The sequence below is a fragment of the Hippopotamus amphibius genome, chromosome 5 (genome assembly GCF_030028045.1).
Source record: "Hippopotamus amphibius kiboko isolate mHipAmp2 chromosome 5, mHipAmp2.hap2, whole genome shotgun sequence".
NCBI classification, from domain to species: domain Eukaryota; kingdom Metazoa; phylum Chordata; class Mammalia; order Artiodactyla; family Hippopotamidae; genus Hippopotamus; species Hippopotamus amphibius.
In genome coordinates this window covers 112,811,341-112,864,582 of record NC_080190.1, presented here as the reverse complement: position 1 = coordinate 112,864,582, position 53,242 = coordinate 112,811,341, and the positions used below count along the sequence as shown (strand labels likewise).

Sequence of the window (53,242 nt, the reverse complement as noted above, 5' to 3'; positions counted from 1 at the left end):
CATTGAGGCGGCTTCTCTTGCTGTGGAGCACAGGCTCTAGGAGTGCACAGGCTTCAGTAGCTGTGGCACATGGGCTCAGTAGTTGTGGCACACTGGCTTAGTTGCTCTGTGGTATATGGGATCTTCCCAGACCAGGGCTTGAACCCGTGTCCCCTGCATTGGTAGGTGAATGATTAAACACTGTGCCACCAGGGAAGTCCCTGGGCCTTGATTCTTTAGCAGAGAGAAAGAAGAAGGGGACCTTCTGTTGCTCCAGGAACCACAACAAGGAAAATGAACTTCAGCTGGTGTCTGCTCCCTTGGGTAGGCCTTCTAGGGAGAAGAGAGAACAGCATAGGGTCAGTGCCTGCTTTCAAGTCCTGGGTCCCTAATTTACTAACTAGCGAACTCAGTTACCAGTCTTGATGAGTTAACACCCCTCTGTGCTACAGGTTCACCCTCTATTATGCTATAGAATCATGATAGTAGCTACCTAGTAAACTTGCTGTGAAGATTAAATAATTCATATAATGCTCTTAGGAGAGTTCTTGACATCATTAAACATGTAATAAATGTTATGTGTGGTTGGTATGGTCATGATCATTACATCATTGGTTTCTGGCTGAAGGGACTTGGTCTGACCTCCTATGGAGAAAGGGGCAAAGATAGAAGCAGAAGTATCTGGGTTTTATGAACAGACATACCAAATCTTAAAGTACTATTTCCTAATTAATAGCTGAAATTTTCAAATTCTGTAAAGAATTTCACTGGTAAGAATGTTTCCTATTATTTTGAGTATCAATTTTCCTCTAGCCACCCCTTAAAAAAATGTAACATATGTTTAGTCAACAAATATTGATTGAATGTCTACCCTGTGGCAGGCACCTTTCTAGGCATTGGGGCTACAGTAGTAGACAAGACATACAGCATGCCTTCCCTCATGAATCTTATTTTTTAAAGAAATAAACCGACAATTAAAGAGGAAACTAAAATATAAATACTACCAGTTAGTGAATCATTCTATGAAGAGTATTGCAGATAGGAGATATTTAGACAGAGTGGCAGAAGAATCCTTCTTTGAACAAAGGTGATATTTAAATGAAATGGGTTGGCAAGAGATCTATTCAATTATTCGAGAGAATAATCAAGTTAGAGGGAATACCAAGGGCAAAAGCCCGGAGACAAGAAAAAGCTTGGCCTATTTGAGGAAGAGCTAGAAGGCCAAAATGGCTATAGTAGAGTGAGCAACAGGCAGAATTTTTAAGAGCTATGCTTAGAAACATAAGTGGGGACAAGATTATGTAATGCCCTTTAGCTCCTGGTAAGGAGTTTGGGTTTTAGTCTAAGTGTGATGATAAATCATTACAAGTTTGTGGAGATTGTTACAATGAAAATAGAAATGATTTTTCTTTTTCCTCTTGAGAGCAAGGAAAACAAAGAGAATGTCCAACAGACTAGAGGAGAAAGATAACCTGGCCTGAAAGGGTTAATCATTCCTTGTTTTACTTGAACTGTCACTAATCTGTAGTTGCTAGATTTTTACTTCACAAAGGTAACTCCCTGATACTTAACTCTGTGTGAGTTACATCCTGCCTCTCACTTGCTAACCTTGTTTACAACTTGGAAGCTGCATTCCTTATGACCACTGTAACAAAATCATTCCTATAGTTTGTTTTGCATTTCAGAAAGGAGGTCCCCAACCCACAAACGTAGCCAAACAATCAACAAACTGCCAGACCTCAGTCACTGGGTGGCCTGATGCCAGCTAAGACTGTTTTGAAATAATGCAAGGGAAAAAGAAGAAGAATGTAAAGGAAAAAGGATGCAAGACCTCCACCAACTTGGTCCTTATCATATACACCAGGCTGCGAGCCCCATGTATAAAATCTTCCCTGACTCCCAAGGCCAGAGGGCACAGTTCTTGAGGCCCTAGCCTGCTGTGTCTTCCCTTTGCCTGGCAAAGAAAAATAAAGCCAACTCTCTCTTCCTCCAAAATCTCTGTCTCCGTATTTCTATTAGGCCTCAGTACATAGAGTAGCCATTATTACGGCAACAAAATGAAAAAGAAAAAATGATTGTGGTAAGAGCAAAGAGATTTGTTAGGAGGTAATGTTGCCAACAAAAATAGAAATGAGGTTTTTTCCTCTCCTGATAACCGGGAAAAACAAGGAAACAATGAACAGGCTGGGGAAACAACAAAAACAGGCCTGAAAGAGTTAAACAATCTTGGTTATTCTTTAGCTGTTACTCTAACAAACACTTGTAGCTAGACCTGTCCTTCACAAAGCCAATTACTCTCTGACTCCATCTGAATTACCCGTTATACCTGGCATTTCTTCCCCCGCTACACTCCCTTGCAGCACTCTTCATTTCAGAAAGAAGGTCATGTGCCGATAACTTCAGGGACACTAGACCCGGTTGCTGAGCTACCCAGTGCCAGCTTCGGCCATGAATTTGCAGAAGAAAAGAAATGCAAGACCTCAATTACTTTAATCCTTATCATATACCCCAGACTGCAAGCCCCACGTATAAAATCTTCTCTGATTCCCTAGGGAGGGTGCACAGTTCTTGAGGTGCTAGCCTACTATTGTCTTCCCTTTCCCTGGCAAAGAGAATAAAAAACCTCTCCATTTTTTATCTTCCAATTCTCTGTCTCGGTATTTTTATTCAGCACTGGTGCACAGGGAGCCAGTTTTGGCAACAGTAACTGTGGTCCAAATGAGATATGAGGGTCACTTGGTGAGACTAGAGGTGAAGGTGATGGTTAGTAGTCAAAATCTGGATCTGTTCTGAAGGTAGAGTTAACCAAAGCTATTGAAGGACTAGATGTGATGCAGAGAGGTAGAGAAAGAAATCAAGGATGGCACCTTGGCCCAATTAATTGGTTAAATGGACAGAAGTGCCATTTACTGAGGGAAGATGAGGAGTGGGTCTAGTTTGACAGGGTGGGGGTTATATTTGGACTTGTCAAATTTAGATGCATAATGACCCAAGTGGTGATGTAGGGTAGCTCAGCAGAAATGTTGGGGGGTGGGGAGATTTATATTTGGGTCTCAACGATGGGAGGAGATAAGATCAACTAGAGAATTATAGTGAGAATCTAGAAAAAGTTCAAAGGCTGAGGACAAGGGCAGTACAACATTTAGAGTTTAGCAAGAGGTGAAATGACCAATAGGAAATACTGAGAAGTGGCTAGTGAGGAGTGAGGAAAATCAGAAAAGGATGGTATCCTGTAAGTTGAATAAAGAAAATGCATCCAGGAGGAGGATGTGATCAACTGGGTCGAGGGATGCTGAGGTTTCTATAATCCTAAGAGATCATGGAATCATCTTAATAGCTGGTATCTGCGTATATTTGTATAGTAGTTTATAGCATCAAAGTGTGCTTTTCGGTACAATAATTACGAGGGTGAGTCAAAAATTATCCGCACTCTGTTTTTGACTCACCCTCACATATAGGACATGGTGTGAAAAAATAGTGGATTGATCAATTATAGTTTATGTTGTATGCTATGTTTTACTTAGAAATTCATAATCCACATTGTAGCTCTGAGAGGTCCATGGGGGTGGGGGGTGGGGAAACTGATACTTTTGTTTTTTCTTCTTGGTGGTCCGGATGGGGAGATACTTTTTTAAAACCATAAGTCTCCCAAATTGTGTTTTAGAAATCGGTGGAGAAAGAATTCAAATCTCGATCTGACTCCAGAGCCTGAGTTCCTGACTGCACGGTACTGTGTTGTCCTGTAGCGTAGCTACTAAACATACTTGTCCACTTGAAACACGGCAGCTCCAAAGTGAGACATGTAAAGGTAAAATACACAGGATTTCAAAGACATTTAAACAATGTAAAATATCTCAATAATTTTTTGTTGTTTACAGGTTAAGATGATATTTTGGATATATTGTGTAAAATAGACTATGATATTAAAATGAATTTCACCTTTTTCTTTATTATCCTTTTTAAAATTTATTTATTTATTGGCTGCATTGGGTCTTCATTGCTGCACATGGGCTTTCTTTAGTTGTGGCAAGCGCGGGGGGCGGGGTACTCTTCATTGTGGTGCACAGGCTCCTCATTGTGGTGGCTTCTCTTGTGGAGCATGGGTTCTAGGCATGTGGGCTTCAGTATTTGTGGCCCACAGGCTCAATAGTTGTGGCGCACGGACTTAGTTGCTCCTTGGCATGTAGGATCTTCCAGAAGCAGGGCTCAAACCCGTGTCCCCTGAATTGGCAGGCGAATTCTTAACCACTTTGCCACCAGGGAAATCCCCTATTACCTTTTTAAAAGCAGCTCCTAGAAAATTGAAAATTACTATATGGCTCATTCATTTTAGCAAGTAGAGACTTTAATAAGCAGAAATAGTCCATAGAATTTATTTCTCAGTGCTGTCATGGTCAAGAGATTTCCTCTCTTTTCTTTTATTCAGGGGTAGAAAACATCACCAGGATACATTGTGTTATCCAGAGTTGGTTCACTTCCAACATTCTTCCAACATTCTTCCCCTGGGTCCCCAGGTGTTTGCAGACATATTCTTCTACTCCCACACAATGTTCTTATCGCTTTCACTTTTGGCAGATGCATTTTATTAAAAATATTGGCTAATCGGTGACTTGTAAAAGGCATACACCAGAAGGTTTTTTTTGTTTTTTTTTTAATAAAGCAACAAAATTAAGGATCATGGAGAGTGATTCCTGGACTCCAGGGTTTAACTAATTGCTGGAGTTTCACTTCAGCACCACGCTGATGCCCACAGTCTGACAGTTAGTCACTTGCTAATCCTGTAATGCAGGAGAAATACCATCTAAATATCTCAAGGGGCTATAAAGATCTTCTTCTAAATATTTTTAAAGCTCTAAAGGATTAGAATTGTCTAACATAATGTTTCCCTTCCTGAAACCTTCATTTTAGTTCTAAACATTCCTTCAGTCCATATTAATTTATTGAGTCTGCCGAGGGAAGAAACATTCATAAGTAAGAAGGTTTACCAGTAATGATGTATTGTGACCATTGCCTCAGAGTGGACTGGAAATCTGACATTCATCTAGGGTCATTTTATGAAATTCAGTAGCTATCAACCCTGCTTCTGTGTTGGAATCACCTGGGGAAATTTTGAAAAACACAAAAAATGTTCCAACCTTGCCCCTAGAAATTCTGATTTAGTGACTATGAAGTCTACCTCAGCCAACTGAGAAAATCTGATGCAAAGCTGAGCCTGAGGACTATGTGAGGACAGCAAAACTAATGTTTTGGGGTCTCCCAAACTTACTTAAAAAAAAAATTAGTTTGCACCCAGGTCTCTTTTTTCTCCTATCTACCTGCAAGGATACTAAGCACCTCTGCTCAAACTTTACAGAAATGTCCCCAACTGGACTATGCTGTTTAAGGAGAAGGATAACATCTTTACGTTTACCCTGCACCATACTAGCCAATTGCATCTCACATAATTGGTACTCAGTAGAAAAGATTGTTTCAAAAGTACATATGTAATTTGGATAAGCATAAGACACTTATAAATGCAGAAATAATTTATATTATTCATAATGAGACCATTGGCTTATATTAGTGGCAAATATTTAACATGGTAAACTTAAGAATTTAAGAAATTTAATGGGTTTCAAAGTGTTCTTTACAAAACAGTGCAAGGCAAAAACAGTCTTGGGAATTGCAATAGCATGGGGAATGTCATCTAGGCTTTATAGGAATCTGTATCAGTTAACTTGGGCTGATATAGAATATACCACAGACTCAGTGACTTAAATTTATTTCCTCACAGTTCTGGAGGCTGGGAAGTCAAGATCAAGATGTTGGCTGATTTGGTTCTGGGGAAGGCTCTCTTCATGGCTTTTAGACGTCCACCTTCTTACTGTGTCCTTACAAGAGACACAGTGAGAAGGTGGCCGTCTCTGGTGTCTCTTCATTTTATTTTATTTTATTTATTTGCTGCATTAGGTCTTTGATGCTGCACAGACGCTTTCTCTAGTTGTGGCAAGCAGGGGCTACTCTTCATTGTGGTTCACGGGCTCCTCATTGAGGTGGCTTCTCTTGTTGCAGAACACGGGCTCTAGGCATGTGGGCTTCAGTAGTTGCAGCACACAGGATCAATAGTTGTGGCTCATGGGCTCTAGAGCACAGGGTCAATAGTTATGGCGCACAGGCTTAGCTGCTCTGCGGCACATGGGATCATCCTGGACCAGGGCTTGAACCTGTGTCCCCTGCATTGGCAGGCAGATTCTGCGCCACCTAGGAAGTCCCTGGTGTCGCTTCTTATAAGGATACTAATCTTATTGAATCAGGGCCTCACTCTTATGAACTCATTTAACCTTAATTACCTCTTCTATAAGGAGTCCTATCTCCGAGTACAGTCACCTTGAAGGTTAGAGCTTCAACACATGAAATTTTTAAGGGGGACCACACAATTCAGTCCATACTTAGCAGAATCTTTCCACAGTATCTCTGTCCAGTGGTCATCTGGCCAATACATCAACACTTCTAGTGGTAAGAAATCAGTACCTGGCAAAACTTCATTGTAGGAAAGCTCTACTGTTTAGAAATCACACGTGATATGAACTCAAATTTGTATTCCCAAAACGTCAGGCTTTGGTTTCATGTTGTACTCTTACGATCATCACAAAACAAATTGAATCTCTCCTTTCATAACAGCCCTTTAACTAAAGATAACTGTAGCAATTATAGATCTCAGTCCACAAACTTAAGTTTGCAAGAAATACAATTTCCTCACTTTACTCAAGGGATGACTTTAAAATCAGCAAACTCAAAATTCTCTCTCCACACCCACCACTTCTTCCACCTTAAACTACTAGAATCCATTTCCTTTAAAGCAGTCATTAAGGTAATGATGCATGATAAATTTTTCTGCTCCCCAAAATTTCCCCATCTCAGAATGTTTATTATTTACATGTAAGTTTTACTGAAATGCCATGTGTTTGATTTATCTATCATACCATTAAGATAAAGTATACATGGCTAAAGTGCTGTTGGGACTTTGTGGATTATAAATTTTATTGTACTATTTTACACTTATCACAGTTGAGTTTTCTGATCATAGCAATGTTAAAGTATGATTTCAGAAGAATAAAGCTATCATCCATCCTGATGGGCACGTTTAAAAAATTAATTTGAAAGACTTCCTCCTCCAGGTCTGTTTTCTGGCCCACAATCCAGTAAGATTATATAATTGACTTTCTGTCGGAATAAGATTTTAAAACAACTGTTTTACCTACCCTATTAGGCCAGTGCTTCTTCTTTTTTTTTTTTTCCTCTTTTAAAATTTACTTTATTGAAGTATAGTTGATTTACAAAGTTGTGAGGCCAGTGCTTCTTAATTTTTCTTCAGAGAAACACCAGTAAGGGAAGAGGACAGAGAATGCAGTATGCAGCTAGAAGTAGCCCCAAACTAAAATTTTGTCAATGATTATGACTAAATCCTAATCAAAAATATACATTTTTCATTCCAATTCATTATACATCATTGCCTTAAATATTAAAAAATGTTTCATCTCCCTGAATCTTTCAGTAAATTGACTCCACAGGAAAATACTCTATGTTTACTTTGTGGCTTTGAATAAAGGGGTTGATGCACTTAAGCATAACTGTTAACTCCCTGCTGGGAGGATGGGGAAGAGGCTTGGAGGAATGGTAGAAGTCCCATCTAACAGTCTTGCATGACAAAAAAAACAACAACAAAAAAAACCAGTTTGGAAACCCGGGGTTTGTTTACTAAGTTCTTAAGGTACTTTATCCTTTATTCCCTTAGACCTATTCCTCTGTATTGTTTGCAAATAGGACTTACTTTCCATGGGACAATTAGAATCTGAAGGAACAATCCCCTCTCTCCGAGTAGCATAAACCTCCTGCTTTTCCAGCTAATGTTACTGAAGACTTACCTTGTACCTGGGTTCCTAACCCTATTTACATTTACCAACCCCTTTAATCTTTCTATGATTAAAGATTAATCTTTAATTAATTAAAAATCTTTCTTTAATCAAGACTATGATAATGGTATTACTAGTATACCCAGTAAACAGAAAACTGAGGCATAATTAATCCAAGGTCACACAGCTAGTGGGCAAATGGTAGGGGACATTCCAACCTAGGTATTCTTAAAGGCTACACTATAGTGCTTTAACGACCTAACATTCCAACTCCAGCATTAATGCAATAATAAATGTGTAACATTAAAATATAAAGGCTTTTAAAAAAAGCATAAAGGCTTTGATAATGTTGGATGTGTTATAAACAGAAAGGTTTTTAAAGGAAACATTAATTTATAACGCATGTCGCTTTAAAAAAAAAATGCACAACATGAGAGTTGCAAGTTAAGTTTTATTTGGGGCAAAATGAGGACTGTAGTCTGGGAGTCAGCAGCCCAGATAGCTCTGAGAAACTGTTCCAAAGAGGCAGGGGGATGGTCAGTATATGTGACTTTGGTGAAGGGGGAGTGCATGTAATCAAGCACACATTTTTGAGCAGAAGTTACCTGCTGGTCACGAGGAGCAGTCATCACCATGAAGGATTTTAGTGTTTTCCTAGATATGAGGAGATACAAGAATTGGGCTTATAAAATTGGCTCCTAAAAATATCTAACTACCTAAAAACTGTTCTGCCAGTTTTTCCCAGAGCAGAGTGCCTCATTTCAGCTCTCCACCCTGAACACCTTTCAGGGGGTGTTGAAAGTCAGCAGCTGCTCTAGCACATGATTTAATCCTTGCAGAGGTAGATGGCAAGTGCCAATTGTAGTTAACACGCACACACTGAAAGGTGCATATATCATGTTCAATGAATTTTCATAAAGTGACCACACTGATGTAACTATTACCCACAAAGAGAAACAGAACATAACCAGACCCTCTCCCCCCAACCCCCCTTGTGCTTCAAGGTAAGTGTGAAAATTCAAAATAAGTATTCACTTTTTGTTGTATAAGCTGAATTCTATAGTCTATTTCAGGCCCGGGCTGAAATTCATTTCCATAATAATATACTCTTTCTGGAACGATAATTCTCAAAATTTGGTCCCCAGACAAGCAGCCTCAGTTATTACTCACCTGCGAATTTACCACTTGCAAATTCAAGGATTCCAATCCTGACCTACAGAACAAAAACTGTGGAGATGGAGCCCAGCACTATGGGTTTTTTAACAAGCTACGGGGCTGATTCTGATGCCCGTTAAGGTTGGAGAAGCACGGATCTAAGTCTGTTGGAAGAGTTTTGGTTCCACCGCATAGTAACTGTTAAGTGAATTCCAGGATCTTAAAGTGTTACGCTCCAAAGATAGTGACACGTTTTAATCACCTATCTCATTTCTGAAGCACACTGCGAGTAAAATGTTTTTGCTTTCTAACTAACCATGTTGTGGTTCTAGTCAGTGTTGCATTTTAGTAAAAGGATAAAGCAGCCGCCGCACCTCCTATCCTCTCTTTCTCTCTCTCTCTCTCTCTCTCTCCCTCTCTCCCTCTCCCTCTCCCTCTCTCCCTCTCCCTCTCTCCCTCTCCCTCTCTCCCTCTCCCTCTCTCCCTCTCTCCCTCTCCCTCTCTCTCTCGGTCGAGCCTGAGCTTGTCTAGTTTACCAACAAAGCGGCGCCCCACCTTGGCGGGGAATTCAACATTCAGAGGCGGGAGCAAGTCTTGGCCAATCAGAAGCCAGGCTCGACCAGCTCGTCCATCCCAGTGGTGTATGATTGGTGGTTTCACGCGGGCGGAAGAGGCCTTCCGTGGCTCCGCCCCGCGCGGCGCGAGCCAATCGTCGCTCAGCGCCGGAAAAGACGGAAGCCGCGCGAGCGGTTTAACATGGCGGAGGACGCCGCCTCAGCGGCTGCGAGCCCGCGAGGGCGTGCGGACGGGGAGGATGCTGGCTCCCCAGAGGAGCGGATGGTGGAAACCGCAAGAGATGATCAGGAGCAGTTTGAGTGCCAGGAACTGCTCGAGTGCCAGGTGCAGCTGGGGGCCCCTGAGGAGGAAGAGGACGCGGACCTGGTGGCCGAGGCCGAGGCGGTAGCGGCCGGCTGGATGCTCGATTTCCTCTGCCTCTCGCTTTGCCGGGCCTTCCGTGACGGCCGCTGCGACGACTTCCACCGCACCCGCGACAGCGCTGAGGGTGAGTGCGGGGCGCGCCCGGGCCGGGGGCGGGAACCGCGGCGGGTGGGCGGCCGAGGCCTGGCGTGAGGCGCTGTGCCCCAGAGGATCGGGGATCCGGTGCTGCGGCGCCCGAGCGGAGGGCCCCGGGCTCGGAGTGGAAAGTTGGTTCGAATCTCGCATCCGCGTCTTATCAGCTCCTCAGTTTCGTTCAGATTCAGCAGTTTTTCTCGTCGGTAATGAAAGAGCCCCGTTTAGAGTTGATGGAGGATTGAGTTAAAATGTACAAAATTGCACCTAATCCTGTGTCCGGTTCCACTTGTCTCCCTTGGCGCTTGTATTTCTTGCCTTTTTCGACTGAGGTACTCCTGTAAAGGCGTTTATTTAGCAGGTCTCTGTGACCTGGGCATCAGTGTTTTCTATTGCTTTGTGAGCTGTTTAAACCCTGTTTAGCCTACCGCTCAGTATAGACTTCAGAATAAAAGTGCGTAACTAACAATGAAATCTACCGCCTGCGCAAGACAGCCTGTAAATGATGGACAAAGACGCTGACGCCTAGGGAAGGCTTTTGAATGATAAACGAGAGATGCTCTGGTATTTATTTGAGTGGACAGTCCCCTTATTGCAGCTGAGCGCAACCCCAGGATAGTATTTAATAGAAAGTTAAATACGTCAGAAAACCATATTGACACATTTCAGCTTTATGGTTATCCCACGAGTTAGGCAATCTCAGTGTATAAAAAGGTTGTTCCAGACCCCTGCCTTATCTTCCAATTCAAGAACCTTTCCTCTGTGTCACAGATAACACTAGAGCCATGGTTAGTTAACATTAACTAGGAAGTGAAATCCTGGAATGAAGCCAGTTCACCATAATTAGAATTTTTTTTTAATAAGTTGATTGATTGATTGATTGATTGGCTGTGTTGGGTCTTCGTTGCCGCACACGGGCTTTCTGTAGTTGTGGCCAGCAGGGGCTTCTCTTCTTTGTGGTGCTCGGGCTCCTCATTGCCGTGGCTTCTCTTGTTGCGGAGCACAGGCTCTAGACATGTGGGCTTCAATAGTTGCAGCGGGCTCTAAAGCTCAGGCTCAATAGTTGTGGCCCACGAGCTTACTTGCTCCGCGGCATGTGGGATCTTCCTGGAGCAGGGATCAAACCCGTGTCCTCTGCATTGGCAGGCGAATTCTTAACCACTGCGCCACCTAGGAAGCCCCATAATTAGAATTATTAAAAAGTTCTCTTTGGGGAGGAGGCTAAAATTTTCTATGTGGTAATGAATTTGAATTGGAAACATCAGTATGAACTCCTGTTTAACATATAGAAATATATATGCATATTATAGGTAGACATTATATACTCATGTTTCCTTGTTCTGTCAGTTGGAAGGGCATAGAAGCAATGTAATCCTAGTAGCAACAGGTACACCTAGCACTCAAGTCTTGGTTTCCAATACCATTTTACAGAGAAATCGCCTGATCCTAGGACTGGGACAGGAAATATACAAGTTGAACCTGGAGCATCTTGTGACAGAAAGTAAGAAAGTGCTAAAAACAAAGCAAAACCCCCAAAGAAACAAAAAGAAAACCTACAATTAATAGGAAAACAAAGGGACATGAGAACCAGCTGCAAGTTTCCAGTTGCCAAAGCTAAAATAACTCAAACAAGAAAATAAAGTACAGTTGACCCTTAAACAACACAGGTTTGAATTGCACCTGTCCTCTTAGAAGCCAGTTTTTTTCTCAGTAGTAAATACTACAGTTCTATACAATCTGTGTTTGGTTACACTGTGAATACAGAGGGCCAACACGCGTTTTCAACTGCTTGGAGGCTCAGCACCCCTAACCCTGGCTTTATTCAAGGGTTAACTGTAGTGTTGGATTATAACCCAGAGTATAAAATAAAGATCCATAAAGTCCATACTGATGTAAATAAATGGTGGAAGAAATACACGAATGGGAGAAGAGACAAATTTCCGATGCAGAAGAATTCCAAGTAATTCATGTAGCTGCTCTGTCCTCAAGGAGTTGGAGCATAACTCCCCACTCCTTAAGTGTGGGCTGTGATGACCACAGTACAGAAAGGGGAGAAAGGAGAGAAGCCTGACAAACACTGCCTCACCTAGGTAATCAAGGTCAGCATAAACAGTGATAGTTGGGAGCATGTACACTTGATAAAATGTGGTGAAAATGGAACTTTATGTCTGTGATATTCCTGCCCAAACCCCGTAACTCTAGTCTAATCATGAGAAAAATATCAGACAGATCCTGATAGGTACATTCTACAGAATACCTCAAAACTGTCAAGGTCATCAAAGCCAAGGAAAGTCTGAGAAACTGTTATAGCCAAGAGATGCCCAAAGAGACATGATGACTAAATGTAATGTGGTACCCTGGATGGGATCTTGCTACAGAAAAAGGACCTTAAGTAAAAACTAAGGAAATCTGAGTAAAGCATGGACTTTAGTTAATGTATCAATATTGGTTAATTAAAGTAACATGTAATACTAATGTAAGATGCTAATAACAGGAATGTGTGTGGAGGATATATAGGACCTCTCTACTGTCTTTCTTCACTACATTCTGTAAATTTAAAACCATTCTAAAAAATAAAGTTTATTTAAAAAAAAAAAGAAAACAAAGATCTTTCAAGATTCTAGTGCAAGACCCAGGGAATAATTTAGGTTACCTCCATTACTTTAAGGTTAAAGGCACAGAAACCCAGAAAGAGTAAAGTAGTGGGTTGGCCAAAAAATTCGTTTGGGTTTTTCACTTTTTGGCCAGCCCAGTATTTTTCAAGCTGCATTGCTAAATCGGTGACAGATATACAAACTGTGAACGTAGTATTGTCTCTGTATTACGTTTTTGACTGAAAGGACTCCCTTTTATCTCTTACAGAATTTCATTTACTACACTTTTCAAGATTGTAAACATATACAACTCTTGATGCTTCCTAGAAAATTCTTAGCTCTTTCATTCCAACTCAGAATTATTCTCCCACCTCATGTATCTCAGATAATGCCTTTTCCACACTTATATTCCTAACTTGTCTCCACCTTGGGAAGCAGTGTAGGATTGTGATTAAGAGCATGGGCTCCATAGTAAATTGTCTGAGTTTGTTTCCTGCCTCGGCAGGTTTATGGCCATAAGACTTGAAGCAAGTACTTGGTACCACCACAATTCCTTGGTACCACAATTTCCTCATCTGTAAAAAGGTAGTAATAATAGCATCTACTTCAAAGGGCTCTTGAGAGAAGCAAATGAACTGATAAGTATAAAGCAAGGTTTCTCAGCCTCAACCTTTTGACATTTTGCACTACACAATTCTTCTGTGTAAGCTTGAGGGTGGAGCAGGGACGGGTTGGAGGTTCTTCTGTGCATTGTAGGATCCCTGACCTCAACCACTAGGTGCCAGGAGCACTCCCTCCCACTTGCAACAATCAAAAATGTCTCCAGACATTGCCAAATGTCCCGTAGGGGACAAAATCACCCCCAGCCGAAAACCACTGCTAACCTGGGGAAAAAAAGAAAGAAACCACTGCTAAGTGTTTGGAGTAGTGCCTGGTATTCATAGTAAGTGCTTGAATATAGTTGTTACTGTTGCTGGTCACTAGATCCTCCCTAATGTGTCTGTCAGTGGTGTTTGGTTACAGATATGAAAAAAGCAGATAGCGGGTTCAACCAGGGTAGGTTTTCATTGTTTTTGTTTTGTTTTATGCCTAACAGGTACAAAGAGCAGAAGGGCAGTGGTGTGTAGGATATCTGTAGTTACCGCATAAGTAGACTAAATTGAATATGGAGGGAAGTGAAGACAGAAAGGATCTGACTTTCTTCCCTAAAATAGATTAGGTCTTTCTTCCATATTTATCCTTTATAACACATTAAAAATTTTTTAAAAATATTTATTTATATATTTGTTTATTTATTTATTTATTTATTTATGTGGCTGTGCCTGGGTCTTGTTGCGGCATGTGGGATCTAGTTCCCTGACCAGCCATCGAACCTGAGCCGCAGCGTTGGGAGTGCACAGTCTTAGCCACTGGGCCACCAGGGAAGTCCCAACCCTTTGTAACACTTTAAAATTTTGACTTAGTCACTTGTGTAACTTTTTGTTTAACTTGTGCCTTCTGTGACTAAAATCTTCCTAATGGGCAGGGACTGGCTGTCTTATCATTCAGTCATCAGTCCCTACCATTGGCCAGCAGTAGATGTTCAGTAAATATTGAATAAGTTGTGTTTAAATTTTATGTAAATTTTGTGATCTTTTGGAATCCTATTTAATTATATTATGACTATATTTGGTCCAGATCATCTCTGGTGTAGAATAAGGTTATGGCACATTAAAATTGGGGAAGTAAATACAAATAAATGTATTTGTTTCATCTGCTTAGCAGCTGCAGGACTGCTTTGTTTTGCTAGTTAATTTAACTTTTGTCTTTTATTGCTACATGGTAAACTCAATGAAAACTCACTGTTGTATGTACACACTACTTAGCGTTAACATCTGGTGAGTGTTCAAATATTGGGGGCGTTAATGTTAATAAATGTTTTTAAAATAAAGCTTTGTAAACTGAACAGACTCACATAACTGAAACCTTGACAGAAATAATATATTTCCTTTATAACATTAGACATTTTAAGGTATAAAATAAGCTTCCAGCTAATGATGTGACACATTTTACATTTTGGATCTAAATCTCCCTTTTCATTAGTTTAGACTGCTACCTGTGAAAGTCCATAGTTTTAAAGATTTTTTATTCTGCAGGTGAAACATCAGTTTTATTTTGAAGGAAAAGTAATCTTTTTTATTCTTGTTTTGTTCTGATTTGTTAAAAATTGTCTATAAAGCCTACAACTCTAAATTTATGTCTTTGGGTGATATTTGTAACTTATTGCTCAACAAACACATAGAGGAACTGCTGGGTCCATTTTGGAGTTTTGTTTTGATGTTTTAATAAGATTCACTTTCTTCGTTTTCAGCTATTATTCATGGACTGTCCAGTCTAACAGCTTATCAACTGAGAACTATATACATATGTCAATTTTTGACAAGAATTGCAGCCGGAAAAACCCTTGGTAAATATGTTTTTACCTTATATTGGACATATTTCAATCTATGTCTAAAGGTGAGACAATGAGAAGAAGCAGGTGGGAGTAGTCCTTTGTTTTTGAAAGTTTGCTCATGTGTATTTGGCATGTACATCTATACACAGACATATTTAAAGCTAGTAAAAGAAATATAATCCTTGTCTTCTTAGGGTGATGGTTCTCAAATTTTAGCTTGCTTCAGAATTATTAGAGAACTTGTTAAGGAACAGAATGGTGAGTCCCCTTCCCCATCATGAGTCTCTGATTCAGTAGGGTGAGTGAGGGGCCCTGGATTTACATTTCTGTTAAGTTCCCAGGTGATCCTGATGTTGCTCTTGGGGGACCATGCTTCATGTACTCTGTTTTAAAGATACCACTAAATTGGACTATGGTAACTTTGTGGTGACTCATTACTGTCATACATACTCTTTTTTTTACTGGCAACTATAATATTTGAAACCTCTTATTTGAGCTTGATTTCAGCACTTATTTAATAAGGGAATATGATTTTATAACTATAATATCTCTCTCCCTTGTCCTCATAGTTTATTTTAGATTATCATGGCCAAGCCTGGTTCATTTTATCATTAATGGCTAATATTTACAGCATGGTTATTTAAAGAACCTCTTGATGCAAATAATTACATATTTATATTGGGTTTTACAATTTACAAAATGTAAATTGCACATTTCCCAACAGTCTCCAGTGGTAGACAGTAATTACACGAAACTGTTTACTTATAAACATATTGTGTTACAGGAAATCCCATCCTATTAGTACCACTCTCAGGGCCCTCACTAATTCAGCTTTAGCTCATGTAGCGTGCTTTGTTGGCCGAGAGTGGGGGTGGTGAGGTTAGGTCTGGAGTTGGTGCCAGGACAGTAAGCAGATAGGACTAGAGGCAGAGTAGATGTTGGGGAGGCAGTATAGGTAGGCTGCACTGGTGGCTGAAGAAGAGAATAGGCTGATGTAGACACAGAGAATTCCCGATCATGCAGACCATAAGTTAACATGGTTAACAGAGTTGTCTGGTAAATTAAATGCAACAAAACATTCTAGAAGTGTCTGGCTGGGCTTTACATATAGCAGTTGTTCATTATATTTTCATTTTTCCTTCCAACAACCTTTCTTCTCAAAAAATAGGTGGGAAAAAAAAAATCCTGTTTTGTATGTGACCCCATGGTTTAGACTTGACATTCCCCAGGGTGCATCTTAAGTATAATAGGCAGGGGTCAGTGATCAAGAATCAATATATTTCAAGAGAAGCAGCATTTAAAATTTCATTTTAGTTTATGTATCAGATTTTCAGCTACACATGACCCTTCTGCATTTTTTTTTTAGTGGTTGCTATATAGCAGCACTGCCTAGTAGAAAAATAATGTAGGCCACATATATAATCAAAACTTTTCTAATAGCTACATTAAGTAAAGTAGAAAGAAATAGGTAGAATTTTAGCAATATCATATTTAACCCAATATTTCTAAAATATATGTCAACATATAATCAATATAAAACATGTTAATGAGCTATTTTACCACTTTTTGTTTGTTTTGCAGTAAATCTTTGAAATCTTTTCTATGTATGTATGTATGTATGTATTGCTGTGTTGGGTCTTCATTGCTGCACACAGACTTTCTCAGGTTGCAGAGAGTGGGGGCCACTCTGTTGCTGTGTGCCAGCTTCCCATTGCGGTGGCTTCTCTTGTTGCGGAGCACAGGTTCTAGGTGTGTGGGCTTCAGTAGTTGTGGCGCATAGGCTCAGTAGTTGTGGCCCACGGGCTCTAGAGCTCAAGCTCAGTAGTTGTGGCACACAGACTTAGTTGCTCCGCGGCATGTGGGATCTTCCCAGACCAGGGCTCGAACCCATGTCCCCTGCATTGGCAGGCGGATTCTTAACCATTGCTCCACCAGGGAAGCCCAGTCTTTGAAATCTTTTGTGCATTTTATACTAAAGTACATCTCAATTTGGACTAGCAATGCTTTACCTGTCCAATAATTACATATAGCTATGGCTACCATATTAACTTTAGTCTCTGCTCCGTAAAGCTTTAAAATATGACAAATGTCTTAAAGGGGAAACTTTTGTATATGGCAGGCCCCTTCCTCTCATGGGACTTTCTCTCTTAAGATCTGTGCGACTCTGTGACACTTCCCTACCTTTCCATACCAGCTTCATGCACTGCCCTAGAATTCTGCAAATGTTTTCAGTTCCTCTAATTTCCAATATATCAAGCTAGCACCAAGGAAACCACCAGAAGCTTTTCTTGTTGCTCTTACCCCCAGTAAAACCTCCCTGACTGGTGTACACTGGATCCTCAGCCTTGTCAGCAAATGAGTCCAGGGAAGGAAAGAGCTGTGAATCAGCTCCCCTGAGAAGGATTCTCTCTCTGGGATGTAGTTTATCTAGTTCTCAGTGCTTCCACAGCTATCCTGTGTCTGTAGCAACATGATTTTGCAGTTTACCCCAGTTTTATTCTGGTTGTAGTGAGAGTGTCGGCCTGCTGTTGTGTCCTGCATCCTACTTAAAAGTGAAAGTCTATATACTGTAAGAATTTTGAAGTTAAGATCTCACATATGTACAGTTTTCCTGTATCTCACATTTGTAAGAAGGAAGGCAGATTAGTGAGAAGGGTTAGATAATATCAATCAAGAAAGCCTTCATAGGAGAGATTAGTATTGAAATTAGTTGTGTGCTGATCTTGGCTTCACTGTCACTTTCTCAGACTGGCTTTTCCTAACTGCTCTATCTGAAAGAGCCTTTTCCTCTCCCATTATTCTTGATTCCTATTTTTCTTCTTATTAGCCCTATACTCTGAAGTTATTTGTTAATTTATTACCTGTCTCTCCAGTTAGCAGTGTGAGCATAATAGAAATAGAACTTTGTCTTATTCACTGAGATTTTCTCAGTTTTTAGGCAAGTGCCTACACATAGTGTTTCATATGTAGTGAATGAGTGTATTAGAGATTATAGGTGCAAGACATGTAAGACATACATAGTGAAGGTTCTTAATTTCAAATTGAGAAGTCTGTGTGTAATTTGCTAAGTAGTTACCAGCCAGTGTGAGTCTTTGATCAGAATAAGCTGATCAAAATTCTGTTTTAAGAAAGTTTAACAATAGTACAAATATCTCATTAAATATTCACATAGTATTTATTTGCAGCATTTTATAGGTGAGAAAACTGAGGCTTAGAAAGGCGAAGTAACTTTTTCAACACCACACAAGTTAATACATGATAGAGTGGAATAAACTCCAAAGTTTTTAAAACCACTATACACTATATTGCATCAGATCGGATGTGGTGATGAGAAAGAGGAAAGAGTAAAGCAGTGACTCCTTAGGTTTTTAAGCCTTGGTGATTGAAGAATGTTGGTAGAGAGATAACTTCTCGAATAATCCTGTTTCAAACATCTACAAATTATATAACAAGGGTTTCAAGTAGTATATGCTAAAATCAGATTTCACAATAAACTAATTTTGTACTCTCTCTTGAGGTTTGTTATACTGCAGTTAGACTTGGAAACCACTTAAGAATTCTGTTACTGTGACACCTGTAAAATATAGTTTATTTCAGCTCTTAAAAATCAGTATTTTAACAGAAAAAGCTTCAAATGCTTTGTGAACTCATCTAGCCTTTTCTATTTTTTTTAAAGTTGATTTTAATGAGGAAATTAACATGAAAAAAATCTTCCCTAAGCTGGAATATATGAGAGCAGTGCCTAGCACATAGTATACACTCAGTCAATATTTAAAGAAATGAATTTATAAAAAATTAACAAAGTTCTTCATAGCTTTCTAAGTTACTTATTTTTGTTTTGGTTTTAAAAGATGCACAGTTTGAAAGTGATGAACGAATTACACCCTTGGAATCAGCCCTGATAATTTGGGCTTCAATTGAAAAGGAACATGACAAGCTTCATGAAGAAATACAGAATTTAATTAAAATTCAGGTATGAGTATTACTTTGTGATCATAATTATTATTTTGCTAGAAAGTAAAAATAACATTTAAACAAACTTATATTAACTGTGATTAAAAATCTCCCAACAAACAACAGTCCAGGACCAGATGGATTCACAGGTGAATTTTATCAAACATTTAGAGAAGAGCTAACACCCATCCTTCTCAAGCTCTTCCAAAACATTGCAGAGGAAGGAACACTCCCAAACTTATTTTATGAGGCCACCATCACCCTGATACCAAAACCAAACAAAGATACTACAAAAAAAGAAAATTACAGACCAATATCACTGATGAATTTAGATGCAGAAATCCTCAACAAAATGCTAGCCAACAGAATCCAACAGCACGTTAAAAGGACCGTACACCATGATCAAGTGGGGTTAATCCCTGGAATGCAAGGATTCTTCAATATACACAGATCAATCAATGTGATACACCATATTAATAAACTGAAGGATAAAAACCACATTATCATCTCAATAGATGCAGAAAAAGCTTTTGACAAAATTCAACACCCATTTATGATAAAAACTCTCAGAAGGTGGGCATAGAGGGAACCTACCTCAACATAATAAAGCCCATATACAACAAACCCACAGCAAACATCATTCTCAATGGTGAAAAACTGAAAGCATTCCCTCTGAGATCAGGAACAAGACAAGGATGTCCACTCTAGCCAATACTATTCAACATAGTTTTGGAAGTCCTTGCCACAGTAATCAGAGAAGAAAAAGAAAAGGAATCCAAATTGGAAAAGAAGTAAAACTGTCAGTATTCACTGATGACATGATATTATACATAGAAAATCCTAAAGATGCCACCACAAAACTACTTGAGCTAATCAATGAATTTGGTAAAGTTGCAGGATATAAATTAACACACAGAAATCTCTTGCATTTCTGTACACTAACAATGAAAGGTCAGAAAGAGAAATTAAGGAAACAATCCCATTCACCATTGCAACAAAAAGAATAAAATACTTAGGAATAAACCTAACCAAGGAGGTAAAAGACCTGTACTCAGAAAAGTATAAGACACTGATGAAAGAAATTAAAGACGACACAAACAGAGGGAGGGACATACCATGTTCTTGGATTGGAAGAATCAACATTGTGAAAATGACTATACTACCCAAAGCAATTTACAGATTCAGTGCAATCCCGATCAAATTACCAATGGCATTTTTCACAGAACTAGAACAAGAAATTTTACAATTTGTATGGAAACACAAAGACCCCGAATAGCCAAAGCAATCTTGAGAAGGAAAGACGGAGTTGGTGGAATCAGGCTTCCTGACTTCAGGCTATACTACAAGGCTACAGTGATCAAGACAGTATGGTACTGGCACAAAAACAGAAATATAGATCAATGGAACAGGATAGAAAGCCCAGAGATAAACTATGATCAACTAATCTATGACAAAGGAGGCAGGGATATACAATGGAGAAACGGCAGCCTCTTCAATAAGTGGTGCTGGGAAAACTGGACAGCTACATGTAAAAGAATGAAATTAGAACACTTCCTAACAGCATACACAAAAATAAACTCAAAATGGATTAAAGACCTAAATGTAAAGCCAGACACTATAAAACTCCTAGAAGAAAACACTCTTTGACATAAATCACAGCAAGATCTTTTTTGACCCATCACCTAGAGTAATGGAAATAAAAACAAAAATAAATAAGTGGGACCTCATGAAACTTAAAACTTCTGCACAGCGAAGGAAACTATAAGCAAGACAAAAAGACAACCCTCAGAATGGGAGAAAATATTTGCAAATGAACCAACAGACAAAGGATTAATCTCCAAAATATATAAACGGTTCATGCAGCTCAATATCAAAAAAACAAACAACCCAATCAAAAAATGGGCCGAAGACCTAAATAGGCATTTCTCCAAAGAAGACATACAGATGGCCAAGAGGCACATGAAAAGCTGCTCAACATCACTAATTCTTAGAGAAATGCAAATCAAAACGACAATGAGGTATCACCTCACACTGGTTAGAATGTAGAAAATCTACAAACAGTAAATGCTGGAGAGGATGTGGAGAAAAGGTAACGCTCTTGCACTGGGAATGTAAATTGATACAGCCACTATGGAGAACAGTATGGAGGTTCCTTGAAAAACTAAAAATAGAACTACCATATGACCCAGCAATCCCACTGCTGGGCATATACCCAGAGAACACCAAAATTCAAAAAGACACATGCACTCCAGTGTTTATTGCAGCACTGTTTGCAGTAGCCAGGACATGGAAGCAACCTAAATGTCCATCAGCAGATGAATGGATAAAGAAGATGTGGTACATATATACAATGGAATATTACTCAGCTGTAAAAAGCAATGAAATTGGGACATTTGTAGAGACATGGATGGACCTAGAGACTGTCATACAGAGTGAAGTGAGTCAGAGAAAAACAAATATCGTATATTAACACATATATGTGGACTAAAATGGTACAAATCAACAGGTTTGCAAGGCAGAAATAGAGATACAGATGTAGAGAACAAACATGGACACCAAGTGGGGAAAGCGGGGAGGGTTGGGGGGGAATGAACTGGGAGATTGGGATACCAAATTGTGCACTAAATATATGCAGTTTATTGTCTGTTAAAAAAGAAAAAAGGAAAAGAACCATTTAATAGAAGTTGAATGGTAAACCTGTAGTAAAATTTAATATAATCATGCTCTTTATAAATTTGACCTTTGGTTTATAATCTTCACATGAGCTCTACAGCTGAGACTTAATGTTTTCTACCTAAATGCATATTGCCCTCACTTTAGAAAATATGTCAAATCTATTTAAATATTACTACTAAACAACTTTCAAAATCCAGTGGTTTGTGCTCTCCTATTTAAAGATTATCTTTTAGTTTTTATTTAAAAAAAAAATTTTTTTTTAGCCACACTGCATGGTGTGTGGGATCTTAGTTCCCTGACCAGGGATCGAACCCACTCCCCCTGCAGTGGATGCTCAGAGTCTTAACCACTGGACTGCCAGTGAAGTCCCTAAAGATTATCAAATGATAAGAAATGAACGGATTTTTGCAGTTAGGAGAATGTAAAATTTTAACTGTAGAGAGAATTTTAGGAGTAGCCTATTTAAGAGTGAGAAACCAAAGAAAGTCATTCAAAGATACAATAGTAGGGAAAATATGTTTTACTTACAGGCAGAATATGTACTCAGGATTTTCATAGTTAAATAAACTTTTCCAAGTTTTTAGAAAAATTTTTATGATTGGGTAGGAGAAATTCCAGGTGGTGTCCCACTTCCTCAAGAATTAATTATTGATAGTGTGGTGACTGTTGAATAGAATTAAAACCTGAAGAGAATGGGCAGGAAAAAACGACTGCTTCTTTCAAGAATTTCAACCCAGGGCAAAGTGGTTTGTTATGTTATCCTAATCTTTTGGAGCTCTGGGGAAACAGCCCTTTGTTAAATATTCTAGTATAAAGTTAAATGGGTTACTACGAAACACATAGCAAACATGTTATAATATATTGCCTACTGTTTGCCACATATTGTTCTAAGCACTTTTATGTATAACTCTTTAATCCTCACAACTACCCTATGAAATAGGTATTATTATTTTCACAATTTTACATTGGTGTAAAGTGAGGCACCAAGAGGTTAAATAGCTTACCCAAGTTTACAAAGCTACCCAGATGGTAATGATGGCCCTATATCTTAACCACGTAAGGTATAAAAAGGCCATTTTATAAAACAATTATTCAAAAGCATCTGGCTTCCTGAGTTTCTGTTAGAGATTTTCCTGGGATTGTAGGTAGCAAATTTTACATATCCTAATCATCACAAACACCATCCATCTACCTCTTCTCCCATTTCCCTTTTGCTCAAAATTACTATTTAAGTGGGTCCTCAATATATGTACTGTAGCTCCTAATTTATTTATTAATTCCTGCCTTTAATTTGGCCTAAATTACAAAGAGATAGAATGCTGGACATTTGTTAGTAAATATGCAAGGGGCCAATGAGAAATTTTCATGTCCTTTCAACCACAGTTATTTCATGTTTGAAAAGTATGAAGGTCAGTCTAAAGTTATCCACACTCCAGTTATATTAAAATTTGTATTGGCTGCACTGTCTCATCAGCACTTTCTGTTCAAGGCTGCTGCCTCCCCAGTCACTGCTGTGCAGGTGTGAACATGTTACATCAGTTCATTTGTAACTACCGTGGAAGCAAAAATGGTTGCCCCACCTGTGATTTGCAGGGAAGAAGAGCAGTGTGCGGTGATTCGTTTTTTGTGGTCTGAGGGTGTGCATGTCCGCACTCTTCTGCCCACACTGTCGACACTCTGCATTTTGAGGTGTTAAAGTATCCTCCCTAGAGTCCTGATCTTGCTCCATCGGACTTTCACCTGTTTGGTCCCCTGAAAGCAGCCCTAGGAGGACAAAGATTCACTTCTGATGAAGAAGTGAAGAGAGCGGTACGTTTGTGGCTTGCAGCTCAGCCTAAACATTTTTTAAGGAGGGAATACAAAAGCTTGTTGACAGATGGACAAAGTGTATTGAAAAGCAAGGAGATTGTTGGAAAATGATGTATCTGTCGTTTTAAAAGTTAAATAAAATAAATTCTACAGCCAGAGTGTGGATAATTTTTGACTCTCTCGTATTTTATATCATTTATCAAATCAAATTGTTAAGCTACATAAGAGTATTTTAAATGAAGTAGTTTAGACATACCTGAGTTATTTCAATATCAAACAACACTTAGATATTTTAAAAAGCAATCTAAGGTATGTATTTGTCATCTTGTCTTTTAGGCTATAGCTGTCTGCATGGAAAATGGAAATTTTAAAGAAGCAGAAGAGGTCTTTGAAAGAATATTTGGCGACCCAGATTCTTCTACGGTAATTATTTAAATTAGAATCAGAATTTTAGAGCTTTTTGTATGGAATAAGGAAAATTGAAAGAACGTTGGAGGAGAAAAGAAATGCTTTTTCTTTTAAACAGTGTAGTCCAACAGAAATATAATGCTAGCACCATATGTGATTTGAAATTTTTTTACAAGATAATTTATTTTGTTTTCTATTTTATACATATTAGTGTATATATGTCAATCCCAATCTCCCAATTCATCCCTCCAATTTTAAATTTTCTAGTAGCCACATTAAAAAAGTAAAAAGAAACAAGTAAAACTAATATACGGAAGGAAGTGTGTTGGTTATATGCAGTACTACACCATTTTATATAAGGGACCTGAGCATTCTTAGATTTTGATACCCGAGGGGAGTCCTGGAACCAATCCCCTGCGGATACCAAGGGACAACTGTACTAAGTCTTTGAAATCCAGGGTGTATCTTACACTTAAGTCTAAATTCAAGGCTCATACCTTTCAAGGGCTGAGTAATCATATGTGGCTAGTGGCTACCACATTGAGCAGCGCAGGTATAGGAGAATGCATTATAAGTTGCTTATTTTTCTAGAGGTTTCTTACGTGATCTCTAATTTTTATATGTATGTGTAATGTTAAGATCAATAGAAGTTAATTTTTCAGTATTATAAACAAAGTGTTATGGGAGCAAATTAAGCTTATTCAAAAATATACAGTTTTTAGTGGACTCTTGATTGAACAATAGCATACCTTAGTAGAGTACATGTATCATAAGTATATAAGTAGGTGTATTTTCACAAAAGGGACATACTTGTGTGAGGACCACCTAGGTCAAGAAATAGGACATCACCAGCACCCTCCAGTCACTATCTTTCCCAGCTTCTCAAAGGTAACCACTTCCTGACTTGTAACATCCAAGAATAGTTTTACTTATTTCTGAATTTCATGTAACAGAATCATATAGCAAGTTTATATTTGTAAGAGATACATGGTATTGCTTGTAACAGTCGTTTGTTCATTCTTGTTGCTCCGTTGTAGGAATGTACTACAATTTATCCATTCCACTGTGGATGGATGTTTGAGTTATTTCCAGTTTTTGACCATTGCATTCCTTTGCATGTCTTTTGTAGAAAAAATACATGTGTTTCTGTTGAGTTTATACTTAGGAATAGAATTGGTGGGTTATAGGATATGCACATATTCAGTTTTAGTAGATACTGCCAAAGTTTTCCAAAGTAGTTGCATCAGTTCCTCCAATAGTGTGAGAGAGTTCCAGTTGCTTCATAGACCTTATATGTGGTTTTCATTTTAGTCATTCTGGGAAATATGTAGTGCTGTTGCATTGGGTTTTGATTTCTGTTTCTTTGATTAATGAAGTTGAGTACTTTTTCACATGGTAGTATGGGGGAAGAGGGGATCACCATAATCCACTGAAGGGCTGAGCCTTTAGTAAGGCTCATTCTCTCTCTAATTTGCCCCTGTTCCTAGGGTGTAACCCTCCAGAGAGTTCATGTTTATTGGGTTCCCTGCCCTTACTTTTTTGCCTTAGCACTGTGAGACTACTGAAAATTCCACTTTGCTTGTACTTCACAGAAGAGGAAACTTTATGGCCAGTAAGCATAAGAGAGAAAGTGTTAACTTCACTAATATTAGTAGTCAAGTTAATACCAAGTAATGTATTGAAGTAGCATTTCCTATACCTCTGATTGGCAGTAATTAAAGTGTCTTAGAATACCAACAGTTGGCTCAAAATGTGGAGAAATGGTGAGAGTGCCATACCTTCCTCTCAGGAGTGTAAATTGGTACTTAAGCTTTGGAGAGCAAAATTTTAGCAAAATCGATAAGCATGCATTCCAGTAATTCCACTTCTAGGTAAATACTCTAGAGTAACTGTTTTTACTTTCACTGCATGTTTTTTAAAACCATGAAGCTTTATTTAAAAAAGAAAACAACAAAAATAAAAAACTGAAGGAAAAAAAACAAGGCCCTACTGGGACAGTTGTTCTGGGATAGAGCTTGAGAGGTAGAATTTTTTTTTAAAGCTTTGTAGTGCAATCAGAGTTGAAAGAAATAGTATCTAAGAAAAACTTGTGGACAAGAAGACATGTAGAAAAATGTTTAATAGCATTGTGGTAATAGAAAATAGCCTAGGGGCTTCCTTGGTGGTGCAGTGGTTAAGAATCTGCCTGCCAATGCAGGGGACACAGGTTAGATCGCTGGGCCGGGAAGATCCCACATGCCACGGAGCAACTAAGCCTATGCACCACAACTACTGAACCTGTGCTGTAGAGCCCATGAGCCACAAATATTGAGCCTGTGTGCCGCAACTACTGAAGCCCGCATGCCTAGAGCCCATGCTCCGCAACAAGAGAAGCCACCACAATGAGAAGCCTGTGTACTGCAAGGAAGAGTAGCCCTGCTCACCGGAAGTAGAGAAAGTCTGTGCACAGCAACGAAGACCCAACGCAGCCAATCAATCTATCAGTCAATCAATCAATATTTCAAAAAACCAAAACAAAAACAAACCAAAAAAACCCCCAAAAAACCCAACAACAACAAAAGAGAATAGCCTAAATGCTTTCAACAGGCTGGAGGGAAAGGTGAATAAATGGTGTTTTTGATCAATGGAATACTGTACAACAGTGAAAGCAACTAGTAATTCTGTAAATATCTGGTCAATGTGGATGAATGTCATAGAGTTGAGCAAAATATAGAAAGTTTCAGAAGAATACACATAGTAAAATACCATTGGTTTAAAGTTAAAGCCATGCTAAGCAATACTATAAATTGTTTACAGATGCGTATATTTGTAGTGCAAGTGTAAAGGAATGTGTGAGTGTGCTAAGTTCTAAATTCAGGATAATGGTTACCTTGAGAAGAGGAGGGCCAGGGTGGGGGAAGGGTGCCATCAGATTATGGTAGTAAATAAGGTTTCAGTTGTACTGAAAATGATTTATTTCTTAAACTTGGTAATGGATATTTAGGTTTGAAAAGTTTTTTAATCCTTTTGTGTATGTGTAAAATACAAAATTTTTTTCAAAGTCAAAAAACATACTGGTGGGCATTCAGAATGGGATAATTTTTTAAACCTCTTGAGTTTTTGTTTATGAAGTAATTTTTTCAGTTCAATAATATGACAAAATTTCTGGTATCTTATTTGTGATTTATGTGCTAATAAATATCTTCTGTTTTCTTTAGCCTTTAAAAAGGAAATTGCTTATGATAATCTCTCAGAAAGATACATTCCATTCCTTTTTTCAACACTTCAGCTACAACCACATGATGGAGAAAATTAAGAGTTATGTGAATTATGTGCTAAATGAAAAATCATCAACCTTTCTAATGAAGGTATGCATATATCAGAGAGACTTATTAAACATAGACTTGAGAAATTGGTATGATAAAGGAGAATACTTGAAATAGAAATTCTTAAAAACTAATCAGAGTTTTATTTAGTGATTTTATAGAATGTGGTGAAATGTTATAATTAGTGAATCTCAAGGGTTTATTGGTGATCTCTAGTATTTTTACAGCTTTTCAAGGTAAGAGCTGGGGAAATTTTTCAAAATAGAAAGTTGAGGGGGAAACTTATCAAAATTAATTAAGAAATAAGTGAAAAGGAATAGTTTTAATTTAATTAAATTTAAGTGAAATTCTTAGCATATTTTTGGGAAAAGTCAAATTGGACTGAAGAAGGGCCATTAAATTTTTTTTATAACATTTTATCCTATCTTAGCCTCAAAAAATGTTAACTTAATATGTTATAGTGAAACATTAATTTGAGGTAGTTTAATTTTAAAATACCTAGAATCTTTTTTTGAAAGTAACCTTTTCTCGTAAAATTGGCTAGAGAGCATTGTGTGTATCAAATACATTTACAAAGAAAACTCTTCTCCATAATGCTTATAAACCAAGCAGGTAGCTGATGGTGATGTCATAGTTTCTGGGGAAAATAACAATGCGCTACCCTTTGTTGGCCTGTGAAGAGATACTTTGGTATGACTATCAAAGAACAAGAAGGCTTAATTAAATGTTATTTGTTTTAAATGGCTTAATGCATTATTTCCTCTCCCACAATCCCCTTTTTTAAGGCAGCAGCAAAAGTAGTGGAAAGTAAAAGAGCAAGAACAACAACTTCTCAAGATAAACCTAATGGTAATGATATTGAATTGGAAACTGAAGCTGATTTGGGTATAGGAAAAAGGTTTGTAAATTCATTAGTGTATTTTTTCTTATGAATGTAGTATCTATGTAAAAGTGATGCTAGTGAGCCATTGTTAATAAAAATAGAGCAGTAGGTATATTGTCTTACTGATGGCTAATATTTGGATATTTGGGACTACTCTAGAGTTAGGGCTTATGCAAATTCTGTTACATATGATAAGCAAAAGTAGAGAAAAAATAGTACTGTGTAGATAGTGTGAGTAACATCATTTATCATTCTCAGGGAACATGAGCCCTAGAACAGTGTTGAGGCTGGAAGCCTGAATCATCTGTGCCCCTTAATTCTCAAATCCGACAAGTCCTCGTGTTACTGTACTGAGGGTCATTCTAGTTTTTTAAAATATTGTTCATCTTCTCTAAGGATAAGCTAACAGCTTCATCTGATGCACAAGTGCAGAAACAGTGATTTGCTCCAGTGCTGGCGGGAAACAGGCTGTGTCAGTCCTACATACTGAGAGATAGGAGTTCTGTTTTTAAAGTTATTTCATCTTAGGGATTTTCAGGGGTAATTTTTACAGAATTGGCTTTTACCTTTTGCTTTGGCTTTAGAACCTAACCCTATTGAAGAAGATAAACTATACCATTATAAAGATCTTTTCTGTTGAAACTGTGGTCCATTCCTTCTCTTCATCCATCCTTAAACCAAAGCCAAATAGTCAAATCCTTGTGGTCTCTGGATGGATGTATTTGGCAGTAGATGTAATAATACTCTTTTCTTGGGACCATGACTTCAGTGCTGTAAGCCCCCATCTTAACTACTTGTTGAGAAGTGGGGATTGGAGTCTGAGTTGGATGGACATGGCATTCGTCACACCTCAAGACTGAGCTCAGTCTTAAAGTTCTTTTTGTCCGTGCCAATCAAAACATGATCCGCTTCTCACTGCCTCACCTCCCCAAGGGCCCTATTGAAGTCATATTTCTCATTGACTTTTTTCTAAGACCCATTTTCGGAAGTAGGGATTTCATTTTTATTGGCTCTGTTATTTCACTTTGTTTAGAAATTCAAAGTTTAGTAATACTAAGACCCAATACATTCTGTGGCCCATCCTTCCTGCCCACTGTAATACTGCTTTAAAGTAAAGTAAAATTAGAACTTATGATAATTCTTGCAGATAATGAATGTTTCCTGTGTACTCTCCTAATATAGTACCACCCACTTATTTCAGATGCCATCCTAGACACACAGTTCAGTCAGTGTGTAAAACAGAACTCTTGACGTTTTCATCTGTCTCTCTGACTCTCTTCCTTTACTTCACACATCTAGTTATCTCCCCAAGTGTTGTGAATTCCATCTCAGAAATGCCTCTCTAATCCATTCTTATCATTTATATCCTAGGTTATTACTTAGCTTTGTGCCACACAAATCCATCCTTGACATGACTTCTAGAATTAGCTTCCCATAAAAATAAATCTGTTTAATGCACTTCGCAGCGTAATAACCTCTATTGGCTTTCTGTTTCCTTCTTGATGAATTAGATTTTATTGCATGGCTTACAAAGCTTTATGTAATCCTTTTCTGGATTTGTTTGTTTTTTCATATACACCTTGTCCCTAAGATTAACCTCTCTGTGCCCACATTCATGGCACTTTCTAGCAACACAACTTCTCCCTGATTTTCAAATATTACAAGCTCTTTCATGCCTTGACTCTTGCTTCAATTTTGAATTTCCTTCTTTCTGTTCTCTTCAAGGTAAACTCTTATTTGCCATTCAAGGTGTAGCTCAAAGATCACCTATAAGAACTCTGCTGACCTCTGAGCAGAGTTGTCACTTCTGTGCTCCCACAGCGCCGAGTCATACTTCTTTAGAAGGACTTATCCTGGATAGTAACATAATCTGTTTACCTGTCTGTATCTCACTAGATGGAGAATTCTTTCGAGGTTTTTAAATAGCTTTGAATCCTTGGTGCCTAGTTTGTTACCAGGCATACATTAGATCTTGTCGTGCACTAGACACAGGGAGAAAAACCAAAAACTAGAGACAGTGAGATTAAGAATCAAGCAAATATCAGAATCATCCCGAGAATCAAGTTTACCAGTTTCAAGGCCAGAATCAATAAGACGTAAGTAAAACAAGGATAGAATCAGAACTGTGATTTGGAGGTCAGACAAATGCTAGGAAAGATGAAACCTTCATGCTATCAGTACTAGAGGAAATAAATATTTTGTTCTGGTAAAGCTTATAAACTATTTGAGGCAATAAGAATTACAGACTTGAAACAGAAACAGTAGCAGACATTACATAATTTGGTAAAGTTTATAGATAGACTTAAATGCTGAAGGAGTTAATGGACAACTTCAAGAAACTGTGAACATGGAGCCAGGCCTTGAAGAATGGTTAAGATTTTTACAGGTGGGTAGAAGAGGAAATGTCATTTCAGAAGAGAGGAACAGTTCAGTGAAGGCATGATGCTGTAAATAGTCATGCTGTGTTTGTTGGAACTAATTTTATATATAAAATAAAAATTTTATAGCAAAGGGGAGGAGTTGTGTAAAACAGTCCAGTTGGAGACTGCTGGGGAGGATAAGAAATTAAACTTGAATTCATAGAAATAAAGATCCATGAAAGAGTGACATTGTGAATGCTCAGTTACAACATCAACTCTGCTGAACTTAATGTTTGGGGAAGACATTGATTTAATGTCTCTGGTAAGCACATCTGGGCAAAAATTAGCCATGTTGTAATGGACTGTAAAGATCCTAATTTTACCAGAGTTTCTTTCCAGAGATACTTTGTATAAATTGAAATATGACTTGACTATGTGGAAAGTACTATCCTTATGAAAAGTTTCTTTTGTTTACATTCTTACAAATGTTTTTTTCTTTTAAAGTGTTAGTGACAAACAGTCTGCGGTAACTGAATCCTCAGGGGATACAGTATCCTTATTGAGGTGAAGTAAATTGACATTTTTCTTCTCTATTTTTAAAATCTTTGAAGCAATTCATGCAAACCTAGGTAGGTTATAATTGCCACACCACTAGTATGATTTGAAGAATATCGCAGGGTCCTACTTACCTCAACAGATATTTAAGACCCTGCTGTGTCTTGAAATGCCAAACTGGAGACCTGCCTCTTGGGACGGTGGTTGTTTCACATTGTTTCTACAAGGAATGCACATGAAGGGAGTACTTGAACTTAAAGCAGCTAATTAGTAAACTCTTATTCTGTCAAAAACAAGGATATGATGCTGGGGCAGGAAGGGGGTGGAGGTTATATTTCTAACGAATGCCCCAAATTCTGATTTTATGAAATTACTTGAAAAAACTGTTTAATCTCTTAGAAATGCTATCACAGACCATGTAACATGTTCAGAGAGCAGGAAGTCTGCATGAGTGATTTCAGAGTGTAGAGCAGTTGGGATGCTAAATGGAACTGGGGGAGGGGTGGCTGACTTGGTGTGGAGGAGGTCGCTGGAGATGAGGAGTTTTGGGGCCAGGGTGTTATCTGGGCTATCCATGAGAGCACAGAAATAATTCATGGTAATGGCGGCGCTTGGGGATAGAGAAAGATCTGCAAGTGATGGGACATGCTTGGAGGATAGTGCATGATTATGGAGAATGGTAGATGGCGATACACCTCAGTGGCGTGAATCCGCGGAGGCTAAGGTTTCTGTGGAAGCAGGATCCTGAAAGTGGCATCCACTAGGAAATGGGAGGTATAGAGACCCACCTCTGGGACCCTGTGGTTTGTGGAAGGTGAAGCTAATGTCTACTCAGGGAGGCCACAAAGGAGAGAAATACTGTCCCCAGGGGAGAGCTGGACTTCAGACAGGTGAAGAAGTTGAGACTGGCATTCCAGAGAGCACAATAGAAAGTTTGGGGAGGGAGGGAAAGCATTAGCAGGTTGCATAGAGTACCTATGGGGTAAAAGTATAGTTTTTAGGTGCTGATAAAATAACTGCCCAAGCTTAGTTGAATTTTTTTTATTTTATTTTAGTTTGTTCCTTTATAAATTGGAATGATACAGACTTTGCAGAGTTGTGGAAAAATTCTGCCGCATCCTGTATTTCCAGTTTTACCTTTCCCAAAAGCCCTTTTTGGAATCTATGAAGCTAATCAAGTGATATCTGCCATCATATTTAAAGGGATTTTGGAATTTCTCTAATTGGAAGGCCAAAAGAATCTTGATTTCTGAGTAGATGAGATGGAGAAAATAAATGATGGGAGAGAGAGAAGTCTGACAACAAAAGTCTTAAGAGGCTAAATAAAGACTAAGATGGTGCACTAAGGAGAGCACCAAAGGAAACAGGCCGAAGTAGGAGAAGGTCCTGGATAGAGATTGGGACAAATCATCTACCTTTTCCTTTTGCTTTTCTAGTCTTTGCAGAACCAATCACAAGCTTTCACGTTTCATTTAGGTCTCACAAAAATCTCTTCTTATCTAAGTTGAAACATGGAAACCGACAACAGGATGATAATAAGAAAGAGGAAAGAGTGGAAACTCTTCAAAGTAAGTACACTTATAGTTTTAGGAGTGGAGACTTGATATGTCTTGAAAGCAGTCCAACACTTGATCTCACACCACAACACACAAACACACTTCAGAAGACTGAAGCACAAAGGGATTAAATGTCATGACTTCATAGAATTAATTAGAGGTGGTGCTCAATTTAGAAAGTTGTAGTTCTTGTTATTTATGGTAATGTTCTATATAGTCATTGTGTACACTTACTGAACACTGAATGAGTACAGGGAAATACAGGGTTAGGTTCTTTTGAGCCTCTGGTTACAACATTTTGGTCAATTGTTCAATATGTAAGCTTGTTTTATGTGTTTCTGTTTATTTATTTACTTATTTAGGCTGCACCACACAGCATGTGGGATTTTAGATCCCCAACCAAGGATGTAACCCGTGCCCCCACAGTGGAAGTGTGGAGTCTTAACCCCTGGACCGCCAGGGAATTCCCTATTTCTGTTTTAAGAAACCTTACTTAACATATAGTGTTGATTCATTAACATTGAACCCATGGCCAACAACACTGTAACTCATGCCTGAATGAAGCTTACCTAACCCCATATTTTTCTCTGTAAGGAGCATCATACATAGCCCTCTTGCACTTAGGAACACTAGATAGCACTTCCATAATACACTTGGGGAAAATTTTAAACAGCAGAATTACCCCCAAAAAATCACAAAAATATGGCACTTAATAGACTGTAATAAGAACACTTATTTCTAGTGTGGGAGCTAAAATCAGATGGCAGAGCTTCACCTTGTTTAACCTCAGCTGGGAACATGAACTCAAATGTTGTGCCACTCTGGGCATGTCCACCAGTGTAGACAAAGGCACTGCAAGTTTTGATTTTTGATTTACAACTTTCAGGAGGTAGGTGAATTTTCAAATACTAGAATACACGAATATAATAAGGATTAACTATATATAGGATCTAGCTACCCTCCTCAATAGCCTTTAGAATTTATTATCCTTATAAAAGGCATTGCTAGATTTAAAAAACAAGCAACAGGGGCTTCCCTGGTGGCACAGTGGTTAAGAATCTTCCTGCTAATGCAGGGAACACGGATTCCATCCCCAGGCTGGGAAGGTCCCACATGCCACAGAGCAACTAAGCCCATGCGCCACAACTACTGAGCTTGCACGCTAGAGCCCACGAGCCACAACTGCTGATCCCATGCATTGCAACTACTGAAGCTCGCGTACCTAGAACCCATGCTCTTCAACAAGAGAAGCCACTGCAATGAGAAACCGGCGCACCACAACGAAGAGTAGTGCCCTCTTGCCACAACTAGAGAAAGCCCGTGTGCAGCAACAAAGACCCAGTGCAGCCAAAAATAAAAATAAATAATAAAATAAATCTTAAAAACAAAAACAAGCAACAATAACCAAAAAAAACCTCAAAAGCAGTCCATAATTACTTTTGATTATAGTATAATTGTAAGTTCCTCCTTGGTATATATTCATTCAAAAAATGTTTATTGAACCCACACTGTGTTCTAATGCAAGGATTTTTAAACCTTATTGATCCAAATATAAATACTTACTGATCGATATAAAAATAATAGGTGTACCACCTTGATGCCAGGCACATAATATGCCTGAAGTAAATATTGACTGAATTTATTCATAGTCGATGGCTGATGATAGGGCCACTGTTAGCTAGTATTTGTAAATTACAGTTCTAAAACATTTACATCCATAGATACTCTTGTTATCCTCGCTATAAAGATGGTAAACTTAAACTCAAAGAAATATTTGCTTCATGTTGGTGAAGTTCCTAGCTGCAAAATGGCTAGAAATTATAATTCTAAACTAAAATAATTTGGGGATTTTCTTGGACTTTTAATTTCATAATACAAAGTTCAAAGAAATGGAAGCATACACTTTTTTATACTCTAGTTGATCGGTAGTGAAAGTGATGAAGCCTGTAATCTCATTGCAGAGTGGCTTGGCAGTGACTATGGATATTGAACTTAGAAGATCCTATGAGTTTTAGAACATTTCTTGATTTTTTGTTAGATGTTAGTAGTATACACATATACATTCCAAAAAAGTCCAAGTTGCTTGAATGATACCTAGGTATCCTCTTTTTACTAATAAAGGATATTAATTTTGTGTGCTAAACACTTAAAAAACTTTTTTTAAACCTTTTAAAAAAGATTTGTAAAATTGCTGTGTTATTTAAAAAATCAAATAATTCAGAAAAAAAATCATCTAAATTCTTTCTATGCAGAAAAATCTCACCAGCATTCAGTGAAATGATTAATATATGAGTTAAAAGCTTTTTATCTGTAAACTCAATTCTCAAAACAACCTGAATCAGTGTTTGTTTGTTTTTTTTTAAATACCCCCATTTTACAGATGAGGAAGCCAAGACAAAAAGAGGTTAAGTGTAAAAAGCCCTTGGTCTCAGATTGTGAACAGAACGAGACATTCGTGACTTCAGAACCCATGTCCTTAAATGCTGAGATAGACTGCTTCAATGGAAGAACAGATAGAATCAAAGGAAATAAAAATTTATAAAAATGTGATGAGGTTACATATGTACTTTAAAATATATTTATATTTAATTTTTAAAAGGTGAAACCGAAGGATTCAATGAACTTCGCATAAATGCTATTTCATAAGAAATATATCAATAAACTATATGATTCCTACAAAATGAAGAATAAATGATATGAAATGCTTTGATAGGTTGGATCAGTTTGCCTCTATAACTGTAAATTTAAACTTTAGACCACTGATTGATTTCAGCTGTAATGGGTGAGATTCGCACAAAAACTTTGGCTAAATGTAGTGTTCTTTGGAAATACTTTTCCTCACAACTTTGCAGATTTTGCTCCATTATTTTCTGACTTTATCAGTGCTGCTTGGACAGTCTGACTCAACCTGACTTTTTACCCCTTTGTATATGAGTTGCTGTTTCTAAATAGGTGCCCAGATTTTTCTAATATATGCATTTGATGCAGTAAATTCTCCTTTAATTACTGCCTTAGTTGCATCCCACAAATTTTCATGTTTTATTTTCATTTTCATCAAAATATATTTTTTATTTCCATTGAGACTGTTTTTCTTTGATCTTCTGGGCTATTAAGAAGCTCTGTTTAATTTCCAAAAATTTAAGGATATTCTAGATATATTTCTTTTAATGATTTTCAATTCTGCACTTGATCTTAGCCAAAAGGCCGAGAAGCGATGATGATTTTCAATTATGACCTGAGAATATGCTTTATAGGATTTTTTTTCTTTCTTTTTTTTAATTTTTTTTTTTGTCTGCATTGGGTCTTCGTGGCTGAGTGCGGGCTTTTCTCTAGTTGCAGTGAGCAGGCTTCTTGGTGTGGTGGCTTCTCTTGTTGCGGAGCACAGGCTCTAGGTGCACATGGCTTTAGTAGTTGTGGCTCATGGGCTTAGTGCTCAGCAGCATGTGGGATCTTCCCGGACCAGGGATTGAACCTGTGTCCCCTGCACTGGCAAGCAGATTCTTAACCACTGCGCCACCAGAGAAGTCCCTCTTTTTCTTTTTTAATTTAAGGTTTGCTTTATGGCCCAGAATATAGTCTATCTTGGTGACTGTTGGTGTGCACTTAAGAATGTGAATTCTGCTCTTTTTGAGTGGAGTGTTGTAAAATGTCATTTAGGTCAAATTGATTCATAATGTTTTTCAGGTGTTCTGTATGCATGCTTTTTTTTTTTTTTTTTTTTTCCCTTCTACTAATTACTGAGAAGTATTAAAATCTCCAACTATAATTATGAATTTCTCTTAATTGTTAATCTCTGTTAGTTTACTTTTGCCTTTTTAGTCCTCTAGCACCTGTTAGAACAGTTCCCAATATGAAAATCTTTGTTCATAACTGGTGTGGTTTCCATTTACCTCACCAACACATATGGTCTGTTCCTGCAATGATACCATATCATCTCAATTACTGTAGTTTAGTAATAACTCAGTATGTGATAGGGCAGTTTCCTTCATCTTTCTGTTATTCTTTAGGGGTATCTTGGTGTTTTGGTCTTCCATAGTGTCAGGGGAAAAAAACAACTTCATAGAAGATTGTAAGCAGTGAAGCGCTACCACTCCATAGGTGCCAAAAGTGGACAACAAGATGGGTCAGAACAAGATGGTTTATTACAGCACAACAGATAGCATGTGGCATCAGCGTGGTTGTGCTGGTTCCCATCGCCAGGTCCCAAAGACAGTGCAGTGGGCCCAGGTAGATGCTGTGCAGGGCAGTACGTTATTCTGCAAGGAGGAACCTGGGGCCAAGAGCACTTTTTGAGTAAGCAGCAAGCAAAACATGTTAGGAAATAATCCAGTTCCCTTCCACAGGAGAGAGTAGTTGCATGGTGGTCAAGCTGTGGTTACCTTGACCTATTTAGGTGCCTGACTGACTACAGAAACTGTTTAGTATCAGGGAGTGAATAAGCCTTGTTGTACATTCAGCAAGGCCTGAAGGGATGCTGAGGGCTCATGATGGGCTAACTCCTCAAACATAATTTTAGAATAATCTTGTTAAATTCTACAAAAGACCCTATTGAAATTTTTTGAAGAACTTTTATTGCGATATAATTGACATACAATAAACTGCATGTATTTAAAGTGTACAATTTGATATTTTTTTGTTATTAGTAATGTATATATATGGCAATCCCAATTGAAATTTTGATTTGAAATTACATTGTAATAGACAATTTTGGAGAGAGCTGACACAATTATATTGTCTTCCTATGCATGAACAAAAAACATTTCGCTATTTAGATTGTCTTATATACACTTTTTCTTTCTTTTTCTTTTTTTAAAAATATTTATTTATTTGGTTGTGCCGGGTCTTAGTTGCGGCATGCATCTGGGATCTAGTTCCCTGACCAGAGATTGAAACCCGGCCCCCTGCATTGGGAGTGCTGAGTCTTAACTGCTGGACCACCAGTGAAGTCCCATATATTTTCTTATAACATGTATATGTGCGTGCACGCACACACACACACACACACACACATATATATATAGTAAAGCTTTATAATTTGCTACATACAGATCTTTGACTGCTTTTGCTGGATTTATCCTTAAGAATGTTATATATATATATTTTTTAAATTTATTTATTTATTTATTTATTGGTTCCGTTGGGTCTTCATTGCTGCACACGGGCTTTCTCTAGTTGCTGCAAGCGGGAGCTACTCTTCATTGCCATGTACAGGCTTCTCGTTGCGGTGGCTTCTCTTGTTGCAGAGCACAGGCTCTAGGCGAGTGGGCTTCAGTAGTTGTTGCACACGGGGCTCAATAATTGTGGCTCACGGGCTTAGTTGCTCTGAGGCATGTGGGATCTTCCCGGAACAGGGCTCGAACCCATGTCTCCTGCATTGGCAGGCAGGTTCTTAACCACTACACTACCTAGGAAGTCCCAAGAATTTTATATATTTTGTTACTATTATAAATATTATCTTTTGATTATTTTAATTAGATATTTTAATTGCTAATTACAGAAATACTGTTGTTTTGTTTGTTGATCTTATATGCAACCATCTTGCTAATAAACCCTTTTTAATTCTGTGTGTATATTCTTTTAGGTTTTCTATATAGTTGACCCTTAAACATGGGGATCAGGGCCACTGACTCCTGTGTATTCAATGCATACTGCTATCTCTGCCTCAAAAACAGAAGAATTGATAAGTGACTCACTTGAGGGCAGGAAGCTGAAACAGTTGACGTAGAATCAGAACTCAAACCCTAATTCTTTTGATTCCATATATTGTGATCTCTAATCAAGCACAAACTCTTCCCCACACTTAAAGATCTGTAAAGGGAGGGGATATGGGGATATATGTATACATACAGCTGATTCACTTTGGTGTACAGCAAAAACTGGCACAACAGTGTAAAGCAATTATATCCCAATAAAGAACTTAAAAAAAAATCTGTAAAATGAAAATACAGGTACTATATTTACCGAAAAAAATCCGTGTATAAGTGGACCCATATAATTCAAACCCATGCTATTCAAGTGTCAACTATATACACAATTTTCTTTTGATAATAACCATTCTATTTCTCTTCAGTTGCGTATACATTTATTTCTTATTAAACTGAATAAGAGGGAAAGAGGGAAGGGTTTACTTCTTACAGTGTGTCAGATACTCCTTAAACATTATTTTAAGAGATCACAGCAATCCTATAAGGTAAATATTCCTTTTTTTAACAGATGATGAAAAGGCAGGCACTAGGAGGTGAGATGACTTGTTTAAAGGCATAAAAGAATCAGGATTCAAGGCACATCCCCTCTGATTTTCTTTTTTTTTTTTCTTTTTCTTTTTTTCTTTGCAGTTGTGTAACTTTGCAATCAGCAGTTAGTCCTCATTCATGATGTCCGTAGATTTTTGAAAGCGGTGATAAGTACATAGGTAGCTAATGTATAGAGCTTGTTTGGTGACTTCATCCTCATTACATTTTCTGAGACAGCTGCATACAGACAGGTACAATATGGGACATTCCTTATTCCTTTGGCCCAGACAGCTTTATTGAGCCTGGTGTCAGTGCTCATATATGGAGTTCCCATCTCCTTCATGGTATGTTTCCAGATCTCTTTGAGTGCCAGAGGGGCACGCTTCTTGAAACCCACTCTGTAGATAAGCTTGTGGATGTTGATGGTGTTGTCTCTGGTCACCATCTCACTGATGGCAGAACGACCCTTCTCACCACCCTTTGCCCGGTCCAAGTTGGAAAGGAAACATACCCCCCTGATTTTCAAAGACTGATCTTTGCATTATACCATGCTGCTTCTAGAGTCGAAGGAAAAAAACTGAAGAGTTATTTTTTTTTTAAAAAAATAGCTAAAAAAATAAGCAGGAATTTCATGGTAACCTTTAAAAATATAATTCTTCTGGGATTTCCCTGGTGGTCCGAGCTTGCACTGCAGGGGGCGTGGGTTCAATCCCTGGTCAGGGAACTAAGATCCTGCATGCCATGTGGTGCAGCCAAAAAAAAAATTTTTAATGTGAGACAATTTTCGATGACAGTGGTTTTACTTTTAGGTGGAAGAAAGAAAAAAGAGAACAGTAGGCGAGCCACTGAAAGCAAGAGAATACGTGTTTTAAACAGTCAGCCTGTAACTCCCAAAAAACATCGATCTAGAAAAAAACAGGTATTTTGTTTATTACAATTAAATAATACTTAATGGAATATCAAAGTCATAACCTGAATAATTGTGATTATTTCACATTATTTCTGTTCAACCCTAAAAAATCTTAAGGATAAAATGTTTTCTCTTTGTCATCTTAGATTTGTTGACCAATCTGCCTTTTCATAGTTCACCCACATTTTAAAGATGTTCTTAAGCTGGGTGTTAATGATATTTTTTAGAATTATTGTATTACTATCATCATAAAGTCAGTACATCAGATATAGGATGGAACTTAAATCTACATGATAAGCTTTTATATTTGTATCTTGCTAACAGATCCAATTTAAATAAGATTTTTCTGTGCTTTAAAGAAAGAAAAAAGGAAAATACCATTTGATACAGAATTTTTCTATTCAGAAAGTTAAGATGGGTCCCTTTTAGGATTCATTTCATCTTTTACCCCTCTCGGTGATTTTAGCCCTGTGTCATCTGTCCAGTTTCTGAAACTGTTGTTTACTGTATTTTATCTGGTTCTCTAGTTGTTTACAGCAGGTCAGTAAATCTGGTCCTTGTTTGATCATGCTGGCAGTGGAAGGTGATCCTATACTTTCTTCTTACTCTTCTTTATTTAAGGTGTTTGTTTTTTTTGAGAAGCTATTTGCACATGGTTTGTTGTTGAGGTGTTGGGCTAGGGTCAAGTCCTAGGCTACTGGGGACATGGCCTGTGACTCAGGTTTGTTTTGACCATGCCTTCTGCCCCAGTGAACACAGCAAGCAACTCCAGTTCTGGGTTTGCTTCTTGCTACTATTGCTTGTCTCTGTGATTCCTTACTTAGCTTCACCCCCTCTACGTTTTGGAGCTAATGCCAGTTGAGGGAGGCTCCTGGTATTGCAGACCAGGGACTTAGGGTGTGCCCCTCAGGATGTGTTCCTTACGTTGGAAAAGTGTACGCCACAGGCTTTCTGAGATCTGTAGAGTGGCGGTGCCCACTTCTTCATATATCTTTTGTCAGTTTCCACCGGTAATGGACCCCATTCACCTATGTTATGGTTCAGGCCAAAGGGTTTTCCCAGTTTTATGAGTTTGGAATTTCATTTCTTTCCTCGTGGCTGTTGGGTGAATTCCCAAAGGATGAATGAGGAAATGTTGACCTTATGCCACTATATGCAACCAAAAGATATATATATATTTTTTGTCTTTGATTTTTTTCCACTTTGAATATGATATGCCAAGGTGTAGATTTTTTGGTATTTATTCTTCTCTATGTTCTCTGAGCTTCCTGGACCTGTTTTGATGTCTGCCATTAATTTTGGAAAATTCTGAGTCATTATTACTTCAGATCTTCTACTCCTTTTCTTCTGGTGTCCCATTATGTGTATGTTACACCTTCTGTAATTATCTTACAGTTTTGGCTGCTTTCTTTTTTCTTTCTTTTTTTTCTTCATTCTTTTCTTTTCTTTCTTCATTCTTTTCTTTTTGTTGTTTGGGAAGTTTCTGTCAACATACCTTCAGACTCACTGAATTCTTTCTGCATCCATGCTTAGATGGCTGATGAGCCCATCAAAGGCATTCTTGTTTCTGTTACTGTGTTGTTGATTTCTAGCATTTCCTTTTGTTGATAGCTGGACATGATGTATCAGGTAAAAAGGAAGTGAAGGTAAATTGGCCTTTAGCGTGTGGTTTTATGTTCGTCTGGCTAGGAGGCCTTGTTTACTGTTTGCTGTAGCTGTGGGTGTCAGAGATTAAAATTTCCTTGTTTTTGTCTCCCTTGTTGTCTTTGTGTTTCCCTAGAGATGGCTTCTTAGTAAATAAGGGTCTGAGGCAGCTCTTTCAGCTGAGGCAGTTATTATACGGGAACCCAAATAATGCAGTGGTAAAGTGGGAGATGGGGAGAGGAAACATTCTTTAGTTCTGTGATTCTTTTAGTGAGCTTGTATCCTGGGTTAAAACCTTCATATGTGCCTCTTAGCTTTTATTTCCCCCTCTTGGGTGAGACAGGAAGGCTAGAGGGGGCTGAAGTTGGGTGTTTCCACACGTCAGTTAGGCACTGACAAAAATATTGTCTCTTGGGGGCAGGCTTTATTAATGAGAACAGAATGCTCCCAGATATATTTTGAATTGGGTATTTTCCTCCTCCCCCTGCTAGAAGCAGGAGGGGATTATTCTCTCATCTTCACCCTCAGACCTTGGTGGGGCTTTTAGAGGGAAAACTCACAAGTTTGTGGGCCCCCTAAGATTGGGCCCCTGGAGTTTTTAACTCAGACTTGTTCACAATGAGCCTCCCTCCGTTTGTCCATCACAGTTTAGTGTTCCTCCCAGGACTGGCCCCAGCTGTGAGTTTCTGCTTCCAGTAAGCCGTGATTCTCTGTATCCACCTTTCTGTTTGCCCTGCGACATTAGTTTTCTGGTGGGTCTAGGAAGAGTTGTTGACGTTCAGATTGTTCACCTTTTTTCTTGTTGTGAGGATGGGGTTGTAATATTTCCAAGCTCTCCAGTTTGGTCTAAAATCCGGAAGTCTCTGCCTCATACATTTATCTCTCCCTGTGGTTCTTCTGGCAACAATTGTAAATGGGATTATAGGTGTTACTTATAGATATATATCAACAAAACAATTTCTCTTTTTGTATTTGAAACAAAATGTGGAATATCAACTACATAATTTAAAGAATAGAATATAGGTGATATTGTCTATCACTGTTTACTGTGCCGAAAAAGAATTCTCTGTCTGGTTTTATTTAGCTTTCACTGTTGGCTTTTTGGTGGGATAACTTGTTTCAGATAAGTGACCAATTTTATCTTATTTTGTGTTGAGATTTTGGCTCTTTAAAAATTTTCATTGCAGTAGTCTTGCTCAGTTTCTTCTTGGACAGTTTGTTCTTGCTGCATTTGTATGTTAAACAGACAAAGGTATTTTTGCCTGCCTCATCACAATTTAAAAAGAGGCCTTCATTTTGTAAATGTATTCAAAAAGTAAATACCTTTCAACAATAAACTTTCCCCCCTGTAGATGGTATGTAATGGGAATTATGATACAATATTTTCAAAATTACAATTTTCCTTTGTTAATGTACATCATCTGTTTTATTTTAAAGCATGTCTACACTGCATTGAGCACCTACACAGGTGTGACCAAGAAACCCACAATCCTGTCTCAGCAGGCAGTGGGTCCAGTGTGTGACTTGAGGTTGAGTGTTATTTTTCACATTAAGAGAAAAAAAGAGGATAAGAAAGATGAAAAGAACATTATTCCCAACTCCTGTTCAGGAATCTGGGTGATGAAATGGAAGGATATTTCAGTTTATAAAGCTCTTCCAAAGCCCCTTCTCACAATCAGTTGAAGTTTAAACATGGAACCTAGGGTGATGGACCAGCTGGACTTGAGCAACACAAGGGCACACTGCTTAAAATAACTTCCACACATTACTGCAAACAGTGGGAGGAATGGGCTGTGCTTTCTGACCGATAGTTTACTCTTTCCTGTTTTATGAACCTGTAAAGTTTAGAGGATATCAGAACTGCACAACCACAATCATGACATAGCATCTGCTCAGTATAAAAACTTTTTGTTTAGGGTAAAGAATCCAGTTGGCCTGTGGGAAGAAATGCCCTTAGTTGGATGGTGCCAATGCATAATATTCAGTTAGGACCCCAAAGAAATACGTGGTTTGTAATGAAGACTAGGAATCAGGTCTCTAAATTCAGCTGCTTTTTTAAAATGAGTGTTTATATGATTATGTTTGCCTCCTATATTTTTCCTCTGAGGTAGAAAGTAAGTGTTGGAAAACTGGCAGATTCTGTAGAGACATACACAGGGTTTCTTTCTGTTTGGGGACCACTGTGGTTCTCAGATTCTGGAATACTTGAGCCTCTGGCACCACTGGGCCTCCAGCAGCCTCCTGGGCATCAAGGGCTGAGATCTCCATATTCCTGAACAAGGTGGCCAATCTGAAGGTCTTGCATCATGGGAAAGAAATGAGCCCTTAGCTCTGGCTCCCCATTGTCTGAGGGAAGTGAAGGGGGCAAGTAGGAGCAAACCTTTTGAGTCCTCAAGTCATTACTGGAGAAGGCAGTAGAGCAAGCCTAGAGCTTGCCCGGTGGCTTTGTGAGAAACAGTTCCTTCTCCAAAGTATAGACTTACTGTTTATAATCTAAAATAGATGTCTTTGAAATGATTTATCTGGACCAGTGAAAGATAGTTGCTCATTACATATTATCCAAGTTTAGATTTTCTACTTGATTATTCACACCAAATGAGGCTTTAAAAATAGACCAAACTAGGCTGGAATGCATACATTTCAACAGATGAGAAACTGCAAAATGCTTCTGCCATTTACAGACCTAGGACTAGACCCAAGGATTCCATTGGTGTAAGTAAATGATACCATTTTTTATTTTTTCAAGCTCTTTATTGGAAAATAATTGCTTTACACTCTTGTACCAGCTTTTGAGGTACACCCAAGTGAATCAGCCGTATTTATACATATATCCCCATATCCCTTCCCTCCTGCGACTCCCTCCCGCCCACCCTGTCCTGGCCCTCTAAGGCATCACCCATCAAGTTGATCTCCCTTTGTTACATAGCAACTTCCCACTAGCTGTCCTTTACAGTTGGTAGTGTATATATGTCTATGCTACTCTCTCACTTCGTCCCAGCTTCCCCTTCGCCCCCTGCCTGCCCCCAGCCCCGTGTCCTCCAGTCCATTCTCTGCATCTGCATCCTTATTCTTGCCCTGTCACTGGGTTCATCAGTACCATTTTCTTTTTTTAGATTCTGTATATGCGAGTTAGCATATAGTATTTGTTTTTATCTTTCTGGCTTACTTCACTCTGTATGACAGACTCTAGGTCTATCCACCTCATTACATATAGCTCCATTTCATTCCTTTTTATGGCTAATATTCCATTGTATATATATGCCACATCTTCTTTATCCATTCATCTGTTGATGGGCATTTAGGTTGCTTCCATGTCCTCGCTATTATAAATAGTGCTGCAGTGAACATTATGAAATGATACCATTTTTAAAGCATTATAAAGCATTGTTTTTTCCTCTAAAAGACATTAGAAATGATATGCAATTTATAAACATAAGTTATATAAACTTTTTAGCCTTAGGGGAAGAAAAGATTGGTGCATTTAATTTGTTATATGTTCTTTCTATCTTGAATTGTGGGCATGGCTAGGGTTATTACGATTCTTTTATTTGATTTTTTATTTTTCAAGACAAGCAAAAGACAAAAGAGAATAGTACTAACGGCACAGTTTTTGCTTGTGTCCCGAAATACATTATCTTTTTTTTTTTTTTTTTTTTTTTTTGCCTTTACCACATGGCATGTGGGATCTTAGTTCCCTGACCAGCGATCGAACCCTTGCCCCCTTCAGTGGAAGCACAGAGCCCTAACCACAGGACCGCCAGGGAATTCCTTCAAATACATTATCTTAAACTCTTTGTTAACCATGTGTCATTATGAATGGAATCTAGGACAGTGGGTCAAATGTATAAAATGAAGAAACAAAGAGTTTTAAGCAAAAGAGTAGACATGAAATTGTGCTGTCCTTATGTTTTCTTTCTGATCGAATACCAGTAAGCCAATTGTGTCACATTCATTTCCGTCTATGAACAGTAGAAGTTGGCCTCTTTAAACTTTCAAAATTGGGAACCCCCTGGTTCTTTTTGATAGTTTATCAGACAACTGAGCTGAATTTTTTTTTAATTGTAATAACATATACAAAACAAAATTTGCCATCTTAGCCATTTTAAAGTGTAAAGTGTCATCAAACACATCCTGTGCTACCATTACCACCATCCATCCACAGAACTCTTTTTATCTTGAAAAACTGAAACTCTGTACCCATTAAACAATAACCTCTCCCTCCAAGCTTCTGGCAACCAACTTTTCTACTTTCTGTCTCTGAATTTGACTGTTTTAGGTACCTCATATAAGTGGAATCCTACCGTATTTGTTCTTTTGGGTTTGACTTGTTTCACTTAGCATAATCCTCAAGGTTCATTTACATTTTAGTATGTGTCAGAATTTTCTTCCTTTTTTAAAGCTGAATAATATCATTGTATTTATATACCACATTTTGCTTATGCAGTTCTCCATCAGTGGACACTTAGATTGCTTCTACCTTTTGGCTATTATATGTAATACTGCTGTTAATAGGGATGTACAAATTTCTCTTCCGGTCTCTGCTTTCAGTTCTTTTGGATATATACCCACAAGTAGAATCATTGGACCACATGGTACTTTTTTTTTTTTTCCCACATGTTACTTTTAATTTTTGAGGCACCACTATACTATTTTCCCTAGCAGTCACACAATTTTTCATTCCCATTAACAGCACATAAGAGTTCCACTTTCTCCACATCCTCACCAACACCTTTTTCTAGTTTTTTGATGGTGGACATCCTAATGGGTTTGAGGTGATATTTCCTGGTGGTTTGGATTTGCATTTCCCTAATGTTTAGTGATGATGAGCATCTTTTCAAGTGCTTATTAGCCATTTGTATATCTGTTTTGGAGAATTGTCTACTCATGTCCTTTGCTCATTTAAAAAAAAATTTATTTATAGTAAAACATAGCATAAAATTTATCACCTTTATCATGTTTAAGTGTCTGATTCACTAGTATTAAATGCTTTCATACTGTTGTGCAACAACCTCCAGAACTTTTTCATCTTGCAAAACAAACACTATACTCATGAGACAGCTCCCCATTCTACTTTCTGTTTCTGAGAATTTGACTACTCTAGATATCTCATGTAAGTGAAATCATACAGTTCTCACCTTTTTGTGGCTGGTGATGAATGGATTTTTAAAGTGAATGTGAGTCAGCTGGGGAAATTATTCGCAGTTCAGAAACAGTAAATAATCTCTCAGATGACCATGTCGCTCCTCAGCATGTCAGCAGGAGTAGTTGGCTGCCTGTGGCAAATGCCGGTATCAGTAATCTTTTCCTGTGTGTAAAACTGAATTTGACTTTTAAAATTCTTCAGTCATATTCTCCAAAAACAAAAGTGTATTTTTAATTAGTTGTATTAGTTGTGTTCTCAAAAATCTGTTTTAGAGAAGATTTGAGTTTTATGTGTGTGTGTACTTTGCCCAACATAGAACAGGGTTTTCACTGAGTTCATTAGGGAAGAATCAAATATTCATAAGTTCTATTTGGTATTTATGCATCCTACATATCTAATCTATTCACAGTTGTAGAAAAGCATCTTAAGAGACAGTGTGGGCTTAAAGCCAGATGAATTGGGTTTGTATTTAGCTCTGCCGCTTTGGCGCTGTCTGGTCTTGGGCAGCTGGGCCATAGTGTGTTCATGTAAAATGAACAGCAATATAGTCAGGACCCTTGACAACATCCCCACAATAAGATCTTACAGAAATCTAAGATATGTTTACAGAATTTCATCCACTGTTAAGAAATTGTAACATAATATTGCTAAGAAAAGGTTGTATTTATAGTAGATGTTATTTAAAGATAACATTTAAAGATAAAGATTTATAGTAGATATGTTATTTAATTGTTTCTGTGAATAACTGTTCTACTTTTTATCTACTTTTGACGGATGTTGACTAGACTTATTGTGGTGATCATTTCACAATATATATGAATACTGGAGCATTATGTTGTACACCTGACACTAATAAAATGGTATAATTGTTATTTATACCTCAATTAAAAAAAAAGAATTGTTTCTGTGAATAACTGTCCTACTTTTCATCAAAAGGCGTGGCTTTGGGAAGAGGACAAGAATCTGAGATCTGGCGTGAGGAAATACGGAGAGGGAAATTGGTCTAAAATACTATCACATTATAAATTCAACAACCGAACAAGCGTCATGTTGAAAGACAGATGGAGGACTATGAAGAAGCTGAAGCTGATCTGCTCGGACAGTGAAGACTGAGTGTGTTTGTAGAGCTCGATGACAGTTAAACCTTTTTCAGCACTGCATTTTATTTGAAACTTGGTGGTCATTAATGTAGCTTAACATTTTGTTTAAAGCATTAAAGTATTTTTTCTGTGGCACAGTCATTTAATGTGAGGATTTGTGCTATAAGAGCAAGATTTTATAGCATCATCATATTCTTTAAGAATCTCTTTACATTGATAAAAAAAAATTTTCTGAACCCTAGTGCTTTCAATACTCCTACCTCCAAACCCTGTTCCAATAAAAAAATGAAAGCCTGGTAAGAGAAAAAATATATTGCTGTTAACCTATTCTGTATCTGTGAGCCAGCTTCAACTCCATGACACATAAAAGTGAAGTTTAAAAATCACTGAATAGTAATAGACCTTTGACATAAGGGGTAGTGACTTGACTTATGGCCTTAATATATTAATTGCTAAGACATTTGCTTATAGAATGATAAATGTACAAAGTCATCTGTGAGTTATACTTAAATTTTTCTTTCAGTAGTTTCATACAAAGGAAAAAAGTTGAAAATGGTAATACCCATAGGACAAAGTTTATATACTACTAAGAATAGCTTATGTCTCATTTAGGTACATTTGACTTTTGTTCTAGTGTTAAAACTTTGACAAAGATGGTTTTAAATTAAGCTTCTTTTATAATCTGGTGCCATAACTATCAATTTCTCTGATATTTTCATTTAATTAGATAAATATTGGGCCTAGATGGTGTTCTGTAAATGCTTAAATTGGTTTTAACCATGATCATTTTGATGTCTTTGATTAATACTAAATAAACAAGGTCATTCATACCTTATTAGACAGTTGAGTTTTCACCAATATATTCTTTAGAGGATATAGTCAAAAACTAGTATTATTTAACACTTTGAGTTATGTATGCTTTATTTAACAAGTGTGTGAAAATGTTTACCTATTTGCATAAAAAATTAAATGATTATTTTGTAATCTATTTCTTATTAAAGTTTATGCATTACCTTCTCATTGTTACTGAAGTCATTGTCCTGTACGTATAATAAATAGAAATGTGGATGTTTCCTGACTTGTTCTGTCTTGTTAGGCCGCCAGTTGCAGTCCCCATGTTTGTTGCAGACATTTTGATGGCTGGTGCCAAAGCTGCTGGCATGAGCCAAAATAGACCAGCTCATCAACCTCGTTCCAAACATACCCTTAGTCATCAAATCTAAGTTGGTATTAACTGTAAGATGCTTGCTTATTTTATGTGCCACTAAAAAAGATCACTATCAGTTATACTATAATATGGTGCTTTCTTAATTAAATTTTAATTTAATTGAAAGAGCTGTTACAGATTTATGTAAATTTTTATCATATAATTTGTGGATACACAAAAAAGAGAAGCAAAATAAATTGGGTAATTGTATTCCGAATACTTCCTCATTTTAATCTGAATCTTGAATTTTTAAATTGAAATTCGTTGCGATAACTATAGATTCATGTATAGTTGTAAGAAATAATAGAGAGGTCCCTTATACACTTGTTCCAGCTTCCCCCAATGTCAATTTGTAAAACTATAGTATATCACCATCAGGATATTGACACTGATGTAACTCACCAATCTTATCCAGATTTCCCCAGTCTTGTACCATGTGTGTGCAGTGTGTATATTTAATTCCAAACAACTTATCACTGCATAGGTGTGTATCTACCACAGGCAAGATACTGCAGCGCTGTGAGGATCCCTTCTGTTGCCACTCATCTTTCTCCTACATCGTTCCTCCAAACCCCTGGCGAGCACGAACCTGCCCTCCGTTTCTAAAACCCAGTCGTCTACAAGGTTACGTAGAGAGTGGCAAATGGCAGAGTAGGGAGCTCCGAAGAGCCTTCCCTCCTCTGAAGCAAGTGTCAAGCTGGCAAAAACCGTTAGAATCAACTTTTTGAAACAATCTAATAAAAACTTAAAACAACTGGGGCATGCTTAATGAAGAAAGAGGCTACTAAATTTTGGTAAAAGGGTTTTGGTGTTTTTGCTTACCCTGCTTGAGGGGACAGGTGACTTGTGTTCTCCGTGCCACTTGATGCTGTGGGAGGGGCCAAAGCAGTCCTTGTGCTCAGGATTGTGGTGGCGTGTTTTGACCTGTCTGGCAGTTCCCTGAGGGTTCAGTTGAGAGATCTGCCTTTGTTTTACCCCTTCTGAACTCTTGAGGGCTTTAAAAACATTACCTACGTCTGCCTGGGGTCAGAGATAGCAGACAGACTGAAAACATGGCGGGTAGGGGCTTTGAAGGACTGGGTAAACCAGGGAATCCAGAAGGACAGGCACATGCCCGGGACTAGATGCAGTCTCAGCAGAGACCTGGGAGGACCCTAGGCCTCTATGCTGAGTGATCGTTAGGCTTCATACGTGCAGGAGGTGGAGGCTAAGGCAGAGCTGTAAGTGGCCTGGCTCAGGGTTGAAGGAGCATCCCAGCTCAGAGCCAGTCTGCAAAGGCTCGGAGAGTATCTGTTTTTCTTTTCGATTTAAGGAAGTTAAATGAAATGCTCTGTATTTGCTATTTTTTTCTTTCAACATGTGCATGTTGTATGTAGCTGTACTTGTTCATTTACTTTTCTATACAGTAATGTTATATAATTATATCACCACTATTTATCTGTTGTGCTGTTGAACATTTGAGTTGTGGAAATAAATGAAGACAGCTCGAGTGAAAACAAACAGGCTGTGTATTGAAAGGTTGCTCTAGCAAGGGAGTCAGCCACCATCACTTGTGTTTGGCAGAGATGGCAGGCAGACGTTCATAGTGGGAAAGCTTTCTAGCGAAGAACAAAGGTTTCGGGCGCACTGTGATTGGAGTTTGTTGGCATGAGGAAGCTGGAGGCTGGCCAGTAGCAGCAGGCATCTTATGTGATTGTTTTGGGGAACATATTTGGCTTTCTCTGATTGGTCCTGAGTTGGAAGTAGGGACAAAAAATAGGAATGTTGGCAGTCATCGATCAAGTCCTGCCCATTCTGGGTAGATTGCTGCAGGGATTTAGTTCAGCATTCTAAACTCGTTGCTGCAGAGGTTGTGGCTTGGAGTTATCATATAAGGTCTACCCATTGTCATTTTTTATATTCCGTCCCTGAGTTATTTCCAGTTAATGGCTGCAAGGCTTTTCTAGTTCACATGAAGTGTAAAGTTAGGAATAATATTATACTGCTTCCTAAAGGCGACGATCTTCAACTCTTGCAGCTGTTTTCTTGGGTATTGATTTTTATACTTATTAAAAATATGCTTATACTGCTGTTATTTTTCATTGTGAGGTATTATATTAATGATCCTTCACTATATAGGATAACATTTTAGGTCCCTCCCTTACATGCTCCCCCTCCACCATCCATAAGCACACACCTCGCACCTATACTGATGCTTCTCCCCAGTTCTTCCAGCATATTTGCATCAGTTTTTGGTTAAACCAGTATTCAGTGTTTGTATTATTATAACTCTGTAACTGTTTTTTCACCTGAGCTGTGTGTACTCATCATCTCCAAATTCTCTAATTTGAAAACCTCTGAATACATTGAAATATGCCATTCTATTGATTTTTTTTTTTTCTGGCCATGCTGCGCAGCTGGCAGGATCTTAGTTCCCCAACCAGGGATTAAACCCTGGGCTGTGGCAGTAAGAGCGCTGAGTCCTCACCACTGGACCACCAGGGAATTCCCAATTTCATTGGCGTTTTTTTTTTTTTTTTTTTTTGGTTGTATTGTGTTGTTTTGGTGATAGCTCTCCTACTCCCTGTGTCTGCTTGCCCTCCAGGCTTGCTACATGGCTGCCAAGCTTACATCTCCCTTATCTTGGCCCTGGGCATCCCAATCTCTCTCCTGGTTTGCATTCTGTATTTCCTGAATCCTCTCTCTTGGTTTTAACTCTCATTTATCTAGTGCATCTAATCCTGTACCTCCCTGAGAAAATAAGCCTAGAGTGAAAAATGTTTATATCATGCATGTCTGAAAATATCCTTATTCTAGCCTCACATTTGATTAATTTATTGGATATAGAATTTTCATTGGAAAACATTTTGTCTCAGAATTTCAAAGGCATTGCTCTGCTGTCTTCAGCATCAAGATGTTGCCCTAGGTAATCTGGTACTATTCTGATTACTGAGCCTTTGCATGTCACCTACTTTTTTTTCTCATTGGAAGCTTGTAGATTCCTCCATGTATTCAATGCTCTAGAATTTCATGGTAACATGATTTTTTGTGAGTCTTCTTTTTTGGCTAATGAGCCAGGCACTCGGTAACTTCCGAAATCCCTGTGCTAAGTTCTGAAAAATATTATTGTGTTATTTCTTTGCTAATTGCTCCCGTCTAGTTTTTTTGCACTTTCTTTCTGGAACTCCCATTACTCAGATGTTGGATCTCTTTGACTGATCCTCTAATTTCCTATCTTTTGTCTCCTAATTTCTATATCTTTAATTTTTTTGTTTGTTTACTTTCTGGGGAAAATGTCACAAAACTTTACCTTCCAAGTTTTCTTACTATATATCTACTATCAAAGTTTTTAATTACAAGAGCTTTTAATTCTCTGAATGTTCCTTCTTTATAGGACATTTTGTTCTTATTTCACCATTGATATCATTTCATCTCTTCTGCCCCTGGCAGTGTTTATTGCCTCTGAGTTTTGTTATATTGCTTGTCTGTTTCTGTTTAATTTTGGTTTCCCTCTTTCTTTGTTAATGGTTTTCCTCAAACGTCTGGTTGAACTGAGCTGTCCATTTATATTTATGAGTGAGGATGAAGAAGCTGGTTGGAAGCTCTGTGAGCAATGACAGGCGCTCACCGGTCAAGGTGGTGATCGGACAGGGACTTGGCTCTTTCAACTGCTGGTACCTACAGTCATTTTCTTGGATGATCTATTTCCTCAAAGAGGAACCTAGCAAACTGTTCTGAGCAGGTGAGAGTGGCAGTGAGGGAGTGAAGGAGGGGACTATATACACCTGGTTGTAGCTTTCTCAGAGCATGTGAAGGAGGGACCTAGGGGTGTCACCATTCAGTTATTTCTCCTTTCTTCATTCTCAGTTATTTCTGGTGTTTCCAAACTGGACTCCCCTACAGGGAGTAAACCTGTCTAGCTTTTGCCTGGCTGCAGAGCCATCTAAGGCTCTAACTATTTCTTACACAAATTGTCAACCATTCCATTGAAGGAAGCATCTGGATCCTTAAGTTCCTGAGCCTTTCCAGGGTGTGTAAATGACCTTGCTTGCTGAAATTCCCTCCTTTCTCCTTTCTTCTTGCTTTACCGGTCCTGAAATTTTGTGACCATCTCTTTTCAGCTTTTTTTCTTTCAACCTTATCATTATATTCTGTCTTAAAAAAAAATCCTTTAATTTTATTGGGAATTTGAAAGTAAAGGAGGTAAGTATATGTTCAACCTGCTGTGTTTAATTTAAAAAAAAATACCCTATTTAGGACCATCTCAAAAGGTTTCTCAGCTCTGCACCTCTGAAAGGCTGACTCTTGCCTTCACATTTTATTAGTAGCTTGACTGATGTAGAAATGCTAGTTTCAAAATTATTCCTCCTCAGAACTTGGAGGCTTTACTTTATC

The 53,242-nt window shown here is 38.2% G+C and overlaps 1 protein-coding gene across 6 annotated transcripts; it reads left to right on the top strand.

Annotated features, from left to right (window-relative positions):
* Positions 1 to 9,751: 9,751 nt before the first annotated feature.
* TERF1 (telomeric repeat binding factor 1) lies at positions 9,752 to 48,739 on the top strand. 6 transcript variants are annotated; one of them, XM_057735584.1, is made up of 11 exons: positions 9,764 to 10,089; positions 15,042 to 15,137; positions 18,977 to 19,098; positions 23,901 to 23,987; positions 27,170 to 27,319; positions 28,063 to 28,175; positions 31,025 to 31,084; positions 32,552 to 32,655; positions 38,712 to 38,808; positions 39,681 to 39,783; positions 47,498 to 48,739. In XM_057735584.1, exons 1-11 carry the CDS (start codon positions 9,783 to 9,785, stop codon positions 47,672 to 47,674), a joined length of 1,416 nt encoding a protein of 471 aa, XP_057591567.1. In that variant the 5' UTR covers positions 9,764 to 9,782; the 3' UTR covers positions 47,675 to 48,739. The 6 variants fall into 6 exon arrangements, with proteins under 6 accessions (XP_057591563.1, XP_057591567.1, XP_057591569.1 ...); XM_057735580.1 differs by lacking the exon at positions 38,712 to 38,808 and having other exon boundaries at positions 9,752 to 10,089; positions 32,552 to 32,643; positions 39,674 to 39,783; XM_057735586.1 differs by lacking the exon at positions 31,025 to 31,084.
* The last annotated feature ends 4,503 nt before the right edge of the window (positions 48,740 to 53,242 follow it).

Bases quoted from the DNA above. Each gene is read 5' to 3' on its own strand.
- TERF1 (XM_057735584.1), top strand. From the start codon at position 9,783: ATGGCGGAGGACGCCGCCTCAGCGGCTGCGAGCCCGCGAGGGCGTGCG. The intron at 15,138-18,976 runs GTAAATATGTTT...TGGTTTTAAAAG, and splicing joins TGCAGCCGGAAAAACCCTTG to ATGCACAGTTTGAAAGTGAT. The intron at 23,988-27,169 runs GTAATTATTTAA...TGTTTTCTTTAG, and splicing joins GCGACCCAGATTCTTCTACG to CCTTTAAAAAGGAAATTGCT.